We start from the raw sequence: 72,089 nt of genomic DNA on the forward strand, positions 1-72,089 counted from the left end.
ATATAAGGTCCCTATCTTTAAAGAACATGCAGTCTCAGTGTTGCCTACTCTGATTGTATTGGGCACAAAACAGCTGCCTGGGAAATCTTTAAGGAGACCTAACATTCCAGAATTCCGTGAGAAAAGGACAACTGTACTTGGAGCTTCCCCCTCCCTTCTGAAACTCCCCTGTAAAATGCCTTTGCTTGTAGCAAACTTCGGAGCACTTTCCAACTCTCTTGGTTAGTGTTTCCCGTGTGGTAGTGGATTGAATTATGTCTCCCCATAACTCCCTGAAGCTTGAATTGTGTCCCCCAAGTTGTATTACAAACTTGGCTCCCACCGTGACTGTCAAGAGGGTGGGAAATCCAATTATGGTAATTGAAAGGTGGGACCTTGAAGAGGTGACTAGATTGTAGGCCCATGCCACAGTGAATGGATTAAAAATGGTGGTCATGGGCATGGTTTGGAGGGCTTTAAAAGGAGATAGAATGAGCAGGTTAGTCTCTCTCTCTGCTCCATCATTTTCTACTATGTGAGACTTCTGCATTGCTGTAAAGCCGCCACCAAAGAAGGCCCTCACCGTAAGTGTTCCTGGGACTTTGGACTTCCTAGCTTCTGAAACTGTAAGCAATACATTTCACTTTCTTTATAAATTATCAAGTTGCAAGTATTTTGTTATAAGCAACAGAAATTGACTAATACATGGGTCTGTCCTCACATTTGGCTCCCAATAAACTTCTGTAAAAATCTTTTGCCTCAAGCCTTAATTTCAGTTGACAAATTTCTCTAATAAAAGGATAATTTTTCAGAGCTTCTGTGTCTGCAGTTTCTCAAGATAAGCAGCTCAAATCAATCAGTATGTCAAAGTAGCATATTTTAGGGTGGCATATTCTGGTCTACTACCATCATATTTTGGGGTGGTGTGTCCTGAGCCCCATCACTGCTATCATAGGAGAGTGCTTAAGCCAGAACTGCTAAGCCACATCCTTCAGGAATTTGTGATATGCAGAAATTATGAGAGATAATAAAATGCCCATTATTTCATGCCAGTAGGTTTGGTGTTGTTTATTACGAAGCCGCATGACCCTCAAGGAAGTGCTGAGCTTTGGGTCTGTAGAGCTAAGGAGCAGACCCTGGACAATGGCACCTCCTAAAGTTCTTGGGTAACCAGAGGACTGTCCTCGGTTACATTTCTATTTCCTTTCTTTTAACTCTTAAAACAGATAATCGGTAAACCAACATATGGGACAATAAGCAATCTCACCAGTAATTTATGATTATTTCATTATAGGGGTTTTGTTATAGTGGTCTCAGCCATGAACCTTGCAATGGGTGAGAAAAAAATATTACTTTTTCTCCCTTACAGAACAAAGATACTGGTATCTTTCACCTAATAGTCTCGCACCTTAGGATAAACTGTAAGAACCTATTTGCACAAAGATATTTATTGAAGCAATATTTATAAATTGGAAACAAAACACTAACAATTGGGGAATGATTAAGTAAATATGGAACATACTGCTGTGGACTGAGTGTCCCCCCTCCCCCACCAAACTCGTTGAAGCTTAAATTGTGTCTCCTAAAGTTCCAGGTATTGGAAACTTGGTCCCCACCGTAACTGTTGAGGATGGGAAATTCTATTATGGTAATTGAAAGGTGGGGACTTAAAGAGGTGATTGCATTGTAGGACCATGCCACAGTGAATGGATTAATAACAGTAGTCATGGGCATGGTTCTGAGGACTTGAAAATGAGAGAATGTGAGAGTCTCTCTCTGCTCCACTTTCTTGCAATGTGATGCCCTGTGTCGCTGAAGCCACCACCAAAGAAGACCCTCACTAGATCTGGTCCCTGGACTTTGGACTTCCCAGCCTCAGAAACCGTAAGCAATAAATTTTGTTTTATTACAAAGTACCCAGTTCCAAGTATTTTGTTATAAGCAACAGAAACAGACTAATACACATACCTTGAGGGAATGGTATGCGGCCATTTAAAATACTATAAATCCATATCATCACTGACATAAAATATTAAGTAAAAATGTAGAATAATGGAGTATATACATGAGAATAAAAAAAATCTAAAAATTTTGGGTTGGACAGTTAGCTCACTTGGTAGAGTGTGGTGCTGATAACACCAGGGTCAAGGTTATAGATCCCAGTTCCAGCCAACTGCAAAAAAAAAAAAAATCTAAAAATATCGACATATGTGAACAGACTGGAAGACATAATATAAAAAAAAAATCAATAATTGTTTCAGGGTGGTAGGATTAGGGATATTTGTCTTATATACTTATTTCAAAATAGGGGGGTGGGGAGAGATTGGGTAAGGGACATAAGAATAATTACGATTTATAATGAATACACTAATAATATTGATTTGATCAACACATGTGGTACACAGGTGATAGTAGTCAAGGTTGTACCCCCAAAATATGTGTAATCAATTACACTTCAATAAAAACAAAAACAAAAACAAAAAAAACAAGAGTTGACTATGAAAATTTTTTTTTAAAGAGCCAAAGTGAGTATCTTTTATTTCTACATAAAAGTAATAATACGGACTAGTCACTCAACATTCTGAAGGGTGTTACAGGTAATGGATGTACAAAGACAGGAGGGATAAATATGAAATTTTTAAAATGCCTGCAAATTAGCTAATCTGAGCCCACTGCAGTACTTTTCTAGCTAGGTTGGAAAGCTAAAAATGACGATTTTTTTCCCTGGTAATGGTTAGGAAAAAAAACCCCAAATGACAATTTTCTGACTCCCTTATAGCTCAGGTTCTGCATGTGACCTAGGTGTCATCAAGCACAATGACCCCATAGGCGTAGCAGGTGGCAGCCACACACCAAGGCTGGCTTTCTTGGTGAGCACAGAGGTGGAGGTGTCTGGTTGTTCTGGGCAGCTGAGGTGGTTTCCTGTGTCCATTTCTCACATGATAGGTATTTGGTGGTGGCAGTGACAGCAGCAGCAGCAGCAACAGTGATTTTCCCTAGAACAGTTCCACAGTCTGGCTGGGTGTTTCTCCTGGCCCCAGTGTTCTTGGCTGCAAGGTGTCCATTTCTGGTTTTCTGGGTCTCCGAAAAGATTGATGAACTACCTAAATCCCTACAAGTGAGCTAGTGTTTGCATTTAAACCAGCTAGAGTGGATTCTGTTGTCTGTGATTGAGAACTCTCACCAACAGTGTTTGATGACAAAGTTAGTTTTTAAAAGCAATCTTTTTTGGTGTCCTGATAGTAAAGGAAAAAAACTGGCAGTATATTTCCCTATTCAGAAACACAAGGCAGTTTCCCTCTTACACTCTAGAGCAACCTTCTATAGTATCACACATAGGGAGGAGTTGGGGGTACCGGGAGCCTAAACAGCTCAGGCATATGAACAGTGGAGTCCTTGGTCCCAGTTTGTGTCTAATCTCCAGCTACTGGTAAGATTCCACATAGTCTGGTCAACTTTTGAGGTGGGCCTTCCTGGATCCTGATTGTATTAGGGCCCGTGGAACCTCCTGAGCAAGAAGCCACCCTAAGGGCAGTGGACATGAGGTACACAAGCTTGGACAGCAACAAAGACTTCCCAGGAGGTGTGGAACAATTCGGGTCTAGTTTAGTTGGTGGGTGCCACTTAAGATTTATCTCTGGCTTGCACCATGGGGTGTTCCAACAATGTGAAGAACTTGGGGACCATCAGAAGCTGTGAGGTTATAAAAGTGGAGAAAAGAGCCTATCTTAACAAAATTTCATTTATTTATTTTCATTTATTCACTGAACAGTAAATGAAACCTGCTATGTGAATGACACTGTTCTAAGTGCAGGGGACAAGCAGTTCTTTGCTTTCATGAAGCTTATGGAAGAAACATGTTGAACCAATAATTACCCACACATTAATGTTTCAATGATGAGTTCTATGAAGTCAATATGGAGTACCCATTCTAGTGGTAGATCAGGAAGTCTTTCCAGGGGAAGGGGCAAATCAGCAGAGGCTTAAAGAATGAACAGAAGCAGGTGGAACAAAGAATAAAGGAAAGTATCTCAGAAGGTGGAACAACTGTTGGCAAAGGGATGTGTGCACAAGAGAAACCGTGAGAGAAAGCCAGTGTGAGGCAGAAGCCTAGGGAGCAAAGGGCAGAGACACCAGGTGAGGCTGGAGAGGCAGATGGGATGAGACTGCTCAGGGTCTTGCAGACCCTGTGAAAAATCTGATCTCAATGCTAAGTAGGGTGAGAAAGAAATAAAGAAAATAAAGTAGAGGAGAGTCATCAGATTTGAATTTTAAGCAGATCTCTCTAGTTACAATATGGTAGCACACTATGTGATGCCACACATATTCCGCAGCTGTGGATGTGCCAAATCTACCTACATGACATTCATTCATTCCACAAATACTTATTGGGACTCATAAATACTATGTTCATGTTTTTCAAACCGTAGATTGAGAGTCACTAGAGGATTGTGAAATCAACTTGGGGAATTGCCAGAAATAATTTTTAAAATGAAATAAAATACAAGGGAATAGAAAGTAAAAGTGTCAGAGAGCATCACATATAAGTAACATTAGGTATTATTTCTTTCCAAATTAATTTTGTCCTATTGATGTTAGAGGTAGGGTCCAGGGGCCTCATAGTCACCCTCAACCCCGCGCCCATACTTTTATCAGGTTCTTGACTCTGCCACAGGAAAGAATGCAAAAGCAGAGTCACAGTAGAAAACGAGAACAGGTTTAACATAATGAATAAGAGATACAGATTTCACAGAGAGAGTGTGGCTTAGCTCCAGAGACTGAGCTGGGCCCACACCAAGTTTAATACACACGTAAGAACTACATTCTTATTCAGTACAGAGTGCAGGCTGGCCCAAAAGAATGAGCAGCTCCTTGCCGAAAGTAAATCTGATATAAAAAGAAAGAAATACAAACTCCACAAGCAGAGTGCCAGCAGGCTCCAGGAGAGTGAGCAGCAACCCCACCTTCTGCTGGGGTTCAGCTTTTACAGTTTTGCTACCTAATGAATATTCAATGAAGGGGGTGGTTCCCAGTTATGTAACATTAGTCTTGCACATGCTCAGTTGGTCTCTTCCTCGAGCACCTTCATTGGTCACACCCTACAGCATGCACCAGTCATATTCAGGAATATTGTGCTCTCTAGCATCTCTAGCAGGTCATTCAACCACCAGGGTTACATAAACCTTCTCTACTGAGCATGCCCAGGCACTGGATTGGCATAAGCCAGCCTCTTGTGGTCTCATTTTCCCCCTGTTGGTGCTGAAAATAGGTCTAACTGGCAACAGTAGCTTTCTTCTAGGGGAAGGCCTAGTGGAGGGGACCTTGGGGAGTGGCTTGAAACTCAGAGGTGTGTCCTGAAACCTGAGCCCCGGGAAACTGAGCATCTCCTATAACACTATGAGTTAGGGCAAAACATTATTGAGATCTGCATTCTGAATAGTAAATGATGTAACGTGCTTAGCACAGTGCCTGCCAACACATTACATTTATTGAGCACTTGGCTCAATAAACAAATGGCCTTGATGTAGGCATGGTCCCTATATAAGAGTTAAAAAAAAATAACATAGGTTGGGTGGGCAGTTCTGCTCTGGGCTGGCTTGATAGATGTCTGTGGTCAGCCGGTGGCTCTGCCTGCCCTGGTTGCTCTAGGATGGCCTCATTCACATGCCTAGCAGGGCAATGGAGATTACCTGACATTTATCATACAGCATGCTTCCCCAGGATCATTCACAAGGAAGTGGTTGCATACTCCCAAGAACAGCAAGAGCAGGCAAGCCCCAATGCATGGACACTTTTCAAGGTTTTGCTTGTATCATGTTTGCTAATGTTTCATTGGCCAAAGCAAGTCACAGGGACAGATTCAGATTCAAGGGGTGGAGCTGCAAAGATACATTGCAAACAAGAACGGAGAAAAACTACCACCATTTTTGTAAACGACCTTATTCCTTATAGTGGATTGAATTATGTCCTCCTCAAACTCATTGAAGCTTGAATTGTGTTCCCCAAGCTTTACGTATCAGAAATTTATCCCCCCTGTGATTGTTAAGAGGGTGGTAAATCCTATTATGGTAATTGAAAGGTGGAGCCTTGAACAGGTGATTGTATTGTAGGGCCCTGCAGTGGTGAATGGATTAAAAATGGTGGTCAGGGGCGTGGTTCTGAGGGCTTTAAAAGGAAAGGAGAGTCTATCTCTCTCTCTGCTCTCTCTGCTTCCACCATCTTGCAATGTGAGACCCCCCGGGTCACTGCTGCCACCACCAGATGGACGTTGGACTTCCCAGCCTCAGAAACTGTAAGCAAAAAATTTCATTTTCTTTATAAACTACCCAGTTCCAAGTATTTTGTTATAAGCAGTGAAAACAAATTAATACACTCCTTAAAGGGAAATGTGGCACCAACTGTTGAAAATAAGCTGTTCAAGCTACAAACGAGAAATCACCTTAGGTTTTTTTACCAAATAATGGTCATCACATTATCCCACACTGTCATTGAAATAGGCTAAATCTATCACAGATTTCAGAAACTTTTCTGATTGCAGGAATTTCTTTTTTAAAAAAATAAGCAGTTACATTTCTTAGATGGTTGCAACATAAATTAGTAATTCAAGATAATTTTCATACAGTATTACATTCTATTATTTAAAAAAATTTTATTCTAATTACAAAGGTAATACACGGCCAATGCATAAAAACTGAAAAACATGAAAGGAAGGGAAAAATTAAATCATTCCTAAGTCCACTGTTAATATTTTTGTAAAAATTCCTTGCAATATCTTTTCCATATTTTTTAATAAAAATATCAAATGGCATATGGTGTTTTAAAACTTTTCACTTACAAAAAGACTTTTTTTTTTTTAATCAAAAAATGTTTCTAACACCAAGATCAAGGTTTTGGATCCCCTTGCTGACCAGCCACCAAAACCAAAACAGACAAACAAAATTTTTCAATAACTCAAATTTTGAGGGCGGAATAGTTTTCTATCAATTTGCTTCAGCTCCTGGTATTGGCAATCCAAGTAATTTCTATTTTTATTCTTTATAACCAGTGTTGTGATGGTTTGATATCGAGGTAGTAAAAAATTTATGGTTTTGATAATTTTACGAAATTCTTTATCTTTAAAAAATGTAATAATTTAGGATTATATTTTCCACTGGGAATGTGGATTGGTGCTGAAAAACAGGAAATTTAAAGCCAATCCGTTGAAACAAGCAAACAACAAAATGAGTATGAAAGGTGAAAAAAGTAAAAAAAAAAAAAAAAAAAAAAAACTGGCAGTATCTTGTAAAGTGCTACACCCACATACCAGGAAATCCCCTCCAAAGTCTATATAAAAGGAACATTCGAGACATCTGCATCAGGAGACGGGTACAGAGAACTCCTCAAAAGCAACGTTTCAAACAGGAAAGAAGGAACGAAAACCCGGAAATCTCCGTGACCTCGCTCCTCCGCCCTGTCCTTCTTTTCCCGGTGACTTTGTACTGGGCCGGCCCCGCCCCCGCCACCAGGGCGCACGCGCTGGCGCTCGCGACCGCGCCCACCCTCGCCACGGCCGCGCGATCCATGGACGGGGCCGCGCACGCCTCCCGCCAGGAAACAACAGGCCACTCGCGGGGGCGCGCCTCGGTGACGCCCGCCCCGCCCCCAGGGAGGCCCCGCCCGCGAGTCCCGGGGGGCGTGGCCCGCGTCCGGAGCCGAGGCGGGAGCGGGGTCTTCGCGGAGCCTGGGTGGGAGGAACGGCTGCGAGGGCAGGGGAAGGAACTGCACTGATTCTCTCTCTGCTGAGGACTAGGCGATGGTTCGGATGAGCCCCGCACACTAGGATTCCGATCCGAGCGCGGCCCCCTCGGAAATCGCCGCCGCCTTCCTCGGCTCAGCCTCCGTGGACTACAACCCCCAGCAGGCACCGCGGCGCAGCGCTGACTTGCGCAGTACCGTCCGTTGTAAAGCGCCGTGACAACAGGGCGAGGGTGGCTTGGAGTTAGGCGGGGGCGGAGAGCGGTCCCCTGCGCCGCGTCTGTCCCTTTTTGCTGCACCCCGCTCCCCACCTTCTCTATCAGTTCCTCCTCTGTAAGCCGCTGCACCTGCAGTCCTCGCCTGCCTGGTCTCTTCCGAGGGATACATGCGCTGCCCCTGCTTGTCTCCGGGGTGACGGAAAGGGGCGCCGGCGAGCGTGCTGGGGAGAACGGCTCCAACTCTGGGGAGCCGGCAGGGCTGCCTGGAGGGGCTCTCTCCTGCCCGGGACTTGAAACAACTTAGAGCGGGAGTAGCGAGGCGAAGGGTTGCTCTCCTTTGCACCCTCCACTCCGTCACTGGGAACCTCGTCAGGCGTTCTTAACGGGAAATCTGCGCAAAGAGCGTTCGCAGTGAGGTGGGGCAGGTTGCACCTGCCTTGGCATCAGGTAAGAAAGTGTCAGGAGTTAAACTTCGGGTGCATGAATTGCCCTTTCTGTGTTTTGTGTGCAAGACTCTGATGCCATGCAATGGTTTTGGGGATCTAAGGTGATAGGTGTTTTTAGGAAGGATGTTTGCATTAGGACACACTGCCCAATCATGAGCACAAAGTGTGCGAGATCCTGGGAACATCTTCTAGAAAAGGGTGACAAAAACGTTTGAGGATTCCACTGAGGAATGCCTGTCACGTGGTGAATGAACATTCTCCTGTGACACTTGAACAGGTCTGCTAGCAAATGGTCAGAGCAGTTCTCAGCCTATGACTGATGTAGGGTGCAGGTACTAATACCCCCTAATCTTCCTTGCAGTAGGATTATTGCTTCTCTTTTCTACTTTGCAGACCACAGCACTTTAGGTGAACTGAGCTGATTTTATCAGCACCTCCTCCTCCCAGTCAAGTCCTGCAATTGACTTGAATATTCTGGAAAACATTAAGGTTTTTGGGGGTATCTCACTTTTATTTTAAAAATCTCACGTATTACATGTACACACACACATGACTTGAAAGATGCTAGAGGGAAAACTATGGCTCTTAGCTGATTTTCAGCCAACATTCAGAAGGAAATATTTTCTAACATAGTAGCAATATGTAAAGAGAATAATTGCTGGGAAATTTTATTTTTTGGTGAATAAACTGAATTTTTAATTTAGAAGAATTAAGAAAAAGAAACTTTGTTTTGAAAATAATTTACAAGTTATTTGTGAGGGTTTAAGGGATTTTTCACTATGTGCAATTTCTGTGCTTAAATTACAACTATACACTTACGTTTATGGTACAACTTCTGGATGGAAATATTCATTGATGGGAAAAAAATTCAGTAATATATAATAATTTAAAAAGTTTTATTGATGTACATATCAAGTCTTATCCCTCTAAATACTTTCAAATATTTTTTGAAATTATTGGAACACATGAAGTTATTGTAAAACATCCCTGCTGATTAATAACATTTCCATTGAAGATTACTATCAGCCTTTTGTGCGGCTCATTTAAATTTTCAGTCTAGAGGGCATTTGTTGTTTCATCTTACTCAGAGCACACTATCACTGCCACCACCACCACCATTGTTACTACTCTTACTACTACTAGGTTACTACTGACATTTATTGAATGCTTACTTTGGGTTTGTGCTGTTTTATCCTGGCACCCACCCCCCACCCCAAGAACAATTGGGAGACTAGAGGACGAGAGATTTGTCTAAGGTCATACAGATGGAACATGGGGTCAGAAAATGAAGCCAGGTTTGTCTGACTCCAGCTCTTGTGCTTTTCTGACTTTAGTGTCTTTTACTGAAAATCCCAACGCTGAGCCCTTGTAATATTGCCTTCAAAACCAATATTCTTACAACTCTATGTGCATTTATCATCTTTCCCGAACTTCTGCCTTCAAAGCCACACATTCCTCCCGCAGGGATTTCTGGGGTTATCATGGCTCCAGCCATGCTGTTCACCCTTCCGTATTGCAGCACTAGGTCAATGTGGTGTTAAAACATCCATCTCTTAAAAGAAACCTAAATCTCAGGAAACTTGGTTTGGAAGATAACACATATATAAATAAATATTAAAAAGGAAGTGTCAAGAAGTAAGTGTGGAAGAGAATTTCTGGAGTTTGGGGTGATAAAGATATCTTCCATTTATTATTCTAATAAGGCATTAGAAACTAATCTTTTGTGCCTATTTATAGGGAAGCACCTGTTAAAACCTTTAAAGTATTGTTTTCTAGTCATCCTTTAACTATTTAAATGTATGAATACTTTTCTGCAGTTTGAGCTTGTGGTGATTAGAATTCATATGAACAGAGCTATTGCTTTTATAGTCTACATGGGGTGGCTGCATAGATCATTTGTTTAGGGTTCTGGAGTAGACAGCCTGGGTTTAGGTGCCACATCCACCAGTATTATTGCGATCATTTGGACAGGCTTCTTAACCTCTCTGTATTCAGGGATACCCGAATAATGGTACCTGTGATTTACTTTGTAGTTCTGTTATGAAGATTGAAAGAGAATACTTGCAAAATATTTAGAACTGCCTGGGATTTATTTTTTTGTTTGGAATACTTTTTATTTGTTTTTGTAAGCCAAAAGCCAGGTTACAGAACTGATAAATGTCCTATTACTATTGTTCCTTACCTTGCTTCTTCCTAACCTGTCAGTATTGGACCTCCCCCACTGAACTGCTTGCTTTAATATCTCAGCATCAAGGGCTACATCTTTCTCAACTTGGAATACAAATTAGTGTTTTATTTAAGTCTTAATTTATGGCCATTTTTTCTTTTTCTCGAAAGGGCCGAATTTATTTTGCTAACATTCTGCATTTAATTTGCTAACCTATTGTTCTTCTTATGTAGGATAAATGTGGCCAAAATACATAAGCGTCCTCCTTTTAAAAAAGTGAAAAAATTTTTATTTTATTATTTTTTATTATGGGAAAATTTTAAATGTAAACAAAATTATAAAGAATAGTAAAACAAACCCCATGTATTCATGAGTATTTACTCTCTTTAGAAAAATAACAGCTTTATTGAAATAACTCACATACTATACAATTCATCCATTTAACATATAAAATTTGTTTTTTGTGTGTATTCACAGATATGTGCATCCATCACCATGTTCAATTTAGAATACTTTTATCTTCCCCCAAAGAAACTTCACACCCTTTAGCGCTCACCCTCGAACTCTTTTACCCATCCCCTCTTCCCCGACTTCTAATCTACTTTCTCTCTCTATGGATTTGCCTGTTCTGGACATTTCATATAAATGAAATCAGATATGTGGTCTTTAAGTGGCTTAATTAGGATAGTGTTTTTAAGGTTCATTCATATTGTAGCATATATCAGTATTTCATTCTTTCCTTTTTTTATGGCCAAATAACATTCTATTTTATGGATATACCACCTTTTATTTATATATTAATCAGTTGATGGGCATTTGTTTCTACATTTTGGCTAATATTAATAATGCCACTGTATCAGTCTGTTTTTGTGTTGCTACAACAGAGTACTTGTGTCTGGGTAATTTATAAAGAAAAGAGGTTTACTTGGCTTACAATTCTGGGACAGCTGCATTTGGTGTGGACCTCAGGTTGCTTCTACTCACAGCAGAAAACTGCAGACAGCCAGCGGGTCCAAGCAGATCACAGGGTGAGAGGGCGTGCTTGACAGGGTCTTTAGCACTTAAACATAGAATTAACGTGTGATCCAGCAATTCCACCCCAAGGCATTATCTAAGAGAAATGAAAACATATGTTCGCCCCACGGCATTATCTAAGAGAAATGAAAACATATGTTCACCCCAAGGCATTATCTAAGAGAAATGAGAACATAAGAGATATGAAAAATTATATGTGAATATTTGTAGTGGCTGATAGAGTTTGGATGTGTTGTTCTCCTAAAACTTGTGTGGAAACCTAATCCCTAATGTGGCAGTGCTGGGAGCTGTTTGAGTCATGGGGGTGGATCCCTTGTGAATGGATTGTTTATTGCATTGAATCTGTAGAGTGATTTGGGAAGTATTGCCATCTTAAGAACAATAAGTCTTCAGATCCATAAACATGGGATGATTTCCCTTTTATTTAGAACTTCTTTAATTTCTTTCAGCAATGTTTTATAGTTTTTTCAATGTTTTATCGAGTGTAAGTTTTACACTTTTTTTTTTGCGGCTGGCAGGTATGGAGATGTGAACCATAGACCTTGGTGTTATGAGCACAGCACTCTAACCAAAGTGAGCTAACTGACTAGCCCTAGTTTTACACTTCTTTTGTTAAATTTATTTCTAAGTATTTTATTCTTTTGAGTGTTATTGTAAATGGAATTGTTTTCTTAATTTCATTTTAGGATTATTCATTGCAAGTGTGTAGAAATACAATTGATTTCTGTATGTTTTTCTTGTATCCTCCAACTTTGCAGAACTCAGTTATTAGCTCTAATAGGTTTTTAGTGAATTCCTTAGGATTTTCTATATGCAAGATCATTTCATTTGTGAGTAAAGACAGTTTTATTTTTTCTTTTCCTATCCAATCTAGAAGCTTTTGTTAATTTTTTTCTTTTCTAATTGTCCTAGTTAGAATTTCCAGTACAGTGTTCAATAGAAGTGGCGAATGTACACATCCTTGTTCTGTGCCTGATCTTAGGGGGAAAGCATCTAGTTGATCACCATTAAGCATGATGTAAACTGTGGATTTTGTGTAGGTAGATGTCTTTTATCAGTTCGAGTAACTTTCCTTCTATTCCAAGTGTGTTGAGTGTTTGTATAATGGAAGAGTTGGATTTTGTCAAATTCTTTTTCTGAGTCAATTGAGATGATGAGGTGGTTTTTCATTTTTATTTAATTGACACAGTATATTACATTGATTCATTTTTGGATGTTAAACCACCTTGCATTCTTGGGGGTAAATCCATTTGGTCATGGCATATAATTCTTTTTGTATGAATATTTTATTGGATTCAATTTGCCAATAGTATTTTGTTGAGGATTTTTGCATCTGTATTCATAAGAGATATTGGTTTATAGTTTTCTTGTGATGTCTTTGGTTTTGGCTCAGGTAACATTAGCCTCATAGAATGAGTTGGAAAGTGTTCCCTTCTTTTATTTTTTGGAGCAGTTTATGAAGAATTGGTAGTTTGGTAGAATTCACCAGTGAATCCATTTGGGTCTGGCCTTTTCTTTGTGGATAGTTTTTTGATCACTAATTCAGTCTCTTCATTTGTTGAGGTCTGTTTAGATTTACTGTTTCTTGTTGAGTCAGCAACAGATACCTGGGCTAGAGTGAGAACTGCTGATATCCTGCCCCTCGGGGGGAGATATTTCTCTGGCTGGGAGCTGGAGGAAGAGGGTGCACTCTCTTCTTGGCTATCCCAGTCTGCAGTGGAGTTTCCATTTTGCTGAGCTGGGAATAAGGAGAGAGAGGGTATGAGTATTAGTTGAAATACCACTGACTCTTGCTGTTCTTTTTTTGGGGGGGTTCAAATACTAGCTTTGTTACCTACCTATTTTTTTTTTAAATCTGCAAAGCTGTATTTTTATTTTTTTTTAAGTTTATTTGTTTATGTTATTTTTTTTTACATTCTATGATGTTGTGGAGCAGTTGGGAGGGGAAAGAGGAATGAAATAGGGTGGGAAGGAGGAAGGAGGAAGGGCAGGGTTGAGGCCTGTGGCACCCCCTTCATTCCTGCAGGGGAGGCCAGGGGGCATCCAGCAGTGGCTTGGTCATTGCTGGGCTGGGTGCAGATGTCAGGGGGATGTGGCTGAAGCCCTCACCCCCCACTGCCCCAGCTTGGGAACCTGGGGTGCTTCTTGTGGCAGCTCAGTGGTTGTTGCTGGGCTGGTGTGGCTGTTGGGGGGAGTGGCTGATGCCCTTGGCCCCCCCACTGCCCCAGTTCAGGAGCCTGGAGCTCTTACTGTGGTGACTTGGTGGTCGTCGCTGGGCTGGTTGTGGGTGTCAGGAGGTGTGGCTGAGGTCCTCAGCCCTTCCCACTCCCTGCTTGGTAACCCATGGGACTTCTGGTCCTTCTAGGTTTTATAGGTGTTCTTTGATGATGTGAGATCTTTACTAGTTAATATCAAACTTTGCCTCTGGTGTGTGGGTATTTTGTTTTTTCTTTCAGTCTGTGTTGGATTATTTGCTGTTCCCACCACTTAAACTCTGCACTGGAACTAATTTGTAGTCCTTTGCTTACTTCTAAAATGGGGGAACTTCCTGTGGGGACCAGCACTTGAGCTCTCTGGCTAATCTTAAATTGCTGCTTTGCTACTGATTCCCTGGGGAAGGCTTTTTGTGCAGCTCAAGTTTTAATGGTTGACTTTATAGGTACTTCTGGGTCTCATGAGATCTGGTACACCTGGGTTGTGTAGAAACTCTGGTCTGGGCCTGAGTCTTTTGAGCAAACAGCATCTGCTGTGGTTCTGTATTCCTGACAAGTCTCCCCTGAGTGGTCTTGCACTGATTGGGGGGCAGATCAGCTGTCCTTACTGTGCCCCAGTGTTCCCCCAGTGAGTCTGTCTCCCCCACCTCCTGTGCTCCAAACACGTCCCATGGGATGGGCCATGTGCCAGATCCTTGTGATGACTCACCAGCATCTGAGTGGCTCCTTTTTTTCAGTTGTTGTGGCTCCGTGCTCCTATGTGGGTCCACAGGAACCCTGTTAGTGGTCTTGCTGGCCTGGGGGTTCCCAAGGCCCTCTTCTCTTCTGCAGCCTCCAAGCAACTTCATCTGAAGGGCACAGCTGCAGCTTTTGCCACTTCCTGCTCTGTGTGCTCATCAGGGCCAGCCTTGAAGCAGCCAGGGCTCTAAATGGTTGGAATGCTTCTTTCTCTCATCGTGGCTTCTCCTGCCTTCATGTACTCTGTAGGTCTCTCCTCCTCTTCCCCTGATCTCTAGCAGTCCAGCTTGGCTGTCATTGCTTTTTGATAGGTGTAAATTGGTTGATTGTGGGAGAGGGTGGCACTGGATACCGTCTATTCCACCATCTTGACTGGAAGCCAAAGTTTTTTTAAAAAAATAAATTTTGCCATGTGAATTTAAAATATATGATATGACTTCTGTGGATTGTGTATTGTTGGGTTATTTTCTCTAAATCTCAGTATCCTAACCTTCAGTGATGGAGTGCTTATTGTCAGGTAGCCAGGTGAAGATCTATCTTCTGATCAAATCTTTAGTGTTCTTCTCAAGGCGCCACTTTTGATAGCAACTATCCAAGGTCAGGCACAACAGAAGTAAAGCCAGAGTCAGGGATTCAGGTGTACGAGATTAATTGAGTATTTATTATCAGGAAAACGATTCTGGGATAACTGCATCTGGTGTGGGCCGCAGGCTGCTGCTTCTCATGGCAGAAAGCAGCAGGCAGCCGGAGGGTACAAGCAGATCACGTGGTGACAGGAAGCAAGAGAGCTATTGCTGTTCTTATAGAAGATTTTTTTGAATAAATGTGTTTCTTCATTTGCTATATGCCCTTAAGGCCATTTTCAGAGACTTTATATGGTTGTTTTTAAAAATAATTTTCACCTGTTTCACTGGGGAGCAGGTACATGGAATTTCTCACGTGTTATGCCAAAAGTGGACCCCTCTGAAAGTTTAAATTGCAAAACATACTAGTTATGGGATAATTATTTAACTTAGATTTCCATTAGATATCAAGGTACTTTAGTGTTTGTAAGGCTATTCAAGATTAAGTAAAAAACTGATTATATACATGCTTATTAGGAACACAACTGCTGTGTGCAAAGAGAAAATTTTTGTAGGTGTGTTTGCTTGGTTTGAGCCAAAGAATTAAGCCTTTTGTGCATAAGCAGGGATGTTCCGCAACCATACATCATTCAGACTCACTATCAGATCCATCTTTGAAGCCAAAGTAGAAAGGAACTTTCCTTTGAAATCTGTTGTACTGCTGCCTAAGTTGCTTTTTAAAATCCACCAATTTTTAGCAAAGGAAATTAATGGTATGGCAACTTTGCATAGATGAGAGTTTGTGGTTTCTTCATTTCTTGGGAGTGGGCAGTGCATCTTCCTCTGCTTCTGCCTCTGAAACTGGAGAGAGAGGCACTTGGGAAACATACGGTGGCTACTGATCATCAGCCCCAATTTTTGTTTTTTCTGTTGTTCTTTAACTCTTTAAAAATGTAAGTCCTTATTGATCAATAAATTATTGCCAACAATGATACATGATACCACTTGGGACATGGGGGAACCAACATACAGGATTATGATGTGATGGAATTTATGAAATTCTGCTATGCATTACCTTATGTCTTGCCCTGGTATGAAAGTCAGCGTTAGTGTTGGTCTGAAATAATTAAGGTAGTTGTGGAAGAGCCATTTGTTGGACCTGGGTTTAAAATTAGCTCTCCCTCAACACTCTTTTTGAAAATTAAAACAAAACAAAAATACCTCTACTGACACATGCTTTTTCAATTTTTCAGATATTAGTTGCAGGGCATTGGCAGCTTGAGACAAAGTTCTAGAGATTATACAAGCAAGGTTCTGCCATTAGCTGAGTGATTTAGGGGAATCATATAACTTCTGTGGGCTTCTCCTATAAAGTGGGAGGACTGGGTGAATGATGGATAACTTCCAGCTGCTTAAGTTCTTTGATTTGAAAAATAATTCTCTTTTCAAGCCCTGGAAAGGCAACTAGTGGCAGGAAAAAGAAGGGAGGGCTGGCCAAGCTCCGTTGGTTAGAGCATGGTGCTGATAAGACCGAGGTCAGAGATTCGGATCCCTAGGATTCCTGTACCAGCCAACTGCCAAAAAGAAAAAAAAAAAAAAAAAAAATTACTGTAAGCAGGGGAGGTGGGGAAAGGTAGAACTCCACTATAAGAAAATACCCACTTGTGCCTTTACGTATTAGTTAAATCAGTGCTTCTCAAGCTTTAAGGTGTGAGTGAATCACCTGGGGATATTGTTTGGGGAGGCCAAGATTTTACCAAGCTTTTGTGTGATGCCGATACTGCTCGTCCAGGGATTATACCTTGAATAGCAAGGCACTAAACTGTCTGGGAAAAGAGGGCTTTCAGGAACTAGCAAAGTGGTAGGTGAGTAAGGAGAAATGGATAGTGCAGGAGAGAAACAAGAAGGATTTAAATGTTGCCTGTATTATTTTGTCAATAGAAATAGATCTTCAATTTTGTGTTAGAAGTCCATGAGAAATTAGTGTTTGGTGTAGACATTTCTATTTATAGACAATGTTGGAAAGTTAGCTTTTCACATTGGAGAATTTATTTCCTATATTTTAACAAGCTGAAAAAATTTGTTCACTAGCAAAGGTTTTCAAGGCCGTTTTCACATGGTAGCTGTTTTCACTTGATATAGTCATGTGTGTTTATAATTCAAACTCCAGCTATGTCTCTTGTGGCCACTTATCTAAGGTGTACAAAAATCTCTTCAAGACCCTGATTTCAGTTCTTTTGGATGTACATCCAGAAGTGGAATTCCTGGATCATATGATGTTTCTATTTTTAATTTTTTGAGGAACCTCCATACTGTTTTCCATAGTGCTTGCACCATTTTACATTCCCATCAACAATGCACAAGGGTTTCAGTTTTTCTGCATCCTTGTCAACACTTGTTATTTTCTGTTTTGTTGATAGTAGCCGTTCTAATGAATGTGAGGCATTACCTCATTGTAGCTTTGATTTCCATTTCCCTGATGATTAGTGGAACTGAGCATCTTTTTGTGTATTTGCTAGCCATTTGTATATTTTCTTTGGAGAAATGTCTGTTCATTTCCCTTGCCCATTTTTAAATTAGGTTGTTTGCTTTTTTATTTTTGAATTGTAGGAATTTTTTATATATTCTGGATATTAACTCCTTGTCAGATATATGATTTGAAAATATTTTCTCCAATTCTGGAGGTTGCTTCTACTGCATTCTTATTTAATTCTCACAACACCACTCTTATCTTTATTTTGTAGATGAGGAAGCTGAAGTGTAGAGAGGTTCAGTAACTTTTAGTAACCTGCTCCTAGTTGCATGGTTAGTATGTGGTGAAACAGGAATTCAAACTCACACAGGCTGCCTCCAGTCTACACTTTTTACCACCACATTATTCTCAGCCAATTTCTTGGCCAACTGAATGAACACAAATGGTCTTGGTTTCTATGATCAGCTTATGTGGGAGGCCTATTTTAAGAAGCACATTGATCTACATTTAAAAAAGTACAGTTGATCCTCATTATTTGAGATTCTGTATTTGCGAATTTGCCTACTTGCTAAAATTTATTTGTGACCCCCAAATCAGGGCTTGTGATGCTTTTGCAGTCACTCATGGTCATGTGCAAAGCAGCAAAAAATTTGAGTCTCCTGATGCACATGTTCTCAGCTGTCATAAAACAGTGACTCTCTGCTTTCTTGTTTCAGCTCTCATACTGTAAACAAGTGTCCTTTCATGGTCTACAGTACTTTATGCCACATTTTTGTGCTGATGGGGTAATTTCAGTGTTTAAAATGGCCCTAAAATGTACTGCTGAAGGGCTGTCTCATGTTTCTAAGTACAAGAAGGCTGTAATAGACTGGAGAAAATACAGATGGTCCCTGACTTACGACGGTCCAAAGATTTTTCAACTTTACGAAAGTGATGCGTATTCAGTAGAAACCATACTTTGAATTTTGAATTTTGATCTTTTCCCAGGTGTATTAAATGCATTTTCGACTTATGGTATTTTTAACTTATGATGGGTTTATTGAGAAGTAATCCTATTGTAAGTCGAGGAGCAGACGTGTGTGCAATTAGATAAGCTCTCTTCAGACAGAATTATAGCACTGTTGGCCCTGAGTTCAGTGGTCATGAATCAACAATAAATAAGGTATCCTTAAACTGAAACACACGTAAAACAACATCATGTGTTGAGTGGTTGACAAAACGTGACTAGAGGCTTGCAGGAACCTAAACCTGTGTTTTCCCTATGAGCAATGGCTTAGTATTTGCTAATTCAGTATTTGTGGTGACCTTATAGAAAACTTTTGCGAATAAGAATTGACTGCATACCCAAACTACTATTTAAATCAGCGTAGCATGAAGGAAAGCCTCATTTATATTAGATAAATGAACTGTTTTAGAGTCCCGGGTATGCGATGCTGTGTTGTAATGTGCTTTCACATCCACCATATTAGTAACTCAGTGGTAGGTAGGGCTGGTAGATGCTCACTGTAGATGAGAAATCAAAGTACAGAGAGGTTCTGTGGGTTGCCTGAGGACACACAGGGAGTTAGTGGTATAAATGAACCTGTGCCCCAGTTTTCCTCGTTCTTTTTTGGTGTGATTTTCCCTCTTCCATCTTGCCTTTCTACAGTGTGAATGGCGAGAGGGATTGGATGCTTTCTGAGTACTCGTAATGTGCCTATTCTGGGCTCAGTCGTTTGACCCATTTGATCTCATTTGTTCTTCTAGGCTATTCGTTGTAACGGGAGATACTGAAGTCTCTCCGAAGACCAAACTATGAAAAGAAGTTAGGTATTTCGCTGAAGACTTATGTGCTAAATAGTGTTGGTAGATTTGAATCTTGCTTCCGAAGAATGTTTTCTTTTTTTTGTTACTTGTGTGCCATTTACTCCTAAATGTCTCAGAAGAGAGAATTAGCCCAACGAAGATGTCTAATTTCTCAGCCCAACAGGATTGCAAAATATCTGATTAATGTTTCTTACTGTTTGGATTTGTGGTTTCATATTTGTGTTCAAAATACAAAAAATTAAAAAAGTTTTGGCAAAAAAATTAAAGGTTTCTGTTTTGGCAGCTGTCTCATACAGGGATCCAAACCCTTGACCCTGGTGTTTATAACACTGTGTTCTAAGGAACTGAACTAACTGGCCAGAACCCCAAATTAAATTTAATACAGAAATGTTCTTCTCAAAGGTGTCCAAGTTTAATTTGCTATGCCTTAAGAGAGAATTAATTTGTGGTATGAAGTGGATTTTTATTATAAATAAATGTTTTCTTTTTAGAGTGAAAGAAAATGTCTTTGTTTAAAGCCCATGATTGGTGGTCTACTGTTCTGGGAGAAAAAGAAGAATTTGATCAAGGCTGTTTGTGTTTGGCTGATGTTGACAATAGTGGAAATGGCCAAGGTAAGCAACTTATGACCATGCACCTTGGAACTAAGCTTTAAAGAGATCAAATAAAACAACTTGCCTTTGTAAATATGAGGATATTTCAGAAAGTTCATGGAAAAGTAGAATTAAAAGGTAATATGAATCTTTCCATGAACTTTTTGAAGACCCCTCATATGTACTTTGTAGAACTTAATTGCACTGTCATAATTATGCCCTAATTTTGAAAGTAGTTTTTCTTATAAGTATTATTTAGGTAGCAAGCTGATAAATATAGTTTTTTTGTTGTTTATGTTGTTCTGGTTTGTGTTGGTTCTGTCATATTATTTGCTGGGATTCATAAAAAATTACATGGCATCACTTCATTTGTTTTCTTTTGTTGCAAAATTAGGTCTTATAGGGTAATTTGTCAAAATTTTGAATTCATTGATGAGAAAAAAATTTTTTTTGGATCTGAAAGTCATTCATGTCATAATGAAATTATGCTAGCTCTATTTGTTAGTAGAAAATAATTATTGAATCATTGCTTTCATTATTATAATACTGAAATCCACATATTATCTTATTCCTGTATTATTTACTCCTCTTTGCACCTTCATATTTTTTAAATAGTCTTTAAAACAGGTTAGTTTGATATCATTGCTATTTGAAATTTGTATTTGGCTTAAATAATTTATAGTCATGAACTTTTTTTTTGCAATCCAAATAGTCATTGTCCTCTTAAAAGAAAACTTATAACCATTCTTTTGTTCAGCATATATAAATATTCTCCCTTTTCATTTTTCTTTAACCGATTTCTCTTGCCTATAATAAAAACAGTAGAATCTATGGAAAACAGTGTAAGGGGAAAATTACATTATCAAAGAAGAAGAGTGGAAGGTACTAAACTGCACTGAACACCTTCTGAATTGTTTCTAAGGAAAATCTGGGTCCTTCACTCCCATGTATAGGAGACAGGAAGGCCTTTGATTCAGAGGGTGTCTTTGGTAGGTTCCTTAACCTGGATTAACCCTGGCTCAGCCCAAGTGTTTGTTAAAGCTTATGATTCCCCTATTATTTAGCAACATAAGAGAGTCATGCCACAAAAATACCTGCCAGAGAGAACAATTTCAAATCCATTTCTGCCCAAATTATCTAAAGCTCAGCTTGGTTGGAAACTGTACTTACTGATTGTCTGAATAACATACTGTTCAGTCATCCATTTCTATTGTAGTTCCTCACTGGGGTGCCACCAGAGGGTTGCCAATATGCAGAGATATTGCTTTCCCCACTTTGTGGCCAGCTGTGAGCAGCTTCCTCTGTTTTCCCAAGTATGCTCTACAAAAGTCATTACGTGTGTGTGTCCCACATAGATAAAAACACTGTTCATTACTTCCCAAAGCCTGGTCACCTGTGTTGTTATTTCCTGGGGCAGTTATTACTTATAAAAGATTTTCTATCCCAGACATACAAGATCCTATGAGACTGTATTGTGGGGTAGTATCTGTGAGCTTAGGTATCTGCGTTTTTATTTTTGTTTCTAAATGAACCATTTTTTCTTTCTTATTTTGTTTGGCAGCTGGCCAGTATGGGGAACTGAACCTTTGACCTTAGTGTTAATGTCTAGTATGCAGAACTGAGATAGAGATTTGGGAGTGAGCAGTTTGCTGGTTGAATTTTAAGCCCTGAGAATGGATGAAAATGAACAGGGAGAGAAGTTGGAATAAGAGGGGAGGAAGTGTAGGACTGTAAGTTGGAGACTGTGAGCATTAAAGGGGGAAGTTTGGGAAGAGAAGCCATTGAAAGATTCTAAGAAGGGCAGGCAGAGAGGCAGGAAAACAAGCTGGGCTGGTACTTGGGAGGCAAGATATAGTGATAGGAGGACTAAACGTCTCCACGCCATTTAGCAGCAAGCAGTTCATTCGTGTCCTTGATGCGAGTGGATGAGTGGGCACAGTGGTAACAAGAGGTAGATTTGCAGTGAGTGAAGGAGTGGGAGGTGAGGAGATTGAGTTTTTATGGTGCTTTAAAGAAACTTAGCTGTAAAGGGAAAAAGGGAAGATGATGATTTGGGGACAGTGTAGAGTCAAGGGAAGTGGAAAAATTCAATTTGTAGTAGGATAGAAGATATAATTGATAGAGCAGGGATCCAGAGAAGACAGTCACAGAGGGGATCCGGTGCACAGGTGGAAGGGTTAACCTTGAAGAGGCATGGGAACTTTTGTTCAGCTTGATGGAGGGCAAGAAGTTGAGAATAGATACAGATGTAGAGAGGTTTGCAGGTCAAGTTGGGAAGTTGAAACCGTATTGTCCATGGAACCTTACCAGAGGTGACCAGAGGGTTCCAGGAGGATAGTAGGGACCTTGAAATTGTTTCAGGGGAAGCTGACTTGACATACAGGAGAAGGGTTCCTTGCTAATCTTGAGAGTCCAGTTGAAATTGGACACCATGCGTTTGAAGTGGTACCTGCTTTCCTAATTCTCTCAACTTAAGATTCAGACTTGAGAGAGATGGTGAGAATGAGGGAGGGGAGAGAGAACCTGAATAATCCAGCTTAGCTTACATTTCAACCTGTGTGCTGCAGGGAGAGTTTATTACTAGAATTGGAGCAGAAAACACATGAGACTAACTGAAAAATAGCTTCTGCATTTATCGTTTAGCTACTCGATATTTATATTGCACATAGGGCAACTATCCCCTGTACAACTGCACATACATGTGTTCTTAACTTATCTGCAATGGGAGAAAACCATGTATACCTGCTTCTTGAGAAGCAGTTTCAGGCAGCCCCTGCCCTTCAAATTGAGGATCTCTAGGTGATGTCCCTTTCTCTTGTTATTCTGTCATGATCCTGTTCCAATATTCTGCTGCCTCACATACATAAGTGGTATGTACAGTGTCCATAACTGTATAACAGTTGAGGGAAAGAAGAGAGAAGGAAAATTTAAAATGTTAACATGAAGGAGCAGTAAAGATTGTGTGGTAACTTAAGGAAGACGTGTTGGGGGCTACATTCCGCAGTTTTGCAACTGGTCAACCAGGCAACTTTTTTTTTTTTTTTTTAAGCTTTGACCGGCCTTCTGTCTGGTTGGAGCTCTTGGTCTTGGGTACTAGGTGAAGGGACTAGGGAAATGGTTTAGGCCTTCATTTGTGAGGGGTCTGGAACACTGATGCTTGCTTGAGGGAGACTGCACTAGTTTCATTTACTGCTGGTCCAGGCAGCAGGGATCCCTGAGTTTCACTCACAGTTCTTCCAACCCCAGCATACCTTTCTGAGATGAAGTTCCTGGTTCCTGCAGCCCCTGCCAGGTGAAAGCAAACTGTTTCGTTGGTCCCTTTGTATTGGAAGGGAGAAAAGTGCATTACTCAGATCAAGAACTGTGTACTAGCAGATGAGTTAAATTAGGTGGCTCCAAGAAGACACTAGAGAAGTGGAAGAATTTGTAGTTGCTCTTTAAGGTTTACTGATCACCCCGAACTCTGTGAGACCTGTTACCCTCTAATGGCAAATTTGGTTATTAATCAGGGATGCAATAGGAATCACCACATCTGCATATTTAAGTGTTTTGTTGAATTTTGGAAACCACCCAAAATCTGGCCTTGGAGAATCATTGATTTTTATCTTCTTCTTGGTGGGGAGATAGAGTTCCATGAGCTTTCATGTAGCTCTTCCAATATAACACCCCTCACTGTACCTGTTAGAGAACCCAACAGATGTTCTATCATTTCCTAAGAAAACATGTTTCCTTTAAACTCTCAGAAGCTGGTGAAAAACCGTGGGTTGGCTTTGTTCTCCCACTGGGTGAACTATGTTAAACATGTATTTATCCCGGGCCTCCATAACTGGCAAGGACAGTGTCTTTCTGGGCTTTCAGAATTAGAAGTAACTGAGAGCCAACGTTCAGTATTGTCACAAAAAGCTTGGGTATTTCTCTTTCCTCAGTACACCTGGGAAAACGATTGCCAGTCCCATAGGGCAGGATCTGAGCAAAATTCATTGACCGTACACAGCTTTGTCATTGTTCATGGGGCTCTGACTCTAATTTGACTTCAGTGCGGGAATGGGTGAGAAGCCATGACTGTCTAATACGGTGGCTTAAGTTGTCCTCTTTTTCATTGACCTGGAATATTTTTAGTTATAGACTTCAAAAAGAGGCCCTAATGAGATAAACATATAGTAGAATGCACTACTCAGTAGTATTAATAGTTGAATACTATTTAGAAAAAGAAAAAAATGAACCACTTAAAAAAAAAAAAGACATTAATGGCTTTTTCTTTAATGCCTGCCTGTTTATTTAATCCCTGAGGAATCCCATATTAATTAACCGTAGTTTGAAGATCTGGTCACTGTAATGGCCATCCGGACTTCCTCTATCCCTGAAGAGAGGGCTATTTTGAAGTCAAATCTTGGTTGTTTAGTAAGTAAAAATGGAGCTTAGGGCTTGACAGAATACATAGGAAGCTCAGTGGGGAGTGTTGTAGAAATGTTTCGAGGTTCAAGAGTTCTGTAAGCCTTCTAGACTCTTCTAGTAACTCCATCATAACAGTATAATCTTTCTTTCTGATCATGGCTTTTACTTAAGAAACCTGGAGGTATTTGTCAACTTATTTGTTATGTAATTTAAAACCCAAAGAATCAGTCTCTGAATTGGATTCTCAGTGGTTAAGTCCCACTTACACAAGTGGTAAGAAATTCTTTCTGCAGAGTCCCAAAGACCCTGAGTTTTATTTTTTACCCTAAGATGAGAATTTTGAGGTTTAAACCTATTGTTCTCTGATTTTAAATTATCCAGTGCCCTTAGAAAAAGCCATCTTACATATGGTTTGGCATTCTTCCTTCCTGTTTATTTAGCCTGCGGCAGCAGCTGTCCAGTCCACTAGAGTTTCACCTGCAGTGGGCACAGGGTCCCAGATGACCAGAGGTGCTGACTTGATTAACTGTTCATTCGCTGTGTATAAAGCTGCTTAACTGTACCTAGAACATGAACGGAAGTCTTACTGCTTTGTGTCCCAACTCAGCTCAAGAGCCAATTCCAAATATCCCTGCAGGTTTTGGATCCAGCAGTTTATTCTCTGGTGCTCATTTCTTTCTTTCTTTTTTTTATTTTAAAGATGACCGGTAAGGGGATCTTAACCCTTGACTTGGTGTTGTCAGCACCACGCTCTCCCAAGTGAGCTAACCCGCCATCCCTATGTGGGATCCGAACCCGTGGCCTTGATGTTATCAGCACTGCACTCTGGTGCTCATTTCTACATTGATTATCTTTTTTTTTCTTTTGCCACGAGTGACAGGAAACTGTGATAAATTTAAGAAAAAAAGATGGAATGAAAGTGAGATATCTCCCCCAAATGCAGGCAGAGGTTGAACTGGCTGAGCCTTAGTGGGGCCTGGAGTGAGCACAGCTCCAGAGACCTTGTAGACCTTAAGGGAGCTGCAATCAGATCATCTAGCACCAGATTCCTAATGACCCATGTGTCTCCATTCCGGATTGAAGTTCCCAAGATAGTACCTCTCTCATAGGGTTATTATGAGGATTTATGAGTTAGTACATGTAAATTACCTAGACCATTGCCTGGCACATAGTAAGCTCTCAATAAAGATGTAGAACTTGTACATTTAAGTAGATGGAAATAAGTTTCCTAAGGCTACTATAACCACCACAAATCGGGTGGCTTAAAACAACAGAAATTGATTCTCTCGCAGTTCTGGAGGCTAGAAGTCTGAGATCACAGGGTTGGTAGGGCCGTGCTCCCTCTGAAGCCTCTAGGATCCTTCCTTGTTTCTTCCAGCTTCTGGTAGCCCCAGGCACTCTTAGGTTTGTAGATGCATCACTGCAGTCTCTGCATCCATTGTCACGTGGCTATCTTTTCCCTTTATGTCTCTGTGTCTTCACATGTCATTCTCCTCCCCATGTGTCTTTTATTAAAGGACACTAGTCAAGTCCTATCACATACACCTAATTGACTGTCACCTCATTTTAACTTGATTACACCTGCAAAGACCCTGTTTTATATAAAGTCACATTCATAGGTACCTGGGGTTAGTACTTCACCGTATCTTTTTGGGGGACATAATTTAGCCCACAACACCTATCCTACCTTTTCCCCCTCATGTACACAAGACAAGACATTGTTAATTAGGGCAGTTCATCTAGCGAGACCTCAGAATCCTTTTTATTTATTCTTTTGGCAGCTGGCCAGTACAAGGATCTGAACCCTCAGAATCCTTTTTAATACAGTGCTTTTGACAGCCACAATCAGTTGTAGAGTTGATACCCTATGATGAAATCAGTTTACAACCTTATACTAGTCCTTTGAAAAAGGGTTTGCTTTAACGTAAGTTACGATTTTGGTACCAAATCAAGGCTAACGAAAAAATGCAGTATGTTAATACATTGAATAACGGTGATGTAAAGCTATTTTTGAAAAACTGTATGCTATTAAAATAAGTTCCCTTTACTTATACCTTCTATGAGCAGAGTGGCCTTTGTATATGAAGCAGAACTGGATTCTTTTAAATTTTAGATTTCTCTTTTAGATATTAGAAAATTTATTTCCAAAGATATTTGCTAATGTTTGTTTCAACAAACATCTTTTTTTTAAAAATCTCTCTACAGATAAAATAATTGTGGGTAGCTTTATGGGATACCTAAGAATCTTTAACCCCCATCCTGTAAAAACAGGAGATGGATCTCAAGCTGAAGATTTGCTTCTAGAAGTGCATCTACGAGATCCAATACTTCAAGTGGAAGTAGGAAAATTTCTTTCGTAAGTAAAGTCCACTAATTCTGGTATTTCATTTTACATAGAGGATGTCAATCCCTTACTGTGTCTCTTTTGTAGATTCTTCAAAGAAGACTGTCCATGAATTCCACACATTTTCTGCATAATATCGCCTAGACATTCCTCAAATACTGAATGTTTTTTATGTGGAAACCTGTACATTTAAAGATAGAATAATTTAGGTTCTTTTTATAGTATTAGACCTAAGATGCTAGACATATCAGAAGCTTAAAGGAAAAGAAATAAGGTTTTGAAAACAACGAAATGAAGAAATAGAAGTATTTACTTACTTAAAGAACAAATCATCCAAGTTATGTAAGTGTTTAAATCATTAGACAAAGTAGCAGATAGCCATTACTTTTTGGCTCATAACCTTGAAAATCTAAAACAAATCACTTATTTGGAGTAGAGAGGTCCCATAGTTTCTTGAAAAAAGTCAGCTCAACCTACAAAGTAAGTCTTCGCCATACAAGAGTTTAGTTTCAACATAGTTTACTTTTAAGCCTAATTTATTTTAGAAAACTTTGTTTTAGAAAACTGTTCAGTGTGAACTTTGTGTAATATGTCTGCTTTTTCTTTATTGATGATATTGCTAATTTTATCTTATTTTCATACCGGAATTTTCTTAAAATTAAGCCTGTATTTCTAAATCATTTAGAAGTATTGTGAAAAGTTATCATGTAGGCAGAACCTCTTTTTGACCCCTCTTTTGCCATCTTAATTCTGGACAGTGCACTGAGCTCTGGATTTCGGCTCACTCCATTTGCCCATCATTATTTATTGGCCCCACATGCCATGCCATTTTTTCGGGGCCCTGACTCCTGCTGGAAAACCAGTCACTCACTCATGAGTGTGAACCTTCTTCCAGTGATAGGTTTCATTCTGTTGGGAAGCTGCAGCATGGATATATGACAGGCTGTATCAGATTTTGTGATTGATGTGGTTGGAAATATCTACACCATCTAAAAGCAGATGATGATTTGATGTCCATCTGTACCTAGCACGTATTAGACGTATAGATTTATAAAGTAAGGAGATTCTTGCTTCTAAAAATCATTTTTATGTTTACATTAAAAAAAAAATGAAATGTGCGGCTGCTGGTTAGCTCAATTGGTTAGAGTGTGGTGTTGTTAAGACCAAGGTCCAGGGTTTGATCCCTGTACTGGCCAGCTGCCAAAAAAAGTAAAATGCCATCAACAGTCATTCTTGACAGTAGTCCTTAAGTGTAGCTCTCATCTATATGATTATTTCTTGGAAGACGAGGAGATTAACATTAATGAGTGGATACTGTATTACGCCTATATAAATATTGTCTCAACATTCGTATCTGTAAGGCAGAAATGATCTGCAGTTAGAGAGAAGGAAAACTAAAGCTCAGAGAGTGAGGTCACACAGACCAGATTCAGACCCAGGTCTCTCTGACTCCATACTTCACTATCTTTCCATGACATCATGCCCTTTTCCTGAAAAATTGTTTTGAGTGTCTAGGGTACATATGAAAAAAATTTGAAGGTAATATCAGTTATGTGATTGTTGTGTATATTTGCATTTTCTGGTAGCAGAATGAGTGATGAGTATTTATATATCGCTTGTACCAATGTTTTGCAGATATTATCTAATACAGTTCTTATTTTGTAATGAGTTACTAACACACTGAATGATGAAATGATTACACATTTAATAAGATGCAGAATCAGAACCCCAGTCCAGGTCTCAGACTTCAGTTACAGTCCTTGTCGTTTAGAACAGAGTTTGTGTCACAGGTTGTACACTGGATTCCTGCTTGCACATGTGGGCCTGCAGTGTTTTAAATTTAGAAAAGCTGCCAACGTTTAAGAAACAGGAGGTTTCACATAAAATCCCTGCTTTCTGGTTTTTCTTGAAAAGTGTGGATATCTGGCCACAGGCCCAGAACCAAGTAGTAGCCACCTCCCTTATCCAGCCCCAATCTCCAGTTAATCACAGCCATATACACCCTTTGCTCATTAACATCTACTGGCTTGGCTCTTAAAGACTGAATTTAGGATTTTTAGAATGTGCTATGTTGTTGTGTCTGGAAACCACTTGTTATGGACTGGGAAGTATAGTGATGACACTGGTAGTTTATTTCCATTTGAGGTTTAGTCCAAACTGAAGTATTTTCAATACCTTTAATAAAATTTTAGAGCTGGAAGTTATATATGCCATTTACTACTAATGATTAGCATTTATGGTGCTTTATATCCTACAAGGGGCTTTCACGTGATTTTATTTCATTTAATTGAAACCTCTTATATTCCAGAAGGGGAAACGGGCTCAGGGAGATTAAGCAACATGCCCAAAGTCACAGGTGAATTAGTCGAATAACCAGAACCAGAACTTGGATCTCTTTATTGCAGGAGAGCACTCATGAAGGGGCCTGAGATCTGACTCTTTCTTGGAGGCTCAATCTGAAGGCAGCTGCTCGAGGCAGAATATTTGAATCTCTGGGATTGTCAAATTGGCTGTTTATTGTTATGTTTATTTTTCAGTTTAGAATGTTATCTAATGATTTTTTTTGTTTACTCACAATGGCTGCAATTATGCAATCTTTTTGAAATTATTTTGTTACATCTGAAACTAATATTTAAAAAATTTTAAAACTTTTCCCATTTTTCAGAGGTACTGAAATGCTTTATTTGGCTGTGTTGCATTCTAGAAAACTTTGTGTCTACTCTGTCTCAGGTAAGAAACGTTTTTTTTCTAATGTAGAATTTATATTACAAACTGAGTTTCTTAATATTATAAAAGAGTAGATCTTCCCTAGCACTGAAGTGGTAGTGAACACAAACGTTCATGAAGATTTCCTTGTCTTGGTTAGCATTTCCCATTGTTCGTTTATTCTTTCAGATACTTACGCAATTTACATTTTCCTGCTCTATTGTTTCTGTGTGTACTTATATTTCTAGCAGACGGTACCGTATAATCTTCCTCCCAGGAATTGTGTCCAGGATTGCCTATGACTAATAGAGGTCAATCCTGGGTACTTAGGACATTTGAGACTTAAATGTTCAACAGTAACAACAAAATTCACTAGATGCTGAGTCATAATGGTTTGCAATACATTTTCTTTGGTGAACCTAAAGTGTTTTCTCTTTACAGTTCCAATTTCTTGGCTTTTGGTTGTCTTCACTCAACCAGACTTCAAGGCACTTACTTTGAGGTTTAATCAGATTTCATTTAATGACGTGGTTCAAGTATAGTAGTTAATTACGGTTTGGTCTCAGCATTTTGGCCCTTATTAAGTTTAAAAGGTAACTTAAAATTTTTTATTTCTGTTGTTAGATAAATTTTAGTTCAAGTTGCGACTTATTTTTATGGATGTCAGTATTGGGGAAATTTTTAATGGTGTGATATAGCCAAGTGTCCGTGGGGTAATTCCTTATACAGAAGATGCTCTCTTTTGGAGTTTGCTCTTAATCTTAGCTTCTAGGGTTTGGATTTCTCAGACTCATTCTCTTGATTTGGGCTTTCTTTGTGTTTTGCTTTCAATGTGAGTAATGATTCATATTTACTGTCACTGAGCTGGGTATTCTTGGGCAATCTCTTTTTGGGGTAAAGATCTGTTAGATTTCTAAGGCAGGCTTGGTAACCTGGCATATGGTACATGGTAGACCTCCAGTAAGTACTTGTTGAATGAATGAGTGAACACATTTCTGGGCAGTGTTGAGGCTCTTTATCACTCATCACCATGTGCTGTTTTCTTCTCCTTCTCTGTTACAACTGTCGTTTTCTTTTCTACTTTTTATATCAGAGGCCCGATAGAGTGCATTCTAATTGGTTTCATGGTAAAAGATGTTGTTCCTTGTAGTGATAGGGCATATACTTGGTATTCCAGAATAATGGAGAAGGTATGATATAGGCTACTTTATTGCGTGGATCTAGTTGTTGCTCTGTTTTGATCGTAAGCCTGTTTGTTAACTGCCACTGATATTTTACTGAGTTACACAGGCCAGGGAGGAAGTCTGTAAATGCCCACAGTTACAGTCATCCTGAATACTTCCTGGGGAAATTAGTCCCTTCTGGTGGCTCCATGGGGGCTCTAAGCAGGGCAGAGGGGAGGGGCATTTTAGGAACTAGAAATTAGATTAGACTCTTGGCCTTCCCTGGTTTGAACTATGGCCCACAAGACAGACTTTGTAGAGTTCCCTTGGGGCTTAGGACATAGACTAGGGATAAGATGTGTGCTTATCAAAAAAGCCCACTGAAAGAAGCTGGCGTGTTTGGTGACAATTTGTTTATGGGACATTGGTATCTTCCTTCAAATAAGTGTTGAAATGAAGGGTATTTGCCATGGGAATGGTGGTTTTATTGCTCTTTTATTTTTTGCATTCATTTAAAAAGCTTTGCATTCTCTGGGGACGAGAGTTGTCCAAACCGCGTTCCCTTATGCCCCACCTCCTTTCCATTCTGTCTTTGACTTCTTCAGCCTCTTATCATATGTAGGCTGACAATGTGTATATTTTTTCTGGTTTGGCTTAAATTGAAAAGCGTAGGAGGTTAGTGCTTTTGTTCTCTCGAGTATGTTTCTTGAGGTTCTAGACTGAACTTTTACCTTGCTTTTACTGTAATAGGGGAAGCACATTTTCTAGTTTAAGTAAAACCACTGGTGTCAGCAGATGAAAGTGTTAGCCGAACTTGACATCCTTCCCCCCAACTACCCCCCTCCCAAATATTTTTTTTCTTATATTATTTGTTTTATAATCTGTGTGCTTCTAACAAGATTTGAGGCAAACTAGAGGAGACCATCTAAAGTCAGACTCCTGGACATACCAAACAACCCTTAATTGTCAGAGGCTAGTGTGCTGACTTATTTTTGGTGGGTGATATGTCGTCAAATGTATGCTTGATATAGAGAAGCAACAGGGTCTTACTGACCTGTAGTTAGGTCACTTTATACTCTGTTGAAGGAAAGCATCACATGGCATCTCAGATTCCTTTTTGATGGGCTTCAGTGTTTACAGATGTGTGAGCTTAAGCCATATTGATTATGTTCTCTTAAATGTTCTCTTCTAAAAATTATGTACTTCTCAACAAATATTATTAAGTATCTTGCATACTTATAGAATTTTAATGGTGGCCATGAGAAGGGCAAAAAAGATGTGTTTTTACTTTTGACAGGCTTATGTAATCTAATTTGGTTATTTAACACAATGAACCTTTATTTACTCTGTAATGGCTTTGAGTTCATTTAACATCCTTAGATTGCTCAGCTGTTATCTAAAATTGCACTGGAAACTGTTGATTTTCCAGAAAATTTTTTTGTTTAAATTAGATCTGGAAGTGAGGTCCAGAAACAGCTGGATTGGTTACAGCTGGGCGTTTGCCTTATTTGAACATGGTCTGACCAGTTGGCCACCTGTGATTGGCTGAGGTTCTAAGGTTTGGCTTCTGTGATTGGCTGAGATTACTCCACTTAGGCTTTTGTTTAAATTAGATCTTGTTTAAATAAGGCCAATAGCATAAAATGTTCTAATATCCGTTTACTTTCTAGCTGATGAAACTTTATATTAACTTTAACTTTATGTAGACTATAATCCTGTACACTTACTATATTCAGTCTGTGTATCCAAGGGCAAAACCTATGTGAGTAGTTTTCATACTACATCATTGATGCTTTTCTAGAAAAAAAAATGGTCAGAAGTTTTAGATTCTCACATACTACCTTTATTCCAAGGTATCTAAGGAATCTAAAGAAGATAAATGGTTGTTTTCAGTAGTTGCATTATCAAGTTTTAAAGTGCTATTACCTGAAAATTTAAAATTTACCGGTGTGTTTGGATTTTTACAGAAACACAAATCCTAGTGTTATTTTTATGCTAAGTTTGTTTAAATATGACTGCTGACTCCTGTGTTCACAGATGTGAGTCCCTAATATTCCTGCCTGCCTTTTAGCTAGCAGGTGTGTGTAAGTGCTTTCCTTATTTGGAGGGGTTGATTTAGTTGTGGGTGCAGAATAAAAATTGTAATTTCTGTAGGGATAAACCAGGGGCCTCTTGGAGCTTCTTTTTCTGTTTTTTTTTTTTTTGAGGCTAGAACTCTCCTTAAGTTAATGTGGTGAGTTATTTAACGAGGGTTTTTCTCTTTCTTTCTTTTGTTTTTTGGCCCATATGGCTGATTTGGTTGTGATTACACCACAGTTTCCTCACACCTCACCGATTTTACTACTATTTAGATTCCAAAAAACCTTCATCTCCTAAAAGGGTCAGCTAGCAAATTTGAGTCTTTCTCTTTGCTTTTTTTTTTTTTTTTTTTAATCCCATTGGCATTATTAAAACAACACAAAACAAAACAAAACCCAAAAAACTTTAGACAAATTAAATTTAACAGAGTTTAATTGAGCAAAGAATTGGGTGGCCCCCAGAACTAGAACAGGTTCAAAGTGACTATTGGGCGACAGGGCTACACCATGTTCCGATGACATTTATGGATAGAAAGAGGAAAGTGACCTACAGCAAGTGGAAGTGAGGTCCAGAAACAGCTGGATTGGTTACAGCTGGGCGTTTGCCTTATCTGAACTTGGTTTGAACAGCTGTCTGCCAGTGATTGGCTGAGACTCAGCTACTTGTTAGAAGGTAGATTAGAGTCTATTTACATATCAAGTTAGGTTATGTCTGAAAAAAACCTTTAGGACAAACTTAATTTACAGTAGGGGACATCTCTTGTTACCATTTCCTGGGAAATGGAACTGAGTAGAAGTGATTCTCCTCCAAGAAATTCTCCCTTGTTAGTTTTTCCTCTTTGAGCTGTTAAAAGAAAAACTTTAGGTACATTAAATTTAACAGAGTTTAATTGAGCAAGGAACGATTTAGATATTGGGAGGTTCTCAGAAACAGAAGAAATTTCAAAGAGCTCTTGTCCTCAATGTGAGCTGGCAGCTGTATGGACAGAAAGCGGAAGTGAGGTCCAGAAACAGCTGGATTGGTTACAGCTGGGCGTTTGCCTTATTTGAACATGGTCTGACCAGTTGGCCACCTGTGATTGGCTGAAGTTCTAAGGTTTGGCTTCTGTGATTGGCTGAGATTACTCCTGTTAGGCTTTGCTTGTTTATGTACTAAGTTAGGTTGCTGTTTTTTTGTTTGTTTGTTTGTTTTATGTAGGAACTCAGGGTACAGGAGCATCTTCAGAACAAACATAGTTTAACTTCACACAACCCTTCACCTTGTAGAGGGAGAGGGAAGGCCAGGCTGAGAAAGGTACAAGTGGTGTAGGGAGGAAACAGATCTTTTCCTCTACCTATCTTAAGTTCTCCAGCCAGAGCCTGTAAACTAAACTGGCTAAAGACAAAGCAACAAGAGAAAAACAGATAGGTTAAAATACAGATAAAGAATTTTTTTTTAATTTGGAAAGAACTAGAAAGTGATTGTAGCACTTATATTGTGTTAAATGCAGAGAGAGTATTTTTCTTTGTTTTGAAGGGGATTCTTCTTGGCAGACTTCAGATAAAACACATTGTCCTGTTTACTTGGTGAGGGAAGCTTAGAAGATCTCTCCATTAAATTAGAATATAAAATATTAGGGGCTTGAGTATTTTGAAAGTTGAGGCAGGAAAATGAATTGTTTGTAAGTGTTGGGAATTTTTTCCTTAGATACTTTGGGTCATTTCTTTGCTCTATTAGTATTTATAAATGCAAGGAACTTAACCTCATTTATTTCATAATTGAAATTGGAAGGTTTTGTTGTTATTTAAACAATTACACTTTACTCAGATGTAGTCTGTCTAATGGAAATAGGTTATAAAGTGTCCCCCAGGGTAGAATTTCTTCTAATGGTATAATCTAGCTGAGACTTAAATTGTTTTAACTGTGCTGGCTTTCTGTGTCATCAGTATGCTAATTGTTCATAATACATAATATTTTTAGTGCTTTGTCATTTTAAATTTTACTGAAATTTAATTACTTAGAATTGGTGTAGAGGATGAGAAGAAATTAATATTTTTTAATGTAAACAAATACAAAGTAATCCTTTTATTTTTTCCCCTTAGGAACTTTGGGTAATGTGGAACATGGGAACCAATATCAGATCAAATTGATGTATGAACATAATCTTCAGAGAACAGCCTGCAATATGACTTATGGATCATTTGGTGGTGTAAAAGGTAATTTACTTTTAGTCATGGGCGTACTATTTCAAGTGACAGATTTAGAATATTTGGTTATATAAAAATGGAGGATTATGTGGTTTGAATCTCAGAATTAAAATAGATAGTTTATTGAAAGATTTGTATCCAAGTACTCAAGCAAAATAATAAAAAAAGAAAACTTTAAACATTGGATGTGTCTGGTTTTCACATAACCAGCACTTTTATATTATATGCAGAAATATTTCTAAAACTGCCTTTTTTCCCACAGATTTTGTCTTTTATAAATAAATTGACTGAAATTGAACTTTTTTTGTGGTGGAACTGTGGGCCTGGCTCTGTCACTGGAATGATGGCTGCCTTTCTCATTGACAGGGGTCCCTGCTACACCTGCTGCAGTCAGGGTGAAGCTGCAAATGCCTTTCTTCACCCTCCCTACCTCCACGGCTGCTGCACAGAGTCGTGCGAGTTGTTTCTGCACAAGGGCAGCTGGAAGTGGGGACAAGTGGGGGTTTGAAATCTAGACATGATCCTGCTAGTCAAACGGTGCTCTCTGGCTTGGAATAAATCTTCCTAGAGGAAAGAGTGCCTCTTGTGCTGGCTCAGGGAGACTGGGCTCCTCCTACCTTGAGGGGCTTCTTTTTCTAATTAGCCAAAGGGCTACCTGCAGTGTGCTCACCCAGTCCCAGAGCTTCTGGAATCACCAGGGCTTGGTGCTTGCTTGTGTGCACTGTTGCTGTTGGTGTGAAAGGATTCTTATTTATGAGCCAGCTTATCTCACTGCACCATGACAGGGTAGTAGAGGTGCTGGTTTGAGGACAGGAAGGCAGGTACTGGCACTTACCTGTGTGATTTTGTGACTGGTGTGTGTGTGTGTGTGTGTGTGTGTGTGTGTGTGTGTGTGTGTGTGTGTGTGTGTGTGTATCCATGCACAGGAAGGCAGGTACTGGCACTTACCTGTGTGATTTTGTGACTGGTGTGTGTGTGTGTGTGTATGTGTATCCATGCACAGGAAGGCAGGTACTGGCACTTACCTGTGTGATTTTGTGACTGGTGTGTGTGTGTGTGTGTGTGTGTGTGTGTGTGTGTGTGTGTGTGTGTGTGTGTGTATGTGTATCCATGCACAGGAAGGCAGGTACTGGCACTTACCTGTGTGATTTTGTGACTGGTGTGTGTGTGTGTGTGTATCCATGCACACCAGCAGAGCATATGTTAGGGATTTTATAATATTTTAGCTCTTTTTGGGATGATGTTTTTATAAGTTTATTGCTTTCTATTGCATTAAAGAGGCTACCTATATTTTTCTTTCACGACATGGGAAAATGGCTTTATTTTGAAAATATCCTTCATTTGTGTGAACTCAGTTTTTTTATACATAGTTAAAGACAAGGCATAGATGAATTTGGGCATATCAGTTAGCCATCAGGGATATTTCTGGTGGTGATATGCAAATAAACGTTTTGTGCAACTAGAGTGATGTGAAACAAAACACTTGGCTAGATTGCAAACTTGCTTAACTTGAGTAACAGGAATGTTTGCATTGAGGGATATGGTAGACATCTAAAGTTAGGAGAGAGGAGAGAAAGATCTGAGATTTAGATGAGAGGCTGTATTAGTCAGTTTTCTATCGCTCATAACAGAATACCTGAAACTAGGTAATGTATAAAGAAGTGAAATTTATTTCTTAACAGTTTTGGAGGCTGGGAAGTCCATGGCTCACGGGGTGCATCTGGTGAGGGCAGTCTTCTTGGTGGTGGCGTTATGTGCAGTCCCTTGGTGATGCAGGGTATCACATGGCGAGAATTGCAGGAAAGGGAGAGCTAACCTTCTCACTTGCTCTCCTTATAAAGCCATCAGAACCATGCCTATGCCTATGACAACCCATTAAACTGTGAGCCCATTACTCCATGAATGGACCAATCCATTCATGAGGGCACAGTCCTTGAGATCCAATCACCTCTTCAAGGCCCCACCTTCCACTACCATATTGGGAGTTAAGTTCCACCATGAGCTTGGGGACACACTCAAACCATAGCATCAGGCTAATTTTTATCAATGAAGTGTCCCCTTCCACCCTCAGCTTTTAGAACTGATTTTCACTGTTCTTTTAAAAAAATGCCTGACATGATTGAGTAACCTAGTTCTCCCTTGTTTAATTAGCTGTTTTCAATTCTCTTTCCCCTCCCAAATCCCCAAAAAGCAAATTGCTAAATTTCATACATCTGTAGTAGAAAAAATTGTATGAGAAAAAAGTGCTTTGGCTAAATAAAAGTCAGTTGGTTTTTTTTGGTAGCATCACAACAATTCTTGGATCACATGTCAAATGTTATCTTACATAGATTTGCACTATACTTTTAATTTTATTGTCAGATCAAGTTAATTAAAATAAAGAAATTCCTTGTTTTTGTGTAATGTTTTGGCTGGACTTAATAATAAACTTCCAAAGTAATGTGATAGCAGGTATTAATATTCAACTCTGTACCCCACAGATATGTACAATTATGTTTATTTTTTATTAATATTATTTTTTTACATTGTAAAATTTTGTTTCAATTTTTTTAAAAAAAGCAAAGACAGAACAAAACAGAAACTAAAATAACCAAAGTAATGTGATGGGGTTAAGGACATGTTACTCTAAAATATGACACCTGGGCTTATTGAAGAAAATGGCAGAAGCAGAAAGATAACTCACGTCTTCCCCCCAACCTCCTCCCCTGAAGCAGGTTGTAAAACGTAGGAAGAATTTTCTGACCTTCCCCTGCAGCGAGTAAGCCCCTCCTGTGAGAGGTGCCCCCCTGTATGCAGAGGAGAGGAGTATCCCTGTCTCTCAAGATGAAGGGTCACCGAGAAGAGTCTGAACAGGCCTTGCTAACGTCCCCTAGTTTAGTACCATTAGATCCTGCCGCCTGCGTCCTGTCGTATTTCTTCTACGACGATCCAATTCTTCATCAAACTGGCATAAAAACACACAGGCTTAACTGTTTCTTCAGGTCTTCATTTTCTTATGAAGGCTCCTATTCCACATAAAATTTACACTATTTTTTGTTACAGGGACCTCAGCTGTGAACCTGTGATGGGTAAGGAAAATATTTTCCTCCCTTACGGTGATGGTCGCTGCTAGTTTTGAAAAGAGTGGATAACTCTGTGCCTATATGGTACCTTCCTTCTCTTAGCTCTGAAATTATGCCTTACGTTTAAACAGTACATTGTAAAGAAACAAGAGGACATTCTGACTGTTCTCCTTTCCTGCGGTTAAGAAGCAAAGCGCTTCACAGTTTGAAACAGAAACATCTGAGTAGCAGAAGGAATCATTCCATTTGTGGGTTTAAAACAATTATGTAATATCATCGAGGTATCTACAAGAAAATGTGGAAAAATTGTAGGATAGACAATTAGTAAAAATTAGTCGTATTTGGGGATTCGTGGGAGAAATGGGGAGTTACTGCTAATGGGCGTGAGGCGTTTTATGGAATGATGAAAATGCTCTAAGACTAGATTATGGTGGTGGTTGCGCAGCTTTGTAAATACACTATAAGCTGTTGCGTTGTATAATTTAAAGAGCTGAACTTTAAAGTATGTAAATTGTATCTCAGTAAAGCTGTTAAAAAACATCAGCCATGGGATAAAATCTGATGCTGTGTAAACCAGGTTGGCTATTAAGAACTATGAAAATATTCGTAGATGCTGTAATGTGACTTATGGGAATGTATATTAGGAAGTGACCCAAAATATGGAAAAGTCACATCAGTTATTTCCTCCCTCTTCCTCTCCTCCCTTCCTTCCTTCTGTGTGTACGTGTATGTATTTATGTGCAATATAGTGAAATTAAAAGTGATCTAAATGAGTGATAGGGGATGGTGACTAAATATCAATGCGTTGATTCAGTGGGTTATTATGATGTTATTAAAATTAAGTTTTGTTTGCTGAGATGAACATTTTGCTCATCAATCTTTGTCTACATTTCTTGATTATTTCCTTAGGATAGGATGGAGAAGTTATTAAGTCAGACAGTTTTGTACAGTATTTTTTTCTCAAGTTGAAAGTAGCTTTCCTCCTTGAGTACAGTATAAATAGTGAAAAGTACAGAACAGAGGAAGAAGAAAGTAAAAATCACTCTCAAGATGTGCACATTTCAAAAGAAAGCCCATTTTCTAAGTCTGATGTCTCTTGTGTGTGTTTAATGTGCGCCTCTTCTGGTCATTCTTTCAATTTGAAAACTTTCCTAGATTTGATCTGAGTTTAAAAAAGAAACAAATTTTTGTTTTATACCTTCCTCTGTATTTCATTCGGTTTTTTGTTGAATTATTACGTTGGGCAATCATGTTAGTAGTCCTCAAAGAAGTAATTGCGCAAAAAAAAAAAAGAAAAAACCCTAGCACTATTTCATTTTATTTTATTTATTTTTAATTTTTAATTTATTTTTATTCGCCCCTGCCACCCCGCCCCCAGCCCTGTTTCAAACAAACATGTTTTAAAATCTGGGAAGGCAGTGGGAGGTGTGTTTTGTACGTGCATCAGAATGAAGTGCCACTAGATGGCAGTGCTCTACAACTTTGGGCGTCAGCAGGTATTGCCTTTGAATAAGGTAAGAAATCACTAATGGAAGAATTTTGATCCCAAAATAATGCTTTGCCTTTTACTAAAGATCAGTGTAACTTCTTCAAGTTGCAGAAAAGTAATGGAGTAGTTTTTAAAAAAAATTATTTATAATAAGTAACATCTCATAGAGTATGATATAGAAATACTTTCTAACTGTGCTTCTCAAATGTTAGTTTGTGTTCGTATCATAAGTGGATCATGATAAAAAGACAGGTCCTGACTCAATTCAGATCTAGGATTGGACCTGAGATTCTGAATTTTTGATAGTGTTCCAGGTGATGCAGATATTGAGAGGTGTGCCACTGCATCTGCCAAATGCTTGTTTCGTCCCAGGCAGTGTTCTAAGTGCTTCACAGGTTGAAAAATTTGCCCAAGATATACTTAGTAAATGATGAAGGAGGGATTCTGACCTAGGCTTTCTGCATCCAGAAGCTTGTGGTGTTAACCACAGTAAATTGCCCCCCGTATCTGGGCTGTGAGTGAATTTACCTCCTTCCTAATTCAGCAAAAAAACTTTCCTGTTAGAAAGGATTATAGTTTGGTTTGGCTAAAGTTAAGTGTATAACTTTGGTTCTTCATAGATTATGGGAAATATGTTAACTTTTTGGTCATGTGTGTGCTTCTTCAGTTTCATTGTTTTGGTTGGTGCTTTGGTTTGTAAGAAAAGTCCGAAAAAATTAAAAATAAAACAAAAGTTAAAAGTCTCCCTCAAAAGTACAACATTAATGGCTGTATTGTATTTTTTTTTTTTTTTTTTGGTAGACAGGGATGTGTTTGAAGTTATAAAATGTTTCTAGTTTTAAAAATTTAAGTCTAAGCTGGTTTTTTTGGGAGGAATACAACTATATAAAAATATTAGTTTATCTTTGCTTTTTATATTCTTGAAAACTTAATGCTTGCGGAATTCAGTGCGTGGCGTAAGTGTGGACAAACAAGTTACAGTTAGGAAATGGACTAAATCAGTTTTGAAAAGGTGGATTTGAATTGATTTCAAAATGTTATTAAAATTGGTAGAATTTATTTGGTAATTTGAACTCTACTTGTTTTTGAAAAAGAAACAAAATGATATTCTGCCAGAAATTTACTTTGCTTTTGTTTCATTGTGTTACTAAAACTTCCACTGGGTTAACATGGTATTTTTCTAGTTAAGATAAACTTGCCATTTTAAAACAATATTTAGAAAAGGACAGCATTAATATTAACTGACAGACAGCCAGTGGTGGCAGAAAAAACATTATCGTTTTAAGGTCAACAACTACATACACTTAGTTTAATAAAATAACATACTTCATGTAGTCTGTGTGATGTATCTGGCTACTGTCAAGATATTTGAGCTAGAATTTCCTTTACTCATAGTCCGACTTAGAGACTCTATAGTCTATAGTTACTTACATCCTCAGTTACCCAAAATTTGCCCTGCAGGGCTCTGACAGGTCGATGAACCTTATATAGGAATCTTTCAGGCGTGCAGCAGGGACACTGGGAAGGAATTGTTGATTCATTGGAAGTGCATGGGAACTTTCAGGGACTGAAGCAAGTCTGGAGTGTTATTCCTCCCTTGCATCATTTTTCTTTCCATCCATCCGTCCACCCACCCATCCTTCCTTCCATCCATCCAATGCGTATTTGCTGAGAGTCTTCTGAGTGTCCAGGCACTGTGCTAGTTTCTTGGAGGAAAAAGATGAGTAAAAGACAGTTTATGTCCTCAAGCAACTCACAATTTAGGGGGCAATAAAGGTTAAGAATTAACTATAATATAATGAGTTAAGTCATAATGAGATGAATATGTGCAAAGTTATGCTGCAGCCCTGAGGATGGAGCAGCTTCTTCCTAAGTGCTGAGTACATGAGTGCATGTGTATTTGTCTGTGTGTGTGTGTGTGTGTGTGTGTGTGTGTGTGTGTATGTTTGTGTGTGAGGGGAGTAATTTAGGGTGGGGAGTGTGCTGTTACCTTTTTTTTTTTCCAGTACTTCATTTTTATCCACACTAATCCAGAGGTTAGTAATCCTAGTTTCTTATAAATGAGCAGCTTAATGGTCATTTGTATAAAGACCATTGCCCAAAGGTTGAACCATGCAAATTCCTTCAGGGATAGCTTGTTCCTCTTGAGAAGATTATATTTCAGACATTGGAGCACATTTTTTTTTTTTTTTAAATTATCACTTTGCTTTAAAAAACCTTGCTATTTTCAGGTTCCTAAATTGACTTTCTGACCTATAGCTTAAAGCCTTCAATAAGGCAAAACTCTCTTCTTTAGCTAGCTACCAGATGATCTTTAATGGTGAAGGTGTAGTACTCTTCAAGAGCACTAGGGCTGTGTTTGCTGAGAACAGTAAATTGAAGGGTAGACAGGAAGAAGAACTAATGCAGAGATTAAGAGATACAAATGGAGAGACAGGAGAGCATGGCTTCATGGAGGGGGAGGGAAGAAGGTTTCCAGAGGTAACGAAAGAGTCAGGAGTGTCAGACTTAAGCAGCTGGAGCACCGACAAGCAAATGTTGGATTTGGCCACTTGGCAGTTATTGGTGATCATAAGGAGGGCAGTTTTAACAGAAGGGTGGGGTGGGAGCATTGGTCAAGTTGCCCTGTAATGAGGACTCCATAGAGAAGAAATGGAAATCCTGAAGGAAAGCTGCTTTGTGAAGAGGTCTGGCCATGAAGGGTAGGAGAAATTAAAGCCATAGCTGGAGGGGCAGAGGTTTTATAAGGAGCATGCAGGATGAAATCTGCATTTGATGAACAAAATGCCTTCCGTAATATTTTGTTGAAAAAATTAACCTGCACACACTTTGTTTTAAAAATTTTGTTGTTTGGATTATGATGTGCCTATTTTGTTCCTTAAAATTTTGTTTCTCATCACATAATTTGTGCTTTATAATCATGTTGAATTATTGCCTTCTATTCATAATGAATTTGTGGTTTATGGAAAAACAACTCTTTATTGCTTCATTAGAGATTATCAACACCATCTGGTTCTTTTTCCATTGTTACTCTTTACCAACATTTTCCCCTTTTTAAAAAATTTTAAAATTTCTTTTCTTGATTGTGAAGCTTTGTTTAACATGGGGGTATTTATATTTTGAGCTTACTTGGTAACACACAACCCAAGACTTAAAAGAAATGTTGCTATCAGAAACCAAAACCTCAAGGCCAAGGGTTTGGGTACCCATATTGGCCTGCCGCAAACAAAACAAAACAAAACCCTAAACCTCCCACTTTCTGCAGAGGCCACAATTCCATGTGGATTTGGGTGTGCTTCTGTTCTCTTTCCAGCCTTGCCTTTGGTACAACCAGGATTCCTTTGGTTGCAGCTCACAGTTGGCTTAAGCAACAATAGGAAATTGACTGGCTAATGTCATTTGGGCCTTCACTGTGCGGCTTTTCTCTTTTCATCTCTTGCTTCCATTTCCTTGCACAGGCTTTTTTCTCCTGGTTGCAAGATGGCTATAGCTGCTCTAAATCTTACTTGTTGGATTCTCGTTCATGTTAAAGTATGTCTGCCTTCCTCCTAGAAGGCTCACAAAAAGTCTCTTTCCAACTCAGTGGCTCTGGTTGGGCCTTCTCTGAACCAGTCATTGTCACCAAGGAATGTGGTTAAGCTTGGGCCTGAGTTACAGGTGCAGGGAGTAGGGTCAGTCCTCCTCTTACCACTAAGACTAAGCATGGGGAGGGGTGGATCTCCAGGGGAGTATCAGTGAATAATTAATGGTGGTGAATTTGAGGGTCTTGGAGCTGATCAAGGAAAAAGACATGACTGTGAGATGGCACCAGAACACAAGGAGCTTTATTTGGGTGATTCTTTGCCAGGATTGCATGCAACGGGAAAGTCCCTCACAGCAGGAGACCTTCCAGAGACAGTGATAGGGCCATAACCCAGAAGGGGCAGAGGGCAAGGCCTCCCGCACACCCCCTGTGGGGAGAGGGGAATCAGAGTGAGGCTTACGTGTCTAGGTGTTGTTGCTCAGGAGCAAGATGGGGAGTCGCTGGATCAGAGATCTCTAAAGGGCAGCAAGCAGCAGCTTGCAGTCCTTTACAGTCCTGGAGTTTGTTTTATCTATGACTAACAGATGTTGGGTGCAGTTTTGTGGGGTATGCAAAGCAGCCACATTCTAAATGGCTAAAAATATGCTTATTTGGGTTGTATCTAAAGCAATATGTGTAAAAAATTGAGTTTGGTATCTGGGCTTTGAGTACACTGTCTGCTCGTTTGAAGGAGTAAACAACATGGGGCTGATATATACATGAGCCACCTTTAACTCAGTTAGATAACATTAACAAAAGAAAGTGAAATAGGGTGGCCAAAAAACTGTAAGTGTCTGTCTAGCTTTTGGTTTCACTTTCTCTCTTAGATCTTTCCCTGGGGTGCTGCTTTAGAACTGTCAGGAGAGGCAAGCAGTGGTGATCTGAGAGCGTGCCCTAAGGTGTCTGTGGGTTGGAGAAGGCAGGGCCAAGCACTTAAAGGCTGTGCCCTGCCCTGGGCGGTACCAGCCTCATCCCGGCTACATTATGGGGTGGTAATTGCTTCAAATGTTTATTTGTATTTAGAGATTTGTTGTAATTCCATTCAGTTGAATGCTTTGCAATGCTATTTGTTATGTTTTTATTCCCGCTATGCATAGACATTTTAAATTTTGGAGTTAGTATGTCTCAAGTTCTTTATAGAATAGATTAAAACTTGAAATAATATAGGACCTGATTTTTATTTGATCTTCTCCTCTCTTTCAATATTCCCCACACCAAAATGTGTGTACTTTTGTTATAAAAGTAACCATGTTCACAAAGGAATAATTTAGAACACAGGGACTGTAGAAAAGACAAAGTGGATGATTCAGCTCCACCTCCTCATCACAACCACTGGTAACATGTTGGTGTACAGTAGAAAGCATCCCAGAACATGCCAACATGAGCTAATGCAGAGTGATTTTAGAGTAATTTTATATTTCTGGAATTTAGTTATCTAAACCCCAAAAGGGCACAACCAGTGAAAAAGTGTGTTTATCATGTAAAGTCTGGTGCTGTATAATATGGGATTCAAGCAAGATATGGCAATAAATATGTCAAGTGGATATTATTTCGTAGAAAAGCTTTTACTTCATATGCATGTATTTTGAAGTCAGCTGAAGAATTTATTAAGTATTGGCCCTCATTTTGCATCAGTTGAAAACATGGATTTACTACAAAACAGAAAAAAACCCCACATTACTTGGGTTTACCTGCAAACAGGAAAAATATCATGTTATATATGATATTCCTAAATATTTAGTGATGGATATGTTTTACCTGTCAATTCTTGCACTTGAAATCAAAACTTGCCTATCCTTTAAAATGGCAAAAAAGCCTTAATGTATAGACTATGCACATTTTATATTCTGGAAAAGCCCTCTTGAACTACATGTATGGTGTGTCCAAATCGCAGCTCAGGTCTCTGATAACAGTGTCTGCAGGTACTGACGGGGAATGTGTACGACTTGCACTGTGCTGTTGTCCTCTGCTTATTCTTGCTACTTTGCCTTGCAGGTTCCTTTTTTAGTCTATATAGTTAGAGTAATGCTTGTAAATGACTTCTGTTCCATGAAATTTGAGATTTCCTGACATGAAGTAGTGTCTTAGTCCATTTGTGCTGCTTTGACAAAATACCTGTGACTGGGTAATTTAGAAAGGACAGATATTTATTTCTCACATTTCTGGAGCCTGGGAAGTCCAAGACCAAGACACTGACAGGTTCAGTGTGGGGTGAAGGCCTGTTTCTCATAGATGGCACAATCTAGCTGTCCTCACACGGTTGAAGGGCAGAAGAGCCAAGGGCCTAAACTGCTTCCCTCCAGGCCTTTTATAAGCACTAATCCATTCATGAGGGTGGAGCCCTCGTAACTAAATTGCTTCCCAATAGGTGCCGTCTCTCAATACCACCACACTGGGGATTCAGTTTCAACATATGAATTTTGGGGGACATTTAGACCATAGCAGGTAATCTCTAATAGTCACTTTAGATCTGTTCCTTCTTCATCCTGTCTATTGTATGTGGATTTGGGCTGCCGTTGACCGACTGATCACTTGAGATTTGGTAGATGACACCACAACCATGTTTCACTTGTAAACAAATTGTTACTAGATTATAATGTACCCCATCTATGGAAAACAACGTTATACACATACATATATAAAATATGCCTGTTAGGGGTTTTGGTTTCATTTTGTTGTTTTAGTTCTCCAGCCTCCCATATCATCCTGTCATTGTGTGCTTGTTTAGTTTAATTCACATTCTTGATAAATTGCTCAGTAGTGTGAAATGTTTTCAGAAAGTTTTCTTCTGGTTCTTGTTTTCTTTTTTCTTCATCTGTCTTTTGCATGCTGTCTTCCCGTCTCCCTCTCTTCTTGTCTTTTTTCTGTAGTGCATTTGTGGATTTGCCAGGCCAGTCTCTTTCCCTCACTCAAGCTTAGCCTGTCCAGCTTGGTCTGGGCCAGTTTGCTTTTTCATGGTGCTGGTGAATTTTCCTTGCCTTCTGTCCCACCCAGTCACAGATGAGTTTGTTTTCCTTCTGACATGCTGCTTTGAGGGCTGGATATTGTCCATTGTCTCTGCTTGTCACCTAGCTATGGGGGCAGTGGGGAAGGGATGGGGAGGTGGAGAGGTTATCTGTCGTGTGGCAGCCTTCCTGGAGGATCTGGCCTCACCCTGTCTCCTGCAGTTTTGTTAAATGTCTTGAATCAGTGTTTACACTGCCTCGGTAGTCTGTAACCTGTTATCTTGCAAGGCAGGGGAGATGCTCTCAGACTTTGGATCTTCTCTGTGAAGACTTCGTCATCAGGTTTCCCAGAGCCTGTCCTGTTTGTTTCCTCCCCTGTTGCAGTTCTGCACCCATCACTTGGCTTTCTGGCCTCTCGTGGGTGAGTGTGTGAAGGCTCACATGGCAGTTCCTCATGTTTGTCATAATTGCTGGAGATATTGAGCCTGGCTGCTATTTTTATGGTCTATGGCCTTTCTTGCACTCTTCGTTTTTGCAGAAAAATACCAACATGGTAAAATCTGTGTTTTTCTTGTCTGCTAAGATGGGAATGTGGTGACAGTAGGGCTTTTGCTATTATAGACATTTTCATTTCTCCAGGCTGTCTACATGCCCTCTGGATGTGTCTTGCTCTAAAACTGGGATTTCTAGCGAGATTTTCAGGATTTTGTTTATTCACAACCTCACCATTCCTCCTCCTTGCATGTGGAGTTTAAACTTAGCAGCTTCTCAAAATGCACCAAATCTAGCCCTGGAGATTCTTGGGAAAAGTCTGCGTGATGGCCACCATTTTTCAAAGATGGTGGCGTGAAGCTTTCACGGCTGGTGGTATATGTTTGTTATTCTTTATAATTTACTTATTTATTTGTTTAATCCATGATGTTACATTTTTGAAAGTCTTGAAACTAATTTCAATGCTAATTTGAAAAACATGTTCATAATAAAAATTCTTGTGGATTCAACAGTTCAGTTGTTTGGATGTTGCTGGTAGTCTCCTGAAGAGGCAATCTTTTATTTCTATTATTTATATTTATTTAGTATAGATTAATTTTGCTTATTTGTTTTTTTAATTGAAACATAATTGATTATACATATCTGTGGGGTACAGAGTTGAATATCAGTACCTGTGCACAATATGTGATGGTCAAGTCAGGTGTTATTTTTCAGAACAAATGTTAGCTCAGTGCCATCATTCTAGCCAACTTCTAAGTTTTGTTTTCTTTTTTAACAGACTTGCTGAACATCTGTTACAGTGTATGGGTTATGGTAGTCACTGTCTGTCATAGTGGTAAAGTGGGGGTGATCATGTGGCCCTTCTGGGTTCACCTTTACTTGCATTATTTCTCAATCTGCCAGGGATGCAGTGTTTATGTACGTCAAGCTTACCAGTAGAAATAAGTTTGCTCATCTACTCCTAGCTGTGTTTCGATATGTTATTCTTCCTTTTGTTATTAATATTTCTTCAGCATAAAGTGTGATATTCAGAACTGCTGTATTTGTGATAATGTTCACAAATCAAATGTTTTTAGTTTTCAAAAATTATTTAAAGTCTTCACTTGGGAGAGCATGGTGCTGATAACACCAAGGTCAAGGGTTCAGATGTTCGTACCAGCCAGCTACACGCGCGCACACACACACACACACACACACACACACACAGAAAATTTAAATTCTTTAATAGTTAGCAGAAAAGGCATTTATCTTCCTCTTTAACACTTTTACCTCTGTTCTCTCTGCCTTGTGAAAGCTAATTTTCCTTTAACTCTTCCAGTTATTCTACTTGTTTTTTTTTTTTTTTTTCCTCAAATAGAACTTTAGAAAAGTAGAATTTTTATCAAGGAAAGTTTAATGTCATAGAGTAGACATAATATGGGCATGGTATAGATTATAGAGGTCTGACAGCACAGTAGTCCCACATTTGTGACGAAGATGGAAAGAAAATACAGTATATGTTTGGACTATAATTGTCAGTAAAGGAGGTGAACAGAATTTTACCAATAATATATGAATGTGGCAGAATATTTTTTAAATCATAAAATGACTTCTACAAGCTCGTATGGGATTATATTGTTGCATAAATAAAATTTCATGAATTCTTTGGAATAAAAGGCCCGCCAAAGAAGACAGTAAACTGAAGGATAAGTCTGTCGCCTTTTGCCTCATTTTGAGATAACCCTAGATAATCAGATCCTCAGCCTTCAAATAACTTCTAATTGTCTAAACTGGAGCCTTTTTCTTTTCTGCCAAGGAAACGTATTAGTGGCCACATGCGGTTGCTGGGAGGCTGTGCTTCCCAGAGCTGTCTGGATTCTTTGATTGCCATCCAGAGAGTGAACTGATATGCTCAGCTGGGGTGAACGAAGAGCCAGAACACAGCCTTGTTTTTTTGTGTGGTGGTCCTAGTGCTAATAAAAGATTAATGCTATTTTCCTCGTAGAGAATCAACGGATAATGTTTCGATAGCCCTTGTCTCACCAGTGAACCGTACGGCCCCTGTTTTCTAATACATATGGTTGAAATGTTAGAGAATAACGTTTGAGAAGAATCTCTGCAGTGTATTGGCTCCTGTTCCTTACCTATGCATTAAAGTGTAGGTGCTTTATAATATTGGAGAACTTCCCTCATTTGTTTTTAAGATCCTTTATGGATCCACGGTGAGAAGTCAGAAGATCAAGGGGTAGTAGGATTGACTCTCGTCCTGTGCTAGCTTTTCTCATATATATGGCCTTCATTTATAAAATCTCTGGTCCAAGACCCATAAAACAGTGTTACTCTCAAATACCCTCTTCCTGTATGTTATGTTGTATAAAACCTTTAGTTCTTGGGGGAAGGTTGTAAAGAGAGTTCCCTGTAGTCTGCAAATTTGGTTTTTACATAATCATTTAAAGTGTTACTTTTCCTAAAAGGTGAATTCTGATTCCCTCTGTACATACGCTATAGAAATTTACTTGCCTGCTATTGCTAAGACGGAGAAAGGCTAAAAAGAATATTTGAAGTTTCTTGGTCATTTTTGAAAAAAATAGTAATTTCTTTCATGGTGGCTGAATGTCAAGACTGGAAAGGCATTGTTGTAATGTCTGTGGGCAGGACTGCCTTTGACAAGAAGATGGTTAAGTGTGGTAGTCTTTTTTTTTTTTTTTTTTGTCTTTTTGTGCCCGGCCGCACCGCGCTCAGCCAGTGAGCGCACCGGCCATCCTTATATAGGATCCGAACCCGTGGCGGGAGCGCCGCTGTGCTCCCAGCACCTCACTCTCCCAAGCGCGCCATGGGGTCGGCCCAAGTGTGGTAGTCTTGATAGAATTTGACAACCATTTTTGATTTACATCTATATTTAATCATGGTCCCCTTTTAAACAGTGGGATAACTAAGCTATTAAATATTTTACTTAATTGAAAAGGAAAATGGTTACCATAAACTACTTTATTCTAATGACGCTGTGATGTAAAGGGTTCTAACAGTTTCAAAATTCATCTACGAAATACATTGCCCTGAGAAACCACAGTCTCTGCTTCCCGCCCATCTCTCTGGAATTAAGATGATTCAGTAGACCTTTTCCATTCTACATGGAAATTCTTGCTTGCAGATTTAAATTCTAAAGCCAACGTAGAGATATACATGAATGCGTAATATGAAAAACAAATGTTCATGTTGACTATTAACATGTTAGAGGTATTTTAAAAGTAAGGTATTTTAAAAGTAATATTTGAGTAAGGGATTATATACATAAAATTTGAAGAGATTGCCGTTTTGATGGACTTTTGGCTAATATGAATAAAGCTATTATGAACATCCTTATGTAATTCTTTATGAGGACAGCACAAAAATAAAAGTGTCATACAAATGTAGGATGATTTTTTTATGTTGTTGAAAGGATTTCTCAATCTTTTTCACCTTTATAAAATTTTACTACACCCAAGAATATTGAGAGTAGAGTTTTGATATTAGTAGGCCTGTTTTATGTAGATGAATGGTATTGTATGTGTTTACCTCTTAAACTTTAAAGATACAAAATTTGTACCCTGTGTATTTCATACTGTGTATAATTCATCACTTCTGGCTAATTTAGAATATCAGAATAGTTAAGTGTGGCTTATCAACATAGGTCCTCCTATATTACATTGGTATCAGAATTTGAATTGTATTTCTATCTAAGTTAAAAATGAGCTGAATTTTAAAGCCAAACTTCCTTACCTTGAAATTTGTAAGAACCTTTAAATTAGCATTTCTAGATCTTTGTTAAAATAAGACAGTGCTATTTAATATGGAAACAGTAACTGAGAAGTATTCCTAAATCTAATTTGGAAAGTTAGACTCCTAATTTTAGGGGACTGTGAACATAAAATGTGTCAGTGGAAAATTAAGATTTCATATGGCTTTTTGCGGCTGGTTGATTAAGTCCTATATAATTCATTATCTTAAAGATGAAATTTGTACAAGGTTTTGGAAGGCAGGAGTTGTATATTAAAAGGGCTTGTTTCCAGGGTTGTACAAACTGGTTTTAACAATCTATCATCTCTCATTTACCAAAGGAAATACGTAAAAAGAAAAGGAAAATGTTAAGCAGGAACAAAACGGTGAAATAATGAAAAGCTACAAAGAGAGAAAAGACTTTAGAAAGACTACTAAAAAGATACTAGCTTTTCCCCTCAACAATCTGTCTGAATTGATTTTGCTTTCATTATATATCTAGCCTGGAGGCAACGTACGCAGAGTATTACAACAAAGAGGGTGTTATAAGGAGGACTTTTTTTTTTTTCAATAATAAAGTATAACATATGTGTAAACTATGCAACCTTGTAACAGGAAACTTTATAATAAGGGAGGACTGTGCTTAGCTTTTCCACAATTTTGAAAGAATGAATTTTATTAGGTGTTAGACAAAGAAATTATCAACTGAGTTTTATGCTGTAAGGTTGAAAGATTTGTTATGACCATTTCTAGACTTCGGCAATGGTTTTAATGTGGGTCCTGATGTGTTAGGAATGGTGCCTAACACTATTAATATGTCTACTGTTGCCAGTTCTCTTAAGGTATATGATGTTTAACTTCTGCCTTTCAGTGAAAGATTATTCACAATTCTGTTATTCTGTGGTTTTCTCAGCAGTATTAGGCTGTTCTTGAATTGATCAACACATAATATAATTTGGGAACCCAATAAATGGCTCCTTTCTTTTTGAAAGATGGTGACAGATTCTTCTGAAACTTGGGAAACTGGCTCCATCATTCATCTCATTCTTTCTTTGCTGTTCCTGCCCAGCTTCCTGAAAACCATATTGTTTTGATGTCAATAGTAAAATAGATTATCTGTTGGGAAATCAATGTGTGTTAATTGTATTGTAATAAATGAAAGCCTGACAAATGATATGAGTTAGTAGGCATTGGGCCTAATGGGTTACTCAGTTAATGAGGAGACTAAAATCAGGGACCTCTAATATGCCTGAAACATATTTCCTGTAAACTTTCCCCAGTTTCAAGATTAACTGGCAAGAGCTGTGTTTTTCTGGCTTTTAATGGCTAATATATCATGGTAGAGTTTTAGGCTTTATATAGTGCTTATTATAGAATAGTTGAGCTCTTTATATTTATCATACGGTTATCGAAGCAAGCTAAAAGTATAGAAGCTATCCCTCTACCTTTTAACTTTTCAGCCGTCTACTTTTAGGTTTAGGCCCGCGCTCTGCCTTTGCCTGGCCTGTCACGTTTCCCAATGTGACGTCACACACAGACGGTGCTTAGCAACCGTTGCCCCGCTGCCCAGAGCTTGCTAGGTCCTGGGAAGACGTGGAGGCTGTGAGCGGACTCTCTTTTTTTTGACTTGGTTTCTCTTGATAGTTCGGCACGTCGCCTGTTTATAATGGGCAACTGGTTTAGTAAGCTTCTTCGTTCCCCTTTCCGCCGCCGGCCCCGGCCCCGGCGCCAGCCTCGCCGTCTGCAGCCACTCGAGGCCCCCGGCGTCGACCATGTCCCGCCTGCCCGGCGTCACCCCGCGGCTCCTGCACCTGCCCCCAGCGCTGATGGCCAGAAGCCCAGCCTGATGCGGGGCCGGATGCCTTTGTCAGCTGGCATTTCCATCGCTGCCAACTGTCCCCCTTCCCGCCACCAGCCCCGGCTTAGCCTTCCTTGGCCACTCGAGGGCCCCGGCCCCAACCCTCTCCCCCTTGCACGGGGTCACCCCGCGGCTCCTGCACCTGCCCTCAGTCCTGATGGCCAGAAGCCCAGCCTGATGCGGGGTCGGGTGCCCTTGCCAGGTGGCTTTTCTATCGCCACCAAGAAGCACCACCCCATCGGGCGGGCTAACTTCTCCTCTATGGGGATCCTTCCCTGGCCATTCAGAGGGGACGCCCCAAAGAACCCCGTGCCCTTTGATCCCAACTCCCTGATGGTCAGACGCTCGGGCGCCCTAAGGATCCCCACTCCCCAGCGCCTCTTTCCTTCTCGGCCCAAGAAGGAAGTCCCTGCTATGGCATCTGGTCTCCTGTCCCGTCGTTGCCTGAAGGTGATTGAGGCGATGTCTCCCACCAGCCGCCTCTGGGAAGGCCATGCCGTTCCCAGCACAGACAGACCTGCTGGAGGTGGCCTGTCCCTAGGTAGGCCGCACCCAGAGGCAGCGGCGCCCCCTGCCCCAGCCCCGGGCCGCTCGCTGCTGCCAGGGCAGGAGCCACAGGGGCCCTGCAGCAGGAAACGTAGGAAGCCAATGCCACCGCCACTGCCCCTACTGGGGAGTCCAGATGAGCTGACCCCACCGCCTAAGGTTCCCCGTAGAGCGGCCAGCAAGACCAGGCCACCTCGGAGAGCACCGAGGGCGGCGGGAGCAGCAGGATCTTGGAAGATGAAGAGGAGGCCTTTTGGGAGGGGACAGAGGCCAGGGCAGACTCCAGCACCCCTCAGGCCAGCCCTCCCCACCTGTGCAGGTACCAGCTACTCCCACCGCCAGCACCACAGACTCCAGCCTTCCCCCCGGGCCCCGACCCTGTCTGTCCCTCTCCCTTCCCCCACCAAACACCAAACACTGAACACTGGGGAGGAAATAACCTGCGCCTTCTCTAACCCTACTCCTTTGGCTGTCCCTGCTGACTCCCTTCCTCTCTTTAGCTCCAGTCCCATTCCAGGGGCTCCAACTAATGAGAATGGAGGTCCTGTTCCTTCAGTCACAGCTGCAGGGCCTCCCATCTCTGCCCTCTCCACACCTCCCACTCCCGCTCCCTTCTCCTTCAGGCCTCCCACCTACAACACAATGGAGCCCCTTGCCCATCGTGTGTGTAGACCCCCCTCCTCCTCTTTCCTTCCCCACCCCGCCTCCCGTCCCTCCCACCAGGACCTTTGCATTCACCAGTAATCCCATTCCTTCCACAGTGTCCTCCATCACAGCCAACGCTTCTGCACACGTGACCCGGCAGCCTACTCTGGACCCTTGGGTCGAGGACATGGACACGACTCCTCCTTCCATGGCTGTAATCTTCACATCTCCCCAATCCTCCAATATGAGATTTCCCCCAGTTCACCAAGTCCACCTCAGGAGGAGGCAGACGCACTCTGCACAGCCAGGAGACAACAGCAGCCCATCTGGGGTCGAGGACATGGACACGACCCCTCCTTCCATGGCTGCAGTCTGCAGATCTCCCGCACCCTCCATTATGAGCTTTCCCTAAGTTTACCAAGTCCACGTCATGAGGAGCTAAAGAGATTTAGCTAACACAAAGCAAATCCATTAATTCTGGAGATGGAAAAGTTAGGACTCGACAACCTTAAGGTAGCCTAAGACCATTATATCTGCATTTTGGTCATGGGGATGTTCATCAAGGTTGCCTTTCTCTGTCACTCCAAAAAATGTCTATAATATATAATTATGCTTATTGAAACAGAAAACGGACATTTCAGTAATTAGAAGTAATTCGGCTTGATTTTCCCACAAATTTTGCCTATAAAATGAAGATAGTTGATCTGGACGCTATCAGCTATAAAAAAAGGTTGTTTAGATCTTAATTTTCATGGTGAGAGAAATGGGCTTCTTTCAGCTCTGCAGCCTCCTATATATCTCTGTCCAACCTCAGTTTTGTGTTTGGAAAGAATCGAGTAGATGTTAAAAAGCAACATAAATAACAAATGATACGTGACATATTTTGTGACTTATGAGAATGTGGAATGAAATGGGATCTAGCACAAATGTTCATTTTATTTCGGTGTTTTACTGAAGAGGACAATGTCCAAGGTGCCAGAAAACAAGAATTTCCCGATCCTATTGGGACCTGAACTCCCCTCACACCTTCAGTAAATCACCCTCAGGTGCAACTCTTTTCTCGTACCTGGTATGTATCTTACTTAGGTTTTAGATAAGGGCCTCTGATAAGTACCAAGTAGGGGCCACACTAAAAGATTTGGGAGAGGGTCTCAGGCAGGCCAGTGTCAAATCAGGTCCAATTTAAGGAGTGCCCAAGCATACTGAGCTCACTAGGGAGTTATTGCTAAATTTCGCTTTATTTCTTGCTGGGATAATTAGGGTTTGGAGAAGGAAAAACAGGTGAGGAAATTTGGGAGGGAAACGAGAGCCTGAACTTGAGTTGTAGAAACCAGCACCTTGAATAACGACCACGAGAGCCCCAGGATGCTTCTGCTCATGGCCCCTCATGTGCGAGAACAGGCCGGTGAGGACAAGGGACTCCGGGCCCTCGTGCTCCCCGCGCTGGGCCAGGGTGGCTCCCCCTGATCACCTCTGCCCCCGCCTCTGCTGCCTGGGCCTAAAGGCCTACACAGTCAGCGCCTGTTGCCGCCGACCTCATGCCCTCGTTGCCCCTCACCAACTGTGCCCTGGTCACTGGGACGCCCGGCCAAGCTCAGGCTCCCGCTGGTCAGGGCGGTCCTCTGAGGACCCCAACTTTGTTCGCTCCCGAGCTTGGCTTCGAGCAGGCCATGGCCCTGGGAACAGGGACGGTCCCCACGTAGCCCCTGGGTGCCCGAGCCAGGTCCCTGCTCCTGCTCCAGCTGCAGCACCGAGGAGCCTGCACAGCCCGCGCCAAGGCTGGACGAGCTCTGGCCGGTCCGGACCCCGCAGTCCCGAACAGTCCCCACACGCAATGTCATCAGGTGCCAGACACCAGAAGTCCCCAGGCATTGGAACGTCCGCCTGGGGACTGTGGCGGGACCACGACCTTTGCCCTCGGCGCCTCCACCTGTCGCCCCACGCTGTGCGCAGGCGCCCTCCCTGTTTGAAGGCGCGTTTGAAGTAGGATCAGACACTGCAAGTGGGGAGCCACAAACGATTCATGGCCTCTTCCTTTCTCATTCCAGTGAATGGAATGTCACCCCTTTCCTATGTGTGTAACATCTATTTCCAAGGCTGATATACTCCTTAGTTTGTCAAGAACTTCACTTGCAATGGCTTGATCATAAATCATTTAATGTCAATTGATAGTGAAGGAAATTGACTTTAAACTCTGGCGGCCCTGTGTTTGCAGGTGTGGATGAAGCGGCCACCACTGACGTTCTAACTAAGAGAAACGACGCTCGGCCTCAACAGATCAAAGCTCATACCTCCAGGAGAAAGGAAAGGCGGGTTAGAGTGGTCACTGCAGGTATTTAATTGCAGTTGTATTTGAGTTTAAACACGGATTCTGAAGTGTAGTTACCTAGTTCTTGGTCTAACCACGGTTGTTCCATTGTTTCCAAGACCGGGGTTGCAGTTTTTATCCACTTTGTTGCAATTGAATCGATTTTATCAAATGCACTGGTTTTGTACATTGGTCATCTTTGAAAGAAAAGGAGCCAAAATGCCGGGTACTGTTCAGGCTTTATTAAAGGAGGAAACACCTGCCGGGCAGCGCTCACAATGGCGGGGCAGGGACAAGGAGGAGGACAAAACGTTTATATGGGTTGGTGGGCGCCAAAAACGCAGACGTGGAGGGGGCGGGAGTGCTGGTGTGTGGGATCAGGGCGACTGCTGCTGTGGGCCTGGTGGGCAGGGGTGACGGAGTCAAGATGGAGGTACCTCTAGGCGGGAGGGGGAGGGTCCTTTGGGAAACCACGAGGTAAAGGTTTTCTTTGTTTGAAGAAACCACGAGGTTAGAGTAAAAGACTGGCCATATTGCACTCAATCGTATCCAAGGTGATGTGACCGCGTCCAAGAAGGGCCAGTCGCATCCGTGATGACGTCGGTGACGCAACCGTATCCAAGACGGCGCAGGACACGTCCAAGATCTCTCATTCTTACTGTAAGTTCCTTGCATATGTGATGTTCTGAACACAAATCTTTATTTTGAACATCAAGATTACTATTAGTAGTAAGAAATATGTTCTGATTCAAATGTGTCTTCTGTTAAAATTCAGTTTGAGCTGTTTAATGCCTCAATGTAAAATTTACGTAAAACTTTACTTTAAAAGCAAGCTTTATATCTTGTATATCAAATATAGAATTTTTTTCCTTTTTTCTTTTAAGCGGTGCAATTAGAAAACTATATGATGGCCATGTCTGATTGTAGTGCTTTTTGAGCAGTGAAAACTGCAAAGGTTGGAAACATTATTGATACATTATTTAAAGTATTTTTACTGCTGTTTTCTGCTAACACACAACCCCTATGTTTTGCACTTTGTGATTTCTCCACCGTATAAAAAAATTAAGAATCCTATCCTTTAAGACGTTATCAAAGAATTCAGTAAATTTTATTTCAATTCCTCTGGGTCTAAAATATTAAGATAACATTCCTAAATATCTTGTATGCTTCTCTATGTGAAAGAAAGTCAACTCTAAAAGATGATTGGGTTCAAAGATAAGTAGTAAGATAACCTAAAGATCAGGAATACCACCACTGTATAACCATTTAAAAGCCCTTATGCTAATCTCTTTTCTACAGCCCCTGGGTGAAGCTCTGAAGAAAGCCCTTACTGGTCACCTTGAGGAAGTTGCCTTGGCTCTACTAAAAACTCCAGCTCAGTTTGATGCTGATGAACTCTGTGCTGCCATGAAGGTAAACCATCCGATTTAAGCAAAAATCCCTGCCTCAAGAGAATGTATAGGGCAAGTCTGGTTATGCCATTGTACTTTAAACATCTAGTACAGTGCTTGTCAACCAGTGGTAATTCAATGAATGAACAAATCAATAATTCAATGAATAAATTAATATATACTTGAAAAAAAGTGTTGGTGCTAACACCCTCACTGTGATGTTATTGCATGAGTCATATATCTGCAGTTTTAAAAATATCTTTACATCCAAGTATTGGCTACAAACCCATTTTGTTTTAGAGCAATATAATAAATAGATCTTATTGTCATTATTAAATATTGTGAGAAAAATGTACTGATTCAAACAAATTTGGGACACAAAAACTAGTTGATGTTCTAGAATGAAGATTTTTCTACATTTCGCCTTTCTTCTCTTTCAGTGCAGGGCCTTGGAACTGATGAAGACACTCTGATTGAAATTTTAGCATCAACAAATAACAGAGAAATCAGGGAAATTAACAGAGTCTACAGAGAGGGTAAGTTGTAATGTCCAACAGTACAAGTGCCTTAGTTGGAAAGGAAGTTTGATGTACTTTCTTAAAATTGAATGTGGCTGTTAATTATGGAGGCTTTGGAAAACTTACATTTAAAAATATTTCTTTATTGTTTGGCACATGTCTATTGAATGCACACACTGTGATCAGGACACGTTCAAGTTTCTAGGATGCTGACAGGGGAAACAATATCCCAGACCTCATCAAGCTTGCACTTTAACAGAAAATGTACTTATAGGACAAATGGCCACATATTATTGCAATGGAAAGCTCAATTCAGAGCATTGAATTTAAATAATTTTCTAAAAACATTTTCTATTATTCTGAGATTTATTTTATAACATTTTATAGAAACTTTTTATTGTTTTTATAACAAAAAATCTCTAAACAAAATATCCTTCACTTGTCCATGAAGAGGTAAAGAATAATTTTATAATTTTCTGTTGAAAACCTTAACTTTACCGTTATGAACATAAATGATTCAATTACTCTTTATCCCTAGATAAATTCATGGGGATGAAAGACTAGCCATGGCTCATTTTATTTTGTCAATGAAACATCTCATTTAAATGATATGCTCAGCACTAAAAGAGGATAGCTGGAAATTTTTTACTCTTTTCCTTCCCTAGTTTCCCTGAGTCTCTGGCTTTTTTGTTTCCCCACCCTAACATGTGGCTCTATAGAGGATCTTCCTGCTTGATTCTCACACCAAGAATAGAGAACGCAACAGCTCTTGTATATGATTTTCAGAGCAATTTAATAAAGGAATCAAAAATAAGGAAGCTTTTAACCTCATTTTCTAAATTTTTGTCTCATGGCCAGCGTTTTTCTTAGATTCCATATATCAGTGATAATAATCAAAACAGGCATTATTACTACTTTTTTGTTTGATAAAACATAGTTTACAGAGGTAAATTATCCATATTTCTCCATTATACCCAAGATATACTCCAGTGATAGCTTATTAAATTGCCCTCTTTCCTAGTCAATCACAAATTTAGTTAATTTTTTGCTATTACAGCATTATTTTGTATAGTTCAGTAGGGGTGTCTAGACAACGAGTTTTATATACACACACATATAATTAGACTATATTTTATAATAGAATTTATAACTTTTAAAGTAAATAAATAGTTTGTGTTCCAACAATTACTCTGTCTTATCCATTTATGTAACTTTCTATTCATCCTATTGCTCAAATTTTGCCATGCTGTATTTTAGAATTAATTATTTGATAAGATGCACTTACTCAACTTATTCTTATTAGCAAAAGCTTTATGACTGTAGCTTTTCATTCACGATATTATCCAAATTGCTTCCACTGCCTATGGGAAATAAATGTGACGATCCAAAATTTCACCTCCTCTAATTTCTCTATTTTTATTAAAAGATGATAATATTTGTAAGTGTTCCAAAAGTCATAGTACATTATGGCATTGTAAATTATAAGCCAATATAGAGATGCCAGATATTATCATATTATTATCATTGTTAATAGTAGTTTACTGCAAAATCTTTCTTCTTTTTTTTTTTTTTTTTTTAAAGATGACCGGTAAGGGGATCTCAACCCTTGGCTTGGTGTTGTCAGCACCACGCTCAGCCAGTGAGCAAACCGGCCATCCCTATATAGGATCCGAACCCGTGGCCTTGGTGTTATCAGCACCGCACTCTACCGAGTGAGCCACAGGCCGGCCTCTATCTTTCTTATTTCTCAGAACTGAAAAGAGATCTAGCCAAAGACATCAGCTCAGACACCTCTGGAGATTTTCAGAAAGTTTTGCTTTCTCTTGCTAAGGTATAACTCAGATACTTCAGGAAATGCCTCTTCTTTTATGAAGAGTCAAATTTTAGGTTTGCGCTTTCTCACATTCTCTAGAAATGAGTAACTAACTCTTTTTTTGTTTATTTCCTTCTTACTAATATTTTTAATTGACACATTGTAATTATGTATATATGTATGAGGTACAATGTGGAAGGATTAAATCAATCTACTTAACATATCTATCATTTTTTTGTGGTGAGACATGTGAAATTTACTTTCTCAGTTACTTTGAAATACACAACGCATTATTATTGACTATAATCACCCTGCTGTGCAACAGATCTCGACACTTATTTCTCTGGCGTGTCTGAAACTTTGCACCCTTTGGCCAACAACTCCCCATCCCTTCCCTCTCTCCCCACCCTCTTACCCCCATCATTGTGTGCTCTACTTCTGTAAGTTCAGCTTTTTTTAGATTCCACATATAGGTGAGATTGCGAAGTGTTTGTTTTCCTGTGTCTGGATAATTTCACTTAGCATAGTGTCCCTCAGGTTTATGCATGTTGTCTCGAATGACAAGATTTCCTTAGCTCTCTTTTTTCTCATAGAATATTATTTATCTGGTTTTAGGAGAGTGAAGTAAGCCACGTGATTGCATGTTACAGAAGAACTCTAATGGGATTGTTTTTTCGGGGTGACTGATGTGAGGATCTTGGTGTAATGAAGACTAGGCTGATACAGACACCAGGGTGAGCAAGCAGCTACGAAATGCTGCTGGAGTCATTCCCCCTGCCTTAGGTGGGCTTCCCACCAGATGCCTTTCATTTGAAAGGAAATATAAGATCCTCCCAGAGGTCAATGGCTCCTTAATGTTCATTCCCTGAATAAGGGACACCTTCCAAGAGAAAAAAATGTAGTCTTTAACTTTTCAATAGACCTCATTATTCGTAAAGCCCGAGAGGATTAAAAGACCACAATGAGAATTTCATTTTTCATTCCAAAGTAATTGTTTTGTTGAGAAAACTCTGAATTTTCATTTTACCAGGTATAAAAAAGGGAAAAGTAATTTTTTATTAAGGAAAGTGAAAAGAGTAAGCACATCTAACATTGTTTTAACAGTGAACGTTGGAATGGATTGTAGATGTTAGTTTCTATTGTAAAACTATTGTAGGATTAATGTAATAATATAACTAAAATAACATATTTATATACTTTCAAATATATGGTTTTACAGAGTGAGATTGCTGCTTATTTATGTACCAATCCGTTGGCAACATTAGAAAAATGCCATTTTAATAAAGCCTGGGTTTCTGTTTTAGAAAAACAAACAACTGCTATTTGTATTACGCCTTCCTGTGGAATTGTATTCACTATATAGATTCACCACAATGAGTCAATAAGGATAGAAATGTACTTATCTGCCACCACCTCCTTCAATATACCAGGACATTATTTTGCTCATAATAGGCACTCATTAACTTTTTGTTGAATAAAGGCATACATATCACATCGGTTTGCTTGAACGGTCCAAAATAACTTTTTAGGTCCTTTGGAAGTTTCATTATTTTAATAGAAATTTTGCAAGCACCTCAAAAAATAAGAGTTAGCATTTGAATAATTGCCCACAATAAAAAATTATTCTTATTTGCTGGTGACATTTCTGAATTTACTTTCCATTTTAAGACTATCATTTATGGAGGCTCCACGGATTAGTGTGATCCAGGAGGATGGTAATTAACATTTCAAAGTTAACAGAGAGTGTGCTCCTGACAATAGGGCAGGGATTAGCTTTTTTCACTTACAAAAGGGAAAAATCAGTAGTGTAGTAAGGGTAAAATTTTACAGCTTTTAAATTACAGAGTCAGAATTTGAATTGAGAAATTCTAACATCAAAATGCAAGATCTAGGTTATGGTTGAATTATTGATTTATAAGTACCATTTGCTAACAATTACTTTGGACAATAAAGAGTAAAAAATCTTTTTTAGAGAGTTCCTTAGAGTTATCTTGACATGGAGCATAATCTTAAAGCAAATTAATTCAACAAGCACTTATTCTGCAAACTCATGTGTGTCTTAGTGTTTACAAGAGATAGAGATATCCCTTTAGAGACAGTGTGGACGATACTTGACAAACAAAATAAGGTCCCTATCTTTAAAGAAGGTGCAGTCTCATTGTTGCCTACTCTGATTATATTGGGCACAAAACAGCTGCCTGGGAAATCTTTAAGGAGACTTAACATTCCTGTGCAGATACCACTTCAGCAGATAATCAAGTGTTTACGTTTTTGCCTCTTGACAGGCTTTATATGAAGCAGGAGAAAGGAGAAAGGGGACAGATGTGAATGTGTTCACTACTACCCTCACCACCAGAAGCTATCCCCATCTTCACAGAGGTAACAAGAAAAAATTTTGTTTATGGAGTTTTTTTATCAGTGTCACTCCTATATCAAATGGGCATAGAGCGCCCCACACATTATTACTATTTATTCATTTGTCCAGCTTTGTACAGCCATTATTTTATAGTATTTGAAACACTTTTTGTGACTTTGGCTTGTCAGACATCATTTCATTATTTTCACTGTTTTTATTCATCTAAATGATTTGGAACAAATGTGACAGAAGCCATATGTGAAACAGAACAAATAAAATTACAATGAAGAAAAACAAAAAAACTCAGGGCTAAATGAAGAAAAGAGTATGTAGGTATTCCAGAAACAAACAAAGAACCCAAAAAGAGTTCTGGTCTTTGAGCACAAGATTTAGTTAGCTCTGTGCTTTCTGGAAGCCAAGACAAGAGGAAAGTCATGATGATTACCTAAACTACGTTGTTATACTAGCACACTGTTTTCCCATGCTAAACTTAAGAAAAATTTACTGCACAGAGATTTCTGTAAGGGAAGATCAATTTGCTATGGCACTTAGCACTGTGGTAGTAAGTATATGGTTGTCAATCACATGCCATTTCTACTACTGTCAACACTTACAAACATTTCCCAAAACATACAGGAGTACCAAAATGGCCATGCGAGTTATGTTCCCAGGGGAAGATGAAGTATCCATATTATGCTTAGTTATGAAAATAGCTTTAAAATGTGTGGTTGAAGTTCAGTTATCCCAAGGAATTCTCACAACCAGTCTCCCTGATTTTGCTAAAGTTTGCTAAAGAATAGGATTTTTTGTACATCTCTTAGTTTAAACTTAATAATCAGTGTTTCAGAAATACACCAAGTACAGTCAGAACAACATGAACACAGTTCTGGACCTGGAGCTCAAAGGTGATATTGAGAAATGTCTCACAGCCATCGGTATGTAGTCCTAGAGCTGAGAAAGTTTCGAAATAGAAATGGTATTTTCAATGCTGCCCCATGCCTAAAAAAAAAAAAAAGAAAAAAGAATTCAAAAAGCAAAACAAAACAAAAAACAAGTCCTCAGACTTAGTGCATCTGTGTTTCAAATAGAGGCAACATGTAAGATTGACAAAGCAGTGTGATAACCTTCTTAATAACAGTAGATATTATTTCCCTTTCAAAAATATGGAGAGGTGGAATGTACTTATTGAGCGCCCACTTATGCCAAGCAATGCACCAAGTGGGGCACACTGCGGAGGCCACACTGAATAGTCATTAAAAGCATGGGATTTGGAATTAGATAAATATAGATTCAAATCCTGGTTTACCACTGCTTAACTGTACCATCTTGGGCAAGTCCAGGAGTCTGATTCAGCTGGGTTAGCTTCTGAAAATCTGTACATTTTAAGGGTCTCCCAGGTTATTCAGATGACCACTAGGGTTGGGGAACCTATGTTCTCATGCAGTGCCTCTCAAACTTTACCAGGCACATGAATCCTCTGGAATTCTTGTTAAAATGCGTATTCTGATTCAGTAGGTTTGGGGTGGATCCTGTGCCCTGGTTGATGCCAGTGCTTTTGGTTCACAAATTTCACTTCAAGTTGCAAGATAAAAAGCACTGTGAATTGTCATGTGCTATTATTTGGGTGCTGCTTTATATTTAAGTCTGTCCTATCCCAAGGTGGGTTTTTTGTTTTAATGTTCTTATTACAACATGAAGAAAGTATTTATTTGTAGGCCTTTAACACCTACTGGTTTCTCCATTTCCAAGAAGAGTATATTTAAGATAGTAATAACTATTAAAGTTGCTTTTAGGTGGATTTAAGGTAGAATAGGTGACAGATATCAGGGGAAAGGATATTCAAAACCATTATCTGGAGAGTCATCAATGTCTTCTCATAAGCCAAATGTCTCCTTTGGTGTGGGTGGGGGGGTGGCAGTGAGGAACGACATGGGGAACAGAATCCTGTTGGCAAAACTCTGTATTTCTTGTTTCTCTCACATGCATCTTTCTTCTTTTGTGGTGAATATGTCAACTAAAATTTGCCTCTCTTACAGTAAAATGTGCCACAATCAAACGAGCTTTCTTTGCTGAGAAGTTTCATCAGGCCATGAAGGTACCATTCTACTGATATGTTTTACTCAGAAAAAAATTACTGTTTGTAGAGAGAACAGAAAAGTTCATTTTCTTAGAAAATCACACATTTAATATCTCACCATTAAAGAGAATCATTATTCTATTGAATGTAAGAGGTAATACATTACCTTCTCAGAACAAGCTTCTGTTAAATTTGGTGATTTTTTTTAATAGGTATGATTGTAAAATGAGCTTGTAAGTGATTTATGGCTTACTTGTGATTTGCTTAAAACCTGAGTCACTGGGGTGAGGGCGACATACTTTCACTTTTTATGTGTGATTTTAGTAACCCACTTCTGCTAAGCTTGTGAGTTTTCTGATCTCCCACTTTCTAAGTTTCATTTGTCTTTCATTGTTCTGTTTTTCACGCCATGGATTAATAGCTAAATCTTTAAAAATATCATTTAATGATGACGGACTTAGACGGTGTTATATAAGATGTTTTTGAGAAACTTCTGTATTTCACTTTAACCTTACTCTCTAGCATGCATGGTATTATATAGGATACCACTTCTACATTTATATTTTGAGCCCCCAAATGAGTAGTTATAAAGTTGTCTTTGTTTTTTTCTTTGCAACTCCAAGATACAGAGGTCTTCAGAGAGAGAGAGAGATCTAACTGTTCAAGTAATATTAAGGAGCCTCTATGAAATGAGAAGCGTGATAGCTGCGGTCGCATAGGAGGCAGCACAGTTGTTGCCCTCTGGCTGCTGTGTCTGGCGTGGTATTTAGCTGGTGATGAGGAATACATGGTACTATGTATGGAACCACAAAGGGAAAGAGGTGCCCCAGATTTGGAAATGAATGTAGCTGTTCTGTCAACTAAACTAAAACCTGAAGTTTGAGTGAAGTTTAAGTGAAAATGAGCCAGGTGAGGATGAGGGTGGAAGAGATGGGGAGACACAGCAAGGGTGGTCCAAGAGGCGGGAACAAAGTGCACACAGGCTTGAAAGCAAAAGGTAACACAACCCTTTCAAGGCAAGAAATATAACTAGAGCAATGGTGCACAGTGGAAGAGATTGTAGAATTAGGCAGGATATTATAATCCTCGATAAAGTGATTGGTTTTCATCCTAAGAGCAACAGAAGACCATTGAAGTGTTTTGAATACATGACTTAGAAGGTCAGATTTACAATTTCTAAAGTTCGCTTTATTTGTAAGTATTCTGTGGTTTAGGCGGAGGAAAGTCTGGATGGTGGGAGACCGATTAGGAGGTTGTAAAAAGCTCTCTGTATCTATGGCTAATGTTTCTTGTCATTTCATTACCACGTGTGTGCTGTACATGTGCTGTGTATGTGTGTGAGTATGTTTTAATCTGGAGATGGTTTCTAGAAATTACATGGAAGAGTAAAAAGAGCTTCACTTTAAAATCCATGTTCTTTAGTAAGATTATTTTCTAAATGAGAGGCACTTATGATTATTTGTTTTGGACAGGGTGCTGGAACGTGTCATAAGACATTGATCAGGATTATGGTTTCTCATCCTGAAATCGACATGAATGATATCAAAGCATTCTATCAAAAGATGTACGGTATCTCTCTTTGCCAAGCTGTTCTGGTATGTTGTGATTTTCATAATGCCATTGCCACAAATAAAATTTATTTTTGCAGTCTTCAAAGAGAAGAGCTGACTTGCTCTATCTGTGAATTTCATATATTAGATTAATTCAATATATCAGGGTGCATACTTCATAAGATAATTGAACTTTCACTGTAAAATTTACTATTAAATTTTCTACTGGAAAACCAGGTACATTTTCAACCAAAATCATGGAACTGTTCAGCATAATACATACATAAGCTTATCAACAAAATGTGGTAGAGTTTCTGCCACTGTAGATAGACATCATGATTTATTTTGTGATGAATATTGGTGAGGGGATTAAGAACGTATTTGCAAAATATTTTTCTTAATTTTGTCATATGTAAACTGTTTAAAATATATATTCATGTTATCTCATTAGCATATTGAAAAATAAGACAGAAAAGTCAGGAGTTTTGAACTGATTGAAAGATAGATAACTGTTTAAATTCAATTCATTATTTGCCTTGGATAACTAAAGTCTGCCAAGACAAAGTAAAAAAAAAAAAATCACAGGCTTACAACTTTCTCTCTTTCTGTTCAGTGACTTAGGTATTATTGCGTTATTCAATTCTGTGTGAGATTATATTTCATTATTAGAAAATAATGGCTCTAACGTAAAATAAAATAAATTCAAAGAAGTCCTTAATCTGAATCTTGAAAGCTATTGCTCTTTGTACAGTAATCAAGAAATATCAGTTATCTGCTAGACATATTATTTAATTAAATGAATGGTATTATCAAAGATCGCATGTAATTGATGTAGTGTAAGGTATAATCTGACTTAATGTCTACAAATACAGTAATTCTTCTATAATTAAAACTATCTTATGTTTATTATGATTGGGGTAATATTAAGTGTACTGTATTTTTGAATCAACAGGATGAAACCAAGGAAGATTATGAAAAAATCCTGATGGCTCTTTGTGGAGGAAAAACATTCCTTTGATGGTCTCAAGCATTATGATCAGAAGACTTTTTAATCATATCTTTTCATTCTATGACATAGGCTAAATAAGAAACTTTCTTTAGCAGGATTACTGTCTAAACCTGCTTTCTGAGAAATATAGCCTGTAAATCATCTTATATTACAACTATGTACAACAGAGATAAGTTTTTAAAAAAATATATTTACCGTGGGCCGGCCCCGTGGCACACTCGGGAGAGTGCGGCGCTTGGGAGTGCAGCAGCGCTCCCGCTGTGGGTTCGGATCCTATATAGGAATGGCCGGTGCACTCACTGGCTGAGTGCAGTGCAGGCAACACCAAGCCAAGGGTTGCGATCCCCTTACCAGTCACAAAAAAAGACAAAAAAATATATATATATATATATATATATTTACCCTAAACTATAAAACCCCATAAACAAGTTGCACTAGTAATATTACTTGAGAAAGATGTTCATGTAGCTGAAAATAAAATGATGTTACAATACAGTTGTTATCGTTGGGTTTTCTATTTTGATTTTCCTTTATGTGTTTAATTTGATCTCAAAGGACAGGAGACTTAATCCTAAATCACAATTATTTAATGACATAGATTTCACATTCTGAATTGAAGAAAATATTTACAGAGTTAGAAAATGGACTCATGTTTTATCTCCTGGATACAGATTGTTGAGAGGATGTCTTTGTATAATAATGGGTTTTCTGCACCAGCATTATAATAATTTGACGTGTTACATTTCATGAACCATGATAAAGATGAAATGGCAACACACACAAAAATTTCTCGCTTTTGTTTCATGGTAATTGTATGTTTAGTTTTTCCAAGAACGTGCCAAACTATTTTCCAGAGTGGTAATACTATTTTACTTTCCTACCATAAAAGCAACAGCATTCCAGTTTCTCCAAATCCTTGCCAGCATTTGGTGTTGTTACTATTTTGTATTTTAGCACTGTTTAGTTTTTATTGTTGAGTTTTGAGAATTCTTTATACATTGTAGATATTAATTCTTTGTTAGGACTGTGGTTTGCAAATATCTTTTCAGTAAGTAGCTTACCTTTTTATCCTCCTTGAGGGTCTTTCATTGAACCAACATTTTAAATTTTAATGAGGTCCATTTTTCCTTTTATAGATCATGCTTTAGATATCATGTCTACAAACTCTTCACCCAACCTTAAATCCCCAATTTTTTCTTTTTTTTTTTTTTGCTAAAATTTTATAATTGTCCTTTTATATATAAGTTTTTGATTAATTTTGAGTTAATTTTTGTGTGAAGTGTGATACTTAGGTTGAAGTTCTTTTTTAAAAAAATTCTTATGGATATCCAATTGCTCCTGTACCATTTGTTGTTTGTTTAAAAGGCTATCCTTCCTTTATCAGATTGCTTTTGCACGTTTGTCAAAAATAAGCTGGTTATATTTGTGTAGGTCTTCAAGTTTTAATGTTTATATTGTCAAAATATAAAACCTTTTGATTTCTCGTGGTCCATGAGTAGATTGTAGATATCAATTAGTTAAGTCCTTTACTCCAAGGCGAACATCAGCCATGGTACAATCTCTCTTTTAAAAAAGGCAATGGGGAAAGTTCCTTTTCCATGAGAGTCTTCTTACCACACAGAGCTGTATAAAGATGTTAACTTAATTTGTTCATCCCAGAGACACTTGGGTTGGGTGTTTGATTTTCTGACAATCCTGAGCTGCATTCAGCGTAAACCGTCCTTCACCTGATCATAGCTTATTCTCCATGAACACTGCCCTTGACCACCTCCACACACACATTTCCCCTGCATCCTATGGCACGGTTGTGCTCACCCAGCCCACCACATCTCAGCCAAACGACTTTGCAGATATGATGCCTCTTATGGTCTCTAGATTTCTATGTTCTTTTGCTGTTATAGCTCTTGCCTGTGTGGTTGATTGGGAAGGAGTAGTACCCAAGTGGGAAGTCAGAGGGAGCCTGCAGCTGGGGCACTGAGGCAGGATGGAGGCAGGGGTGTGGTTCTGAGGGCTTTAAAGGTGGAACATGTAGAGTCTCTCTGCTTTCTCTGCTTCTACCATCTTGTAATGTGAGGGGTCACTGTCACCACCACCAGACGTGTTCCTTGGACTTTGGACTTCACTGCCTCATAAACCATAAGCAACAAATTTCATTTTTCTTACAAATTGCCCAGTTCCGTGTATTTTGTCAAAAACCAACAGAAACAGACTAATAAAGAGTGAAATGTACATTCAAAGGCTGCTCAGTCTCGGCCATGTGGATCGAACGAGGGGCATCGGGAACTCCAGGAACTGTGGAAAAGCCAGCTTCCCCTGCAGACTGACGCCCCATCTGCAGAGAGAAGGGAGTCTGTGTGCAGATGAGAGCAGAGGCAGTGCATGGCTCTCGAGAGAGTCCGGGACAGTGACAGCCTCCATTCCCAACAGCTTCCCAGTTCCTAGTTCTAGGACCTCCCCAGGCTGACACCTCCCTACCCGCGAGGCTGCTGAGGCACCTGAATCCGATAGCACAGTCCTGTTTTGGTGCAAAGTTAGTGCGACTGTGTTTCAGTCACTGGGCCCTGGGTAGATGTTAACCACGCTGACGAGCCCAAGGGAACTTACTCAGACACGAGTTGGGAGATCTCCTGGTCCAGCATGTCCCTCTCCTTCAGTTTCTGAACGTCAAGTAGCAGATTCTCCTCGCTTGTCCCATCAGCCTGGCCGCTGAGGGGCAGAAAAAGGCATCTGCCAGACTGAGTGGCTAGCCACAGTTCAGAACCTACCTGTTGTCCCCCCGTTGGCACTCCCTGCTGCTGCCTGGTCACAGGCCCCCGCCCCACAGAATGAGATGTTATCTCCCAGCGTCCCTTGGACCTGGGTGTGGCCCTCTGAGGAAGTTCTGGCAAGTGAACTTAGAAACGGTGTATGAACGTGTGAAGACTGTCCTTCCAGGGACAGGGCATGCCTGTCACTGGCCTTCCGCCTTTCTGCTGGTGGGAATGTGGATGTGACACTGGAGCTGCACAGCTGTCTTGGGCAATAAGGTAGAAGCCACACACCAAGGAGGTGGTGGAAAAAGACGGGGGCCTGGGTCCCTGAGAACAGTTTAAGCCACTGCTATTTGGGGTTTTCTTTCACTCCCAGCCAAACCCAGTCCTAACTAACGGGTCAGCCCTGGCCCCCAACCAGACCCCAGAGAGTCCACCGCAGGTGTCCTTCCTGCATCCTCCTCTCAGGTCTGTGGTGTCCCTGGGTTTATGATCGCACTAGATAGCAGAACCCTTCTCGGGGCTGCAGTTCTCTTCACACTTTCTGCCTCTAAAAGCTGCAAAGGCCAGTGCCTGGTGCACAGCTCATCTTCAGGACACGTATGCTGGATGAGCTGTCCACACGCGATACAAGGAGAGACCGAGGCAGACGTGGTTCCTGTTCTTAGGTCAGTGGCTTGTAACCAGACCCTCAACGAATAGCGAGCGAGTGCCATCTGCCAGGCCCTGGCAAAGGCTCCAGGGGGCCAGCAACAGCCAAGACATCGAGCTGGCCCCAAAGAGAAAACACGCCACAGTTACGTTCTTCCTCCAGATATCTCCGTTTAAAGCTCTGCTCACATGTCGCCTCATCAGAAGGGCCTTCCCTGACCGCGCCGTCTAACACGGTAACGCCTCCGTCCCTCTGTCCCGATGTATTATCTCATTTCTCACCAGCTGACATGTTACACATTTTATTATCATTATTTTCGTTGTCTGTCTTCCACCACTGGAGGGTATGCTCCGTGGGGGCAGGGACTGTTTTGTTTGTTGCAGATGCACAGTGTCTGCAATGGTACCTGGCACGTAGTAGGCACTAAAGAAATATTTGCCAAATAAATGGGTGAATGATAACTAATCCACTAATCCTAGGTCTGAAAAGTGCTTTGAAGGTGAGGGACAGTGTGCTAAGGGGGTGTCTAACGGGGCACCGGGACCGAGTCAGGAGGGGGGTCAGTCTTCTCCGAGCAGGCCGAGCTCTAAAGGAAGAGAAGGCGTTAGCTTGGCAGAAAGTTAGAGGAAGGTATTACAGACACAGGGGACAGTACGCATATCCAAGTGCCCTAATGCAGAAGTGGCACATGTGCTGGGGAAATAGTGGGGGATGGTGGTGGGAAAAAGACAAAAGCAAGCCCTCGTGGTGCTGTTAGAGCGGAGGGCGGCAGAGCCCACGTCCAGGGCCCGGGGCACCAGCGGCAGGTGTGAGGAGCCGCCTGTGGTCCTGGTGAGGGTGCGGGTGTGGCTGTAGACTTGGCAAGTGGGAAGGGAAAGCTATTCTGCAGGCAGCTCTGAGCGTCCAGAGAAAGGCCAGGCTGGAGAGAGAGGGGAGGGTTGTGGGCACTGGGCTGAGCTGAAGGCATGGCGGTGAGGACTTTTTTTCCCCTTTTTTTTGCAGCCTGTGGCTGGTACTCGGAACCAAACCCTTGACTTTGGTTTTACGAGGGGCGTGAGACCTTTGCGGGGTGTATAGAAAGAGAGCAGTGTAGAGAGAAGAGCAGGAGCTGCCAGAAACGCCCACATTTACATAAGGAGCAGCAGGAGGCGGAGGAGGTGACCTGGGACAAGCCAGGACGCCACTTCTTCTGTGAAGATCGTAGGGGAGGAGGAAAGGGAGGGAGGGACTGAGAAATGACCTGCAGGTTCTCGGCAGAGTCGTTCTGCTGGGAGAAGTCCCTGAAGAGGGCTGGGGTGGGGGTGTCGGCTGCTGTTGGGATGGAGAAAAGGGCTGGGGACAGCAGTGACTTCCACAGGAGAGGGCTGGGGGCAGCAACATACTCACAGGGGGTCAGAAAGCCCCGGGCAGCTTCGGCTAAGTCCTGGTTCAGTCCTGTAGAGGCGTCTGAGGGGAAAGCGTCTGGTCTGATGGGACCCACAGCCCGTGTTCTTCTGTGGAACAACTCTCTGGGCACGTAAATGACGGTGGGTCCCTCTAGGGCACAGTTAGGGAATGGTGCTGTCCCCGGGTGGGCATAGCCTCCTGTGGAGATGCGCACTGGTGCCGGGAGTGGACCCCTGCCGGGGCCCTTGTGCAGTGAACACACCGCACAACTGTGCATGACTTCCTCTTGCTCCACTCTACCTACTGTCCTAACTACGATCCACTGGATTCCCAGGGCAAGGGATCTCTGCTGGTCACAGACACACCTCCAATGGAAAACCACAGGGTCCGTGCCCACGGCAGTGTGGCTGTGCCACGTCATACCCCCGCGCCACAGCTGAGTCCTGGCCAAGCCCCAGGTCACCTCATTAGAGGTCAGAGACAGCTCGTTCCTGCCACAGCGATAGACAGGCCCGCTTTTCAGGGGCCCAGAGGGAGACACGGAGGCCCCTCCCCAGGGTGCAGGCGGGGCTGGGGGCTCGGGCAGAAGGCTGCAGGGGGAGCCCAGGGCACCGGGAGGGGCTGGAACCAGGCGGGCGCGGGGATGGCCTCAGGGCTCGTGCCCACCCGCCTGCCCTTCAGAGCGCGAGAAAGAAGCCGGCCCGGCCCCGCCCCCGCCCCACCCTCTGCGCCTTCCCATTGGCTACCGCCACGCCTCCTGCCCAATCACAGGGCTCGGCGCCAGAATTCGAATCTCCGTCTCGGTTTGAATCTGGCAGATGCAGCGGTTAGCGACGCTGGACAACGGGTGGCCTCTGCACAGCTGCCTACGCAGGGCCTCCAGGGACACAACCCGCTGTGACATTCAAAGTCATCTGATTGTCGTTTCCACAACACTGTTATGCCTCCAATATAGGATTTTTATGCTTTTTCTGGCTTTTTCCTGGTCATGTGCTGGGCGTTGGGCTGTTGCAACATCTATATCCTGACGAGAAGCTGAAGGCACATGTGTTGTTTTTGCTTTTGTTTTTGTTTTCAAAAGATGACCGGTAAGGGGATCTTAACCCT

General features: G+C 40.3%; 1 long non-coding RNA gene across 1 annotated transcript; it reads left to right on the plus strand.

Annotated features, from left to right (window-relative positions):
• Positions 1 to 19,874: 19,874 nt before the first annotated feature.
• On the plus strand, positions 19,875 to 34,842 carry LOC134382642 (uncharacterized). Its single transcript, XR_010024086.1, has 4 exons — positions 19,875 to 19,986; positions 26,566 to 26,716; positions 29,370 to 29,434; positions 34,734 to 34,842. It is a non-coding gene; the product is annotated as an uncharacterized LOC134382642 (long non-coding RNA).
• The last annotated feature ends 37,247 nt before the right edge of the window (positions 34,843 to 72,089 follow it).

This window comes from Cynocephalus volans, chromosome 7 (assembly GCF_027409185.1).
Source record: "Cynocephalus volans isolate mCynVol1 chromosome 7, mCynVol1.pri, whole genome shotgun sequence".
Taxonomy (NCBI): Eukaryota; Metazoa; Chordata; class Mammalia; order Dermoptera; family Cynocephalidae; genus Cynocephalus; species Cynocephalus volans.